This window comes from Gigantopelta aegis, chromosome 14, assembly GCF_016097555.1.
Source record: "Gigantopelta aegis isolate Gae_Host chromosome 14, Gae_host_genome, whole genome shotgun sequence".
In the NCBI taxonomy this organism is placed as follows: Eukaryota; Metazoa; Mollusca; class Gastropoda; order Neomphalida; family Peltospiridae; genus Gigantopelta; species Gigantopelta aegis.
Genome location: NC_054712.1, coordinates 36,284,771 through 36,356,859, shown reverse-complemented (window position 1 = coordinate 36,356,859; position 72,089 = coordinate 36,284,771). Strand labels below are relative to the sequence as shown.

The 72,089-nt window shown below is 37.7% G+C and overlaps 3 protein-coding genes across 4 annotated transcripts in view; 1 reads left to right on the top strand and 2 right to left on the bottom strand.

The window, feature by feature from the left end:
* Positions 1-6,660, top strand: part of LOC121388775 — a 17,729-nt gene extending 11,069 nt beyond the window's left edge. The window contains exons 2-3 of the mRNA XM_041520270.1: positions 3,574-3,684; positions 4,291-6,660. Coding sequence (XP_041376204.1) covers positions 3,632-3,684; positions 4,291-5,203 — 966 coding nt within the window. The 5' untranslated portion in view covers positions 3,574-3,631 and the 3' untranslated portion in view covers positions 5,204-6,660. The remainder of the gene's footprint in view (positions 1-3,573; positions 3,685-4,290) is intronic.
* Positions 6,661-25,668: 19,008 nt separating this feature from the next.
* Positions 25,669-42,211, bottom strand: LOC121388665 (dehydrogenase/reductase SDR family member 1-like). The gene is made up of 10 exons (XM_041520106.1): positions 42,129-42,211; positions 40,374-40,482; positions 39,649-39,713; positions 38,645-38,788; positions 36,357-36,436; positions 34,979-35,111; positions 32,606-32,746; positions 28,501-28,579; positions 27,321-27,401; positions 25,669-26,117 (listed from the first exon to the last, which is right to left on the bottom strand). The coding sequence occupies exons 2-10, from the start codon at positions 40,480-40,482 to the stop codon at positions 25,954-25,956; spliced, it is 996 nt and encodes a 331-aa protein (XP_041376040.1). The 5' UTR covers positions 42,129-42,211; the 3' UTR covers positions 25,669-25,953.
* A 1,376-nt stretch (positions 42,212-43,587) lies between these two features.
* On the bottom strand, positions 43,588-68,944 carry LOC121388300 (threonine--tRNA ligase 1, cytoplasmic-like). Of its 2 annotated transcripts, none has more exons than XM_041519589.1 (19): positions 68,763-68,944; positions 62,493-62,680; positions 61,997-62,112; positions 60,644-60,773; positions 59,670-59,787; positions 59,215-59,279; positions 57,187-57,265; positions 56,437-56,583; positions 55,390-55,488; positions 54,525-54,620; positions 52,709-52,779; positions 51,322-51,484; positions 50,228-50,365; positions 49,154-49,231; positions 48,464-48,564; positions 47,490-47,591; positions 46,434-46,506; positions 45,726-45,840; positions 43,588-44,910 (listed from the first exon to the last, which is right to left on the bottom strand). In XM_041519589.1, the coding sequence occupies exons 1-19, from the start codon at positions 68,811-68,813 to the stop codon at positions 44,762-44,764; spliced, it is 2,079 nt and encodes a 692-aa protein (XP_041375523.1). In that variant the 5' UTR covers positions 68,814-68,944; the 3' UTR covers positions 43,588-44,761. The 2 variants fall into 2 exon arrangements, with proteins under 2 accessions (XP_041375523.1, XP_041375522.1); XM_041519588.1 differs by having other exon boundaries at positions 68,656-68,788.
* Positions 68,945-72,089: the final 3,145 nt, after the last annotated feature.

Here is a 72,089-nt window from a genome sequence, read left to right as displayed (position 1 = left end):
TCAGTTATTGTCATTGTTCTATTATAACTGGCGGGAACGGGTTGGGAGGTGGGGGGGGGGGGGGGGGGGAGTTATGGGGTAATGGGTCTTTTAAAGGAGGTTCGTTCCTAAGACCAAAGTAGCCCAGACGAGCGCTCTACCAATTGAGTTCAACTTCGCCCTGGTTCGGTACGTCCCAAGTTTGCCCGTTTATGGCCTGACGATATCATTTTGACCGGCCTCGGTGGCGTCGTGGTTAGGCCATCGGGCTACATGCTGGTAGGTACTGGGTTCGGATCCCAGTCGAGGCATCGGATTGTTAATCCAGATACCGACTCCAAACCCTGAGTGAGTGCTCCGCAAGGCTCAATGGGTAGGTGTAAACCACTTGCACCGACCAGTGATCCATAACTGGTTCAACAAAGGCCATGGTTTGTGCTATCCTGCCTGTGGGAAGCGCAAATAAACGATCCCTTGCTGCTAATCGGAAAGAGTAGCCTATGTGGCGACAGCGGGTTTCCTCTAAAAAAAAACCTGTCAGAATTACCATATGTTTGACGTCCAATAGCCGATGATAAGATAAAAAATCAATGTGCTCTAGTGACGTCGTTAAATAAAACACTTTATTTTCTTTCATATGCACCATCCCACAGACAGGATAGTACATACCACGGCCTTTGTTACACCAGTTGTGGAGCACTGGCTGGAACGAGAAATAGCCGTGGCATTGATTGCCATTGGCGGACCAGTCATGACTTTTCACGAGCTACTCTCGATTCACTAATATCAAAACCTATATTAGCTCGGCCATTTACCTTTCGACCGACCGTTCAAAATTGCGCCAAATTCCCTCAATCAAAATTGCGCACCCTTTTCTCTTTGGCATTTAACTGCTCCATTCAAATTCCATAGCAACACAACCACCCCCACCCGCCTGCTACCGATTTGATCGGGCTGCTGGTGCTCACTTGCACCTGCCAGTGCAGGCGGTCCCTCCTCTCCCCTCCCCCCCCCCCCCCCACCTTTCCTGTCAGCTTGTTCTGAATGTGCACGTAAAACCCTATGACATGACATGACATGACTTTTCCCGTTGAAAGCCCGTGATATGTGGCATATGCTGTCCTTTCCATGGAAAAGTGCATACAAGATTTTCATTGGGAGTAGCCAAAGTGGCAGGGGCGGGACTTAGCCTAATGGCAAAGCGCTTGCTCGATGCGCGGTCGGTCTAGGATCGATCCCCGTCGGTGGGCCCATTGGGTTGTTTCTCGTTCTAGTCAGTGCATCACGACTGGTATATCAAAGGCCGTGGTATGCACTACCCTGTCTATGGAATAGTGCATATATATATCTGTTGAGTGCGTCGTTAAATAAAACATTTCCTTCTTCTTCCAAAGTAGAAGTAACGAGTTTCTCCTCTCATTATCTAAATCGTGTCAGTATAGCCATATGCTACGCGCCAAAAAGCCGTAGATTAAAGTTTGATGAGATGTCGTTTTAAAACAAATATTCTAAACATTACGAGAATGATCTTTCGTTCGCGTGTCGTTCCCGCAAATATAATTTTGCATAACCTATCTTTCTTTAGCTCAATAAATTTAGGTTACCAACTGTCTTTACCTGTACAAAATAGGTTACACTAAAAGAAAATGGGTACCGTAACGGTGTTTGGGTTACGCAAAAATAAATTCAAGTAACGGACCTGGGCCCATATTTTCGAAGCTATCTTAGCGCTACGAAATCGTAAAACCATCGTAGGGTATGAGGTCACTACAACACACGCCATAGTGACGTCATAGCTTACGATGATTTTACGATTTCGTAGGCTAAGATTGCTTCGAAAATATGGGCCCTGGTCCGTAACTTGAATTTATTTTTGCGTAACCCAAACACAAATTTTCAATTCTGAGAGACCTGGGCCTGATTCACTAAACTCTCAAATTTATGATCTCGCAGTGCATTGAGCAAAGAGGATGTGATGCTACGTTGGAGAGCCTTAGGGAGCTTAGAGAATTAGACCTCTAATCGTTTACTTTCTATCAATGTACCACTGTTCAAGTGCCTTGTCGATATCAGTTCACTTCACTTTAATGATGATACGCCTCGTCGTTAAATTTACGGTCGATCTTAAGCTACATTTACGATCAAATATATTCGCATTCCATTTGCAAGGGCAATGGGTCAAACTGACTGCGGATTTGTTTCCTCGGCCCGTGGGGCATCGTGGAAATAAGTATTTTGTTTGTTTGCTCACCCATACTAAAAGATGATCCACTTGTTTTCATCCAGTTCACGTAGCCTGGTGTCAAGGGCAGAGTACGTTTTCACAAATAACAATTGACGAGGGCGTTAGGATACAAGGGTTTGTGAATTCAACATATTTTAATGTTTTTCTTTCAGGAAAAAACACAAAAAAAACACGGGAAATATCGATTGACGCGGGGTAGGTGGAGTTAGGGGTGGGTGGAGTTAGGGGTGGGTGATGGTTTGGGGTCTACTAGTTCTTGCTCAAGCAGATTTTCGTCTTTTAAAAAATATACCCCCCCCCCCCCACCCCACCCATAACCTTCGCTCGCCAAAGTCTATACACCCCCCCCCCCCTACACCCCCATTCATAAATTCCTGCACACACACCTGATCAGGACGGAGATCATACTATTGTTTCGTAGTATTTAAAAGTAAATATAGGATGTTTTACCAACAGTTACTCCCGCCGCTCTCCTGGTAGGCCTATTGTTATATTGTTTGTTGTACTTAAATATCAAGGACTCATTTCTGATTGAGGGTACAGTGTTTGAGGGTACAGTGGTCGCGGGTACAGTGGTTGAGGGTACAGTGATTGAGGGTACAGTGGATGAGGGTACAGTCCTTGACCGAGAGTAGAACATGTAGAACCGCTCTTCTGTATTACATCCTGATTTTGTTCTTGCTTCTCTAGATCTGATGATTACAAGCGATCCTTGATAGAGAGTAGAACGTGTGTAGAATCTAGATCACCATGGTTTATTTGTTATTTCTCTAGATCTGATGATTACAAGCGATCCTTGATAGAGTAGAACGTGTGTAAAATCTAGATCACCATGGTTTATTTGTTTTCTCTAGATCTGATGACTACAAGCGATCCTTGATAGAGAGTAGAACGTGTGTAGAATCTAGATCACCATGGTTTATTTGTTGTTTCTCTAGATCTGATGACTACAAGCCATCCTTGATAGAGAGTAGAACGTGTGTAGAATCTAGATCACCATGGTTTATTTGTTGTTTCTCTAGATCTGATGATTACAAGCGATCCTTGATAGAGTAGAACGTGTGTAGAATCTAGATCATGGTTTATTTGTTGTTTCTCTAGATCTGATGACTACAAGCGATCCTTGATAGAGAATAGAACGTGTGTAGAATCTAGATCACCATGATTTATTTGTTGTTTCTCTAGATCTGATGACTACAAGCGATCCTTGATAGAGTAGAATGTGTGTAGAATCTAGATCACCATGATTTATTTGTTGTTTCTCTAGATCTGATGACTACAAGCGATCCTTGATAGAGTAGAATGTGTGTAGAATCTAGATCACCATGGCTTATTTGTTGTTTCTCTAGATCTGATGACTACAAGCGATCCTTGATAGAGTAGAACGTGTGTAGAATCTAGATCACCATGGTTTTGTCGAACACCACTCTGTCTTCAAACCAAGACGAGGATGGATACTGGTAAGTATGGTCATCATTAAAGGCTTCTTTTTTGGTGGGGTGGTGGTGGTAGTGATGGTGATTGTTGTGTTGACGTTTTGTAACACAACTGAACACACCATTTTAGTGTACTACTTTGAAATACTTTTATTTTTAAAAATACATTTTATAATTTTATATTTAAAAATAAAATGAAAGACAACATTGTGGTTTTAAATAACAACAGATGTGAGTTAGGGCAATAATTATGAGTCAGCTATGTATTTGTTAAGGTTGACTTTAATTTTTTAATAAAAAAAATTAAGGTTATTGAAAATTTTAAAATATGAGGTACGAGATAAATGGTATTTGGGATTAACGTTAAAGTAAATAGTGATTGCTATTTGGGATTAATTTGAATGTAAATAATGCCAAGTTATTTAATTTAATTTTATGGGTTGTTGGAGTTGGACATGCTGTAAGTATATCGGACGATGGAGCATTTTAAGAACAAAAGAATATTAAATATTTGTACTTCAAAATATATGTGTTGTGATAATTGTGATTTAGTCAAGGATTTACTTTTTCGTGCAAAACTAGGCTTTGTGAAAATGAGCACAGTATTCTAAACATTTTCTTTCTCTTCAGTTACTGGTCGAGCTTTGATCTGACGTCTTTTGCCAAAGGCAGCAGAAAGAAGGCGTTCGTGGGACAGCTCAACGGATCCGGGCCCAGGTGCGGCGATCTGGCAGTGATCAAGATCTTCGTTGACAAGCCGGGGACGGAGTCGCGCTGCCAGACGGAAATGGACAAGACGAGCACTGCGCAGAATCTGACGTGGAGCTTCCTAAACAAGCAGCCGACCCGAGGGGAGAGACTGGAGTTCGTGAAGCTCCTGAAGGCACTGATGGACGACCGGTCCGTGGTGACCCCGGGGAGTCGAAAACTTCAGCGGGGTGAGTGGGTCCTGATCGAGGAGAAGTTCGACAAGCACTTCAGGACGTTCATCGACCACTGCGGGCGACTCAAGTGCAAAAACGTGGCGCTGCTGGAGGCCTTCGTCCACTTCTCCTACCACTACAGTGGCGGGAGGCTGGTCGTCTGCGGACTCGAGGGATCCAAGTGCGGCAGCTGCTACCGTCTGAAGACCCCCATCATCCACTCCGTCGACCAGAGTTACGGCGACAGCGACGCCGGCAAGGGAGGCATCGACCGAGTGTTCGGCAACCACGTCTGCAACGACATGTGCCGTGGATTTATCTCCCCTGAGTGGAGTCTCGATCGCCCGCAACCTTCAGCGCCGTACGAACCGGAGCTGCAGTTTCTGTTTGATCTCGAGCAGTTCCCGTACTTCGTCGGACAGTCTGGCGGTCCGCTTTACGACAATCCGCCCATGGTCTACGATCTAGATAAAGGACAGAAAAGTCTGCGACTGCAGCCACCGCCTCGCCTGAGATATCCAGAGTTGTCTCCCTGTACGTGCCAACAGTGTCCATGCTTCGAGTGCCAAACCATGTTTAGTGTGAGATCTTGTCCCTTGGCGTCTCATCGTCAGGCGTGAGAAGGCGTGAATAGGTCTCCCTCGCCCGTTTTAGATCTGACATACACATATCATTAACACACCGGACAGATACAATTCCTTAAACATTCTGTGTAAAAAATACCGTTTAAGTCTCAAATACGTACATCCAAAATATAGTCACATACGTTATCTCGATGTTGAAGGGACAGAGACTGAGCTAGCAAATTCGAGATACGATTGTTCGAGATATAAACATTATTTTTAGTTGTTGGTAAAAATTATGCCATGGGATAATCTCGACCTCGAGATATCCTGGGTTCGTCATATAAAATAGTTCGAGATAATGACGTTTTACTATACGTTATCAACGTTCTGTATACACTTTAAGTTTATATTCATATATCAAAAACACATTAACACCATTGGCATAGCCAGTATTTCATAGGGGTGGGACACCTGCACTAACATCCGTATTATAGGGTTACAGGCAAATATAAAAGGTGTTGGGGGGGGGGGGAGGGGGTGTAAATGGGGGATAATGGCTATCATCCATACGCCAGTAACACTACATCTATAGACGTCATTAAATATTCTATATTACAAACTTGCTTACCCAGATCCATGTATCTAATCTACCTACGTTGGATGTACAGAAATCTTCCAATTTATGCATAAACATACATTTGCATACATCTAAAATTTATTGCATTTTATGTAGAATTCCATAAATGTTAGCTCAAACTGATATACAAGTACTTCAAAGTTTTTTCATGAAGTATAGTTATATTGGCTCAAATTCACAAACATCACCAACAATACTAAAACACTTGTTTTGCATCTTGGAAGGCAGACATTCAGCTTTGCAATATATATTATCATCACCTAGCAATATTATTGTCGCATACCTCAATATCCAATAGCATTGCCATTCTTATCACAAATCAAAATGCGTAAACGCTTAGATACGCAAAAGCCAGACTAAACCAAACGATAATCAACTGATTTTGAAATAATGTATTTACAATGCTTAAACAACTGTCTCCTGTCCCGGATTTGGCCAATAGCGTTGTCAAAGGTTATGTCTGAGATGGGAGTGCCTGAAACCTTCCCGGTATAGGGGCACGTACAGAGAGTTCGCTCGCTTAAACACCCGCGTTTAAGAAAAACGGTCTTCGTTAATTGGGCCATGTGTCTTTAAAGTCTTGTTAATTACTAACTAAAAGCTGTAAATCTCGATACATAACCAAATAATACTATATATTATGGTACAATAATCGTCACATTATGCATTTAAAGTTTGTTACTTTCCTATAAAGAATGTGTATTTGTAGGATTACTTTGAGTTAGGTGTCACTTGGTTTAGTTTAGCATTTCGTATCTATTTGATGATTTTTTTTTTAATTACCCAATACGTGTACATTTGACATTTCATTGTATTGCTTACTAAAATGAAAATTTATTAAAGGGACATACCCAAGTTTTAAAACACTAAGGCATAATTTGTTTTTACTATTATAGCCGTTTTTGATAACTGAAATCATAGTTTACTTAGATTTTATTGTTTAGATTATCCATTTCCGTACATTCGAAGTGTTTTTGGTCATCCTGGTGTTTTTAGTATCACAAAATGCATTTATCATATTTTTAAAAACGCACGTGCGTCTGAGAGTTTTAGTCTATTTTTAGAGGGTATTTCACCATTTCAAAGACACAGACTCATGTTTCACTCAATTGAAACTTTATCCAAATATGTCATAGGTTTGTAGATTAACTAAACTTAGTGTTAATTTTTACGGGTTGAAACTAGGGTATGTCCCTTTAATATAACGTAGCACTAATTAGCGGTTATATTGACTTTTACACCAATTACAGGATTTAGTTAAGTGTCAGAGTGAGTCGCAAAAGTCCTTTTCTCGTGATACCAGCAAGTGTCGTTTACTTGTTTCAACCAGTTCTCTACGACTGCCGTATCAAAAGCCGTGGTATGTGGCGTCATCTCTGGGAGAGTGCATATATAAATGTCACAAGTAAAACCTGTAGTGGTAATGTTTTTTTAAAGGGACAGACCCTAATTTTTAAAAACTAAGGCATATTTTTCACCTAGACCCTAGTTTCAACCCGTAAAAATGGACACTAAGTTTCGTTAATTTACAAACCTGTAACAAATTTGGATACAACAGAGTGAAACAAGAGTCTGTAACGTTGAAATACCCTTAAAAATAGACTAAAATGCGACTTCATAATCGTTATTTCTCAGACGCACGTGCGTTTTCAAAACTATGAAAAAAAACATTTTTGTGGTATTAGAAACACCAGGATGACCAGAAACATTTCGGTTGTACGGAAATGGATAATCTAAGCAATAAAATATAAGTAATGTTTGACTTCAGTGATCATAATCGGCTCTAATTGTGAAAAGAAAAATGCCTTAGTGTTTAAAAACTAGGGTATGTCCCTTTAATGTAGGCCGATGTGGTAGAATTGTGTTTTTATGTATACTCTAGTCCATTAGCCTAATTAATATCCATGATATATAACTGCCGACAGCTAACAGTGTCAATGGTTTTGTTATCATTAAACTGAATTTGTCTTTCTTTCTTTTTCTCTCTTTCCTTCCCTTCCCTTCCCTTTCCTTTCCTGTCCTTTTCTTTTCCTCTTTTTTGTCTTTTTTTAATTCTTTTCTTTTTAGGAATAAAAGTGTCTATAGTAGTTGCCTATATCCGGTGTGCTTCTGGTAATCCTAATATTTGTATTGGCTTAAATTTCATTTTACTTCTTTTTTCTTTTTCTTTTTTTTTTTTTTTTTTTTTTCCTTTCGTTTTTTCGTTTTTGTTTTCGTTTTTTTCGTACATACGAAATTATTTGAAGGTAAAATCCACTTTGGGCTACTACAAAATATTAAGATGACAAAGTTTTATAAGCACCAGAGACTTCTTTCACAAAACATCGTAAGTTTACGTCTGCGACTAGCAGTTCGTATACATGTAACTGTGTTTGGCATCTATTTCACTAAGAAATTTACACCATTACAGAAGATGGAGCAATTTAAGGGTAAAAGAACTTGAAATAAGTGTACTTTTAACGATATTTGTTGTACTATTATTGTAATAAAAAGTCTGGTTTAGTAGTAGATTTACGTTTACGTGTAAAACTAGGCATACGATGTTTTGTGAAACTCGGCCCAGGCCAGATACTTGTTACCAATGCAGTAAACTCAGGACAGCCTCTTTGAAGTGTGTTCATATTTTCTTGACACAAGTTCTTAACTCAAGCTTTATACCACACGGACTTTAGTTAAATGCTCACCCTGTTGTTGAACTTGTTTCGTTTTGCGCTTGGGGAAATATGATAGGATAGAGCTAGATGGTACCAGTCAAACTGTTCGCGAGCAGACGACCTCCTAAACACCCATTAACATTATTTTGTCAGTGACTCAAAAATCATTGACGTCATGTTTTAATGAAATCCACAAAACCGACATACGGATGACTTGTATGTTGTTTAAATTACATATCTATAATTAGTACATATCATTGGTGCATTTTCAACTAAATATTGTTTGTATCATATACAATCAGTTAAATTTAGATGTCTTTTAGGGTTGTTTTTTTTTTTTTTTTTTTTTTTTTTTTTGTTTGGGGATTGGGGGGAGGGGGATGTTCTTGTCTGTTTATTGTTGTTCAGTTTGCTTTTTTGTTGTTGATTGTTTTGGGTGGGGGGGGGGGTTGGGGTTTTGGGAGGGGGTTAATTGTATTTAATACATTTTGTTCTGTACTTTATGTCCATAACTGTCCGTGCTCTAACATTATTTTATACAATACTTCTTCTCTCTCTCTCTTTTTTTTTTTTTACATTAAAGGAAAATGAACAAAGCTCCGCTATACATTGAACTGAGGTTAATTTCCCTATTGAAATTTCAGAAAACACTCATGACATTTTGTTATTGGAATTTTTCTTTCGTTTATTTGGAACTTTCTGTTTGTTGATCTGTATATGTATGAATGTGTGCGTGCGCTCACGTGCGCATTCATAATTTGTATTTTAATATGAAAGGGCTATTTTCATTTATAGCAGTCTCGTTATAACATAACTACGTGTTTGTAGTCCCAGTAAGAAATTCCTATATAGCGGCGTTTACAGACATCGGGTTTTAAAACTCAATTTAACTTTTTACAATGAATAATAATAATAATAATAATAATCAATTAATGAAATATAAATAAACTAATTAATTAACAGAAAAAAATGTGTTCCAGTACAGTACTGGTATTTAGTATTCATACGCGAAACAGCCTATTTTAAAGCAAATTGAAATGCTTTTTTTTTTACTGGAAAACAGAATAGCATATATACGTTTAATCATTTTAAAGAAGTGCTTCAAACAGAAATTCCTTAACTTATTTTTGTCTATTTTCCGAATTTTATTTTGGAGTATAGTTTAAATTGTATTTAGAGAAAGACAACTTTAAACGTTCGGCATATAATCATGAAGATATTTACATATAAAGTGTCCGATTTAATTTTTTCTACAAATTAACATTTATATATTTATTTTGAGTAAATAGAATTCTTGACGCACGTTGATGGTTTTCATAAGTGTTCCACAAACTAAAAATCCTAGTCGTCAATTGTTGTAGAACACAATAAACTTGCTTGTTGTTCCAGTTTAATATATGTGTAAGTATTATATTAGTTAATTATGAAATCATTGTTTAGTGCTATTTTAATGTTCATTTATATATGAAGTTTGAGTGAAATCCAGTTTATTCATTTTTATATTATAATATGCTGTGTGATTTTTGCTAGCTCTGCATATATTTTTGTTGTTTTTATTGCAAATGTAGGCTCACGGTATTCATATGAGTAATATATTTTTGTGTTAACTAAAAGCTGTTGTCGGGAGGGTTGGGTTAGGTTTTTATTTTATTTTATTATTATTTGTTTTTAATTTTAAAAAAACTATTTTAATTTTTTTTTTTTTAAATTGTTGTTTTTTAGGGGGTACTACTGTTTATGAAGGCTGAAGGCTATACTCTGCTTATATTTTAAAAACGACAACTTAAAAGTCCCTAACATTTTCATTATAACCAAGACAATAACAACGGTTCTGATAAACACATTTTGTGTTTACAAATTTATCTAGTAAATTGGAGTGCAAAACTGCATTAATCGCAACTCCCAAGTTCTGATTAGGTTCAGTAAACATTTTATTTTATTTTATTTTATATTTATTATTTAAATGTTATTATTCATCAACAAGGCTTCAAATGGATTTTTCACATACCATTTGTAGGTTTTAAATATCTATAACCTTTTATTCATGAATGCTAGACTTTCCATGCATATTTGGGTAATTAAACTTTTTTTTTAAATTTAATCTTCTTGTTAAAATATCCAGTTCCACCAAATACAAATAATTCAGTTCACATTTCTACCAACTGGCGAAAACATTAAATATGACATCATCCGTGTTTGTTTTGGTTTTTGTTTGTTTTTGTGGGGTGGTGTTTTTTTTTTTTAATACGACAGCTTTGATTTGCATAAACTGATTACACATAGAGAATATTTACGTTTTTGTTTTGTAAAAATATATTTCGTTGAAAGCTTTATTATGTTTTACATTTTGTTACTTTTACACTCCTAAACCGATTATCTCTCTTATTTGTTGCATTTGTTTTATTCGTATTAGCACGGCGTTTGTAAAATATTATAATATTTGTTCTGCATTTTAAAGTGGCATAACCATATTTGACATTGAATGATTTTATCCACTTTTAGCGTAATTCATATTCAGGCGCAGATCCATGTTAGGTCGAGGGGGGTCTGGACCACCTCCCTTTGCTCACGACAAAAAAAAATATATAATAATAATAAATAAAATAAAAATTAAAAATAACAATAACAATAACAATAACAATAACAATAACAATAACAATAACAAATACAATATACAATAACAATATATATATATATATATATATATATATATATATATATATATATATATATATATATATATATATATATATATATAATAATAATAATAATAATAAATAATTAATGAAATAAAATAACTGTCCCATTTATTTTAATGTTCATTTACCGCTAATATACAACATCCATGTAGTTGCATGTAGACCATCCTCTGCAGAAAATACTGGATCCGCGCCTGATTTTATAAAAATTGAAGTATAATGATATTCAGATGGTGGAGATATGTTACTCTTGAATATGAGACCGATAGTTTGTTCTAATGTCAGTTTGTTTGTAATAAAAGAATACGATGACTTACTGCACTTAATAATGTGAGTCCTTAACCATACGTCTGACGCCATATAACCGTAAATAAAATGTGCTGAGTGCGTCGTCAAATAAAACATTTCTTTTTCATTTTAATAATGTGACGTCATATAAAATTATCTCCATCATGTCACTCATTTTGCGTTTTTCTGTCAAGTAAATTGCAACTGAAGATACACCTTTTAAAATTAAAAAACAAAACAAAAAACAACCCAATATTATAATTAAAAGAATATTAAATGTCAAACAGAGTATGCTGCTTTAAGATGTAGTAATTGTATAGATCTTGGATAAATGTGTTCATGTGCATTATAACGATTCTCGTTTGTGACATTGTCAACAACGATTTATTGGCTTTCGATTAAAACTACTAATTATTATTTCAATGTTTACTGTTGTATGCAACTGCATCAACATTGATTTAAGTAAATAATATTAAATTATTATTTAATGCCAAAATTTTCGCAACTTGATTTGTCCAACTTTATTCTGTGTTCAAGTTACGGATATTTACCAAAAGTTAACCAAATTAATTTAGTTTTATGAATTATACGCTATGAAATTATTATTGTTGATAAAAATGGTCAAATACGTTTTTAAGTACATGCATACTCCAGAAGTAATATAAGATCGTATTTGACATTATTCTATAATCGATTTTATTTTACATTCTACTTTTGACAGTTGTATTCCTTTTTGGAAACGTTTGGAAATGTTTTTATCTGGAGGACGTTCTATTGTTTTAGTTGGACACCAAAACCAAAATCCTTATTTGTCTCAAAACTTTAAAGGCATATTGTCACAGACCACTGACCTATTTAATGGTCTAACAAAGTATTACCTGAACAAAAATTATTTGATTTGTCCCTAAATGTACTTTATTCATCCATCTTCATAACCACCATACTCCATTTATTAATGATATTTTGTAAAAAAAATAATTGAATTATGGCAATGGTCCATAATTCAAAAACTAAAATTCCCGAGAGGGTTGACATGGATTTCACTCCATCATGGTTCAGTTAAGGCGATGCGATAGCTAGATTTGGTTTCCAACAATTAATGTAATTTTTATTTATTGTCAATTTTTTTTTAGAGAAATAAGGTCCTTAAATCCGTGACTGTATGCCTTTAATGTCTTTTATAACTGTGCTTTACGAAACCTTTTGGTACCTTTTGATACATTTTTATTTTTGTTATGTACTTTTATTTTACAATTTATTAACTACAAAGAAGTTACTTCGTTATTTTACATACTCATTTCGTTAGTAATTATTAGATTTTGCAGTTAAAAGATTTAGTCATTTCGGATTAGGTATAGTTTAATTTACAGTTGTCGGCATTTTTTTGTCTCTGTGTCTCTCTGTCTATTTCTGTCTCTTTTTCCACCCGCACACCCGTAAATATAGAAACATGCTTACACGCGAAGTAAACACATAGTCGCATACTAACACATAAACGCACATACATCAACACGTCTTACCCACACGTCTTACCCACACACATACGCACGCAAACACATACGCACATATACATACTCACACACACACCCCACCACCACCACAAACTAACACAGAACTGCACACACCAACACACACACCACGATCACACCACACACACTAACACGGGAATGTACGTAGTACACAAATACATCAAACACACCACCATCGCACACGCACGCACACACATACGCCTTAACTTCCCTCATCAGAACTGTATGACACTAATAAAATGTGCTGCAACTGTAATGGTTTGATCAGGTATCTCGGCATTGAAAGACTCACATTACAGTTATTACCAGTTTCCTCATTCATAATTAACAATGCAACTGTAAAATTACGGGAAAAATAATCGAAATCAAAGCTTTTAAAAGTTGTGATGTTTTGTAAGCTATAAAAATGACTGCCATTATTAATGTGCTTACCTTGTACGGCGTATATATGTGTGCTTTACATTACGATAAGCCAAATGAACAAAAAATAAAGAGGTTTGATTGTGAACTTTCGTTTAGTTCTTTTGTATAATATAATCTACGTCATTTTTTGTTTGTTTGTTAATTAACTACACCTCGAGACCAGCAATGGGGAGGGGGAGGGGGGGGGGGGGGGGGGTTGAAGGGATCAAGGCGCCATCTGCTCACTGCAAAATGTTTTTCTCTCATCATCAATAATGGTATAGGTATAGTACATTTGTGGCATGCTTCCACCAGAAAACTGTTCAAGCACACCCGTCGTGTGCACAACATCTAATTTCGCCAGACAGGTATCGCCGACATCACTGCTGCAGTTTTGTCCAAGTGTTTCTCATGTTAACTGGGCCCTGTTCCAAGATGCAATCTTAGCGCCAAGATCACCTTAGGTGAATAACTATATTATGTACTTAAGTTGATCTTAACGCTAAGATCGCTTCATGGTGAATAACTATACTATGTACTTAAGTTGATCTTAACGCTAAGATCGCTTCAATGTGAATAACTATAGTATGTACTTAAGTTGATCTTAACGCTAAGATCGCTTCATGGAACGAGGCCCTGGACTATAATTCAAACGTGTTGAGTGCATCTTTAAATAAAACCATTCTTCCTTCTTTCTTTGTGTATGTGCTGGTTCATCCTGTGACCAGTCCTCGGTCGGAATACAGGCGGGACGTAGCCCAGCTGGTAAAGCGTAAATAAAATGTGCCGAGTGCGTCGTTAAATAAAACATTTCCTTCATTCCTTCAGTCGGAATATAATCGAAAAGAGTAGCCCATGAAGTGGCGACAGCGGGTTTCCTCACTCAATATCTGTGTGGTCCTTAACCATATGTCTGACGCCATATAACCGTAAATAAAATGTGTTGAGTGCGTCGTTAAATAAAACATTTCCTTCCTTCAGTCAGAATAGGACTTTCTGTGATTGCAAGTGACGATCATCAGTCGGTTTGGGAGCTCTGTAGAGAGACCTCTTCCTTTCTTGTCGGCCTGCGTGACGTCAATAATGCCATGACGTTCTGTTGTTGCTTAGCAATGGTGTTGTCATTGGCATCAGGCCTGCTTGGTGATGTGTTCACACCCCAGTACCGGCTCCTACCCCCGAGTGTTTATTAAACGTAGTGTTGGGAATAAACCTATCAGTGATCTATTACACAATCGGCTAGCATAAGCGTACGAGACAGGAGGCACACATGCCCCCCCCCCCCCCCCCCGCCCAGTGCTGGAGAAAGTCATCAAATTCGGACAAAAACGACAGGGATATACGTGAAAAATGACATGGCCTGAACCCTTTTCACCATATATTTCCATTATTCTACCCATGTTGGTTCTGATCCATGTAAACAGTGGCGGATCCAGAAAATCCATTTAGGGGGCGGGGGGGGGGGGGGGGGCAATGACATGAGGCGGAATGCCAATGGAACTTTGGGTGAGGTTTGGAAGGGATCGTAAAAAATGAACATTAATATATAATACAATTATAACTGTCGCAACATTTAGTGGGGGGGGGGGGGGGGATCCGCCTCTGGTAAACATGTTTAGTAATCGTTTGCAACACTATTTAGCTTTTTGGCAGCATTGCCGATACAAATAAATTCGGGCAAAAATCGGTCTCCCCCTTCACCAACCCACCCCCTACAGAAATGGGAGCCCGTACGCCTATGTCGGTTGCAATAATATGAACACGACTTGAATTATAAGGACCATTCACCTATCGTGTTCACTGGGATAAACACAACAAATAGTTAATTTTACCTTTAGAAACTTTGTTTTAAAGTACACATAAAAACAAACCCGAACCGGAACATATTTTACATCAATTCCATCACCTAAATTTCCTTCAAAATACGGAATGCTTTCTTGAGTGACTGAATTGCATTTATTACACACTCAACAAATTTAAATACGGTAAACTAGAAATTAACATGATGATGGAATGTAAACAGAACAAAAACCAACAACTACATGGCCGTAGCTAGGATTTTTTGTTTGGGGGGGGGGGGGGGGGGGGGGCAACTGAGTAGTTAATAGTCTAAAACTCCGTAAACAGTTAAGAAGAGAATTTTCTTTAAGTTTCTATAATGCTTTCCGGATTTTTTTCTGCCCCACCCCCTCCGCTAGCTACGGCCCTGGACTACAACAACAGAATCGGTTATCACACCTAGCCTACTGTTGCAGTAACTGCACTGAAGTGACATAATGAGTGGAGGGTTGTACCTACTAGTAACCTAGCTATAAATGGAAGGACCTTTAGCTTGAATCAGTGGGTTGTCATGCCACGACCAGACTATGGGCAACCTTGGGAGACACCCCAGCATCACAGAGGTCTAATTAATGAGCTACTCTCGACTCACAATCTAATTAAAATTAGCTCCACTATTACATGTGGATCTAACACCAGCCAGTTGGAGCTCATGTCCACCAATCAAAACCTTACTTGCAGAATCATGCCAGTGATTTAAAAAATAATTTGAAAACATTCCGAATTATCCTGAGGGTATACGACATGTTTCGTGTGAATTACGAATGCCTTAAAACATGTTTTATTTTATAAAATAAATAATTTGTAATGTAAAACTGAAGACTGATAACCCACCCCGTATGTATTGGTATGGTTCGCTGTACTGCGGCCACTAAAATAGACTCGCCCGATATTTTTAGAATTTGAATGCTCCCAAATAACGTTATAAAAGGCGAAGTGTGATTGGTCAATATTTCGGAGGAGCCCCACTCACGTTATTGTACAAGATGAAGCAGGACCTTTGTTCGTGCTCTCTCGAGTTACCCCCCCCCCCCCCCTACCTGGGGGGACTCATTACAAGCTACGGCGTTCTACTGGAGTACCGCGTCGCGTACACCGGGTCACGGGCAACCGTGACTTTGGTGTACGGCGACGCGCAACCACAGAAGATGAGGAGAACTAGATGGAGGAAGAGGAGAAACCCGCAGGGAGCGGTTCAGGGGGGGGCCAAACCCGGTAGCTCAACTACCGGCAGCGGCTCCTTCTGCGTCGCCGCGCCCTGCAGTTTCGCCCAAGAAGAGGAAGGAAGAGACCGTGGTCCCGACCTGCCCAACTTCTACTTCAGAGACGGCCCAAGAGAAGGAGTCTGGCACGACAATCTGCGAAACTCCGACCCGGCGGCCCACTTCATCTTGGGCTACTCTTGCGTCCAGTGGTATGTCGCCAACTTTACCGGTGACACCAACTGAGACGCAGGACCGTCAAGGTGCCGTTGGGAAGCGGAAGGCGGAAACGTCGATTGCGGTCACTACCACCAGGACACCGCCTAAACAACCACAGCCACCACCCGAAGGTGCAGAGTCCGGAGACACCATGGACCCCTGGACTCTGCACGGGAAGCTGAATCGACGCTACCTCAACTGCTTTATCGGTAACATCTCGGACACCAAAAAGCTCCTCACGGTTCCAAGATGTAGGAACTTTGAGGACATGCCCGACGGACAGGGGGAGTACGAGCTGCACCCAGTGACGTTCAAGGACGGGAAAAAAGCTGTGTGTGTAACACACCATCTGGACAACCGCTACAGCCAGGCTCTACTGTTTGCAGAAATGGACAACATTTCAATCCATCGACTGATGAAGAAGGTGTTCAGCGAACAGTATCCTGCTATTACCAGACTGCTAGCGAAGCCAGATATCCACCAGCTGATCCCCAACTTGGATACGAGGGTGTGGCTCTCCTCCCCCTAGTCAACCTTATCTAGGACAGGTAACCTCCGTTTTTGGGCTTAGTTGGACTTTAAAAACTTGCGGCCGTGGCTCTAAATTCTTATGTTTATTTTTTTTATAAATAGTCCAACGCACTTTACTTTGGCGCCCGTTCAATTGCTCAAATCACCTTAAAAACTTTCAGGCCGAGCAGTCAAAACTACTTTTGGGTTTAATTTTAAAGTCCGGACATGGCTGGATGCAGGTAGTCTCATTATACTTAGGTAGAAGACAGGTCTCACCAAGGAATCGAAATTCAGCCAATCACAGCACGGCCTCAGTTGGTGTCTGCTATTTGGTCCGCGCTCTCGCTGGACTCTATTAACTGGCTATTTTCCAAATTCTGCCCACTTCAAACTCAATCCCCCCCCCCCCCCTGCCCCGGAGTTAGTCACTGGCGAAGTCAGAGATTAAATCCGAGGTGGGCGTGCCTGAACCTCTGTGGATATAGGCACGTAAAAACTAGTGTCACGTCACGTCGGAGGAGCCCATTCCATTTCACTTCTCGATGAAGACGGACGTCAGCCCTTGTTCTCTCGATCTGCCCCCCCCCCCCCCCACCTGGGGGGACTACTCAAGTCATATGGAGCGCTATTGGAGTACCGGGTATCGTACACCGGGTCACGGGCTTCCGTGACCTTGGTGTACGGAGACCCACCAACTCCGAAGAGAGGAAGGATCAGGAAGAGGAAACGCGCGCCAGGGAAGGAACAGGGGGAGCCAAAGCCAGCGGCTAAACCGCTGGTGGCGGCTCCTTCTGTGAAGCCGCCCCCAGCCCAGCCTGCGACCGAGCGGAAGAAGACGGACAAGCTCCAGTCAGACACCACACGGCCGACTACGCCACCGCCAGCACCGTTCGAACTGATGTTCCCGGAGTTGGCGGCCAGGCGCCCCATCCGCCTATTTTCTTCAACTCCGGAGCTAGACCGTGCTGCCAAGGAGGAGCACGCCCGGAGTTCGGCCCAACCTGCCGTTGGAAAGAGGAAAGCCGAGACGACTGCGACCATCAGCAGAGACCCACCTCAACAACCGCCGCCGCCACCCAAAGGGGCGGAACCAGTGGAAGGCACTCAAGCCTGGACGCTTCACGGCCACCTGGACAAGCGCTATGGCAGATGTTACAGGATTGGCATTACTCAACGGGACAAATTTATTTGTCCCCCTCACACCCCGGGATTTCGACAGATCCCCGACGGCGATGGACAGCACGAAAGCCACATCATCAGCTTGAACGATGGAATCGAATGTCTGCTAGTGACATACCGCAAGGGACAACTCCATAACCAGTAGGGGTGCAACGATACGGTCAAAACCGTATTGCGATATATTGCGATATAAGAAACTGTATTGCAATATGTATTGCAATATAATTGATATTATTTATGGGTTGGGTTTTTTTTAATGAAAATAGAAGGCATAACTTTTTAATGATCTTTATTAGTTTCAGCTGTCAGGCTAAATGTTTTAGGCCATATTTTTATTTTTTAACACAATACTAGTCTACTAGAACACTGGCGTGACGGTGTCAAACTATTGATGATGATGATGATGATGATGATAACTAATTTAACGTGTCCATATACCACTAGGGTTTCGAACACGCCCACCCCGAGTCCGACCTCCGATAAGATCGGTGGCCTGACTCGGGATGGGGGGGGGGATGAAAATGGGCAGAATTTTGAAAATAGCAATTAGTAAAAAAGTTAATAGAATAAAAAAAGAAAAAAAAAAGGTTACAATCCAAAAATAAAAAAGAATTGACTGCTCGGCCGAATATTTATATAATTTGGAGCATTTTAGAAGGACAGTCCAAAATTAAATAAGAGAAAGAAGAGAGGATCGGACTATTTAATAATATTTAAAAAAAGAAGTAATTTCGACATAAAATTTTGAACGCAGATCTAAAAGTTTAAAGTCCGATCGATATGTCCACGCGAGTGGCCTCGTTAAGGCCGTTTGGGTGCACAGCTTAAAGGGACGAGATAGGTTGCATCCCGTCAAGAAAACCCCTAGATTGACAGTCGATAGACGTTGAAGGTGTACTGCTGTGCTGAAATACAGATCTTGAGAAGCCGGATCTGTCTGAACGAGAGAGAGTATCAGACTAGGGTATAGTCCAGTCGTCATGGGTTGGTATAGTGGTGCGGACGGGCCCGACTCCGGAGGATACGAGATGGTATCACTATAAAGCAAGGTAAAGTCTAGAAAAAGAGTAGTAGGGGCCGACCCCGCTTCCTATTTCTTCTTAGAGCGGTCAATCTTCCAGTACTGCTAGGACAGGCTCGGACATGTAGAGACTAAACGCGAACAACCGTGGCGTTCTGCAGAATGGCCGTCATACGAGTCACGAAAAAAACCTGTCGACAGTCAGACGGAGAAATGACGTGGAAGCAGGGAATCTCGCTAAAAAAGAATCCAACCTGGTGGTGCAGGCTGTCGAAATGAGAAGCGTTCCAGCGTTCAATCAGTTCCAATGGCCGCATACATTCCAGTAGAAAACTTCATTTCGCACCAGAACCAGAGCCGAGGTTATTAGCCGAGGTATTTTGAACGATCGGCCGAAGTATTCCGAGTTCAGTGAAAAACAGCGAAGTGTGATTCTTATTTGTTGGTTTATTTCTTTGAAGATGATAGCCGTAGCCGTAGCCGTATTCCAACGTAAATGAACAACGAATGATAATGTGTAAGTAACAAAACATTTATTTGTAATTATCGTTAACTGGTTATTTTCACTGGACTTTTGACGTTTTGTTTAGAAGTTAGAACCAAGTATAACCGACCTATCACTTCGTATGCCAACAAGTAAGCCGACTACGCTTGACGTGATTGTTACATTTCCTGTCATCACCAATTAATAAAATGATGTGTTTTTTGTTTGTTTGCCTATTTCAAATCAAATAAGTTACAAGGAAAACAAATCGCGGTACGCAAAACTGTACCGCGGTTCGTATCGAGCTGATCAATTATCGCGGTATACCGGTATACCGGTTTATCGTTGCAGCACTAATAACCAGGCTCTGCTGCTCACCGAGATGGATAACGTTTCAATCCATCGCATCCTGAAGAAGATCTTCGGAGGTGAGCAGTACCCTAAGGCTGCCAAGGCGTTAGGGACCCCTGAATTCCATCAGTTCCTGCCCAACTACGATTCCAGAGTCTGGCTGTCCTCGCCGTAGACGCCAACCTCCTACCAACCTTTTCCTCCGTGAGTACCAACCTTTTTATTTTGGGCTAGTTAGACTTTAAACGTTTTCGATCGAGTTCAAAATTCTTATGTTTATTTTTTTATAAATAGTCTTAACGCATTTTATTTTCGCGCCCGATCAATTGCTCAAAATCACCTTAAAAACCTTTTGGCTGAGCAGTCTTAACTATTTTGGGTCAAATTTTAGAGTCCAGACATGTTTTTGGATGCAGTTACTCTTTGTAGACTTAGGTATTTGCCAGGCTACACCGAGGAATCGAAATTCAGCCAATCAGAGCACGGCTCCCACTCGGTGTTACTTCAAGTTTGCGAAGTGTCTGCTATTTGGTCCGCGCTCGCGTTGACTTTACTAAATGGCTTTTTTCCAAATTCCGCCCACCTCAAACTTAACACCCCCGCTCCGGAGTTAGTCACTGGCGAAGTCAGAGGCTAAATCCGTAGTGGGCGTGCCTGAACCTTCGTGGATAGGGGCACGTAAATATAGTTGCCCATTGCCCATCGGAGGAGCCGGCGGCTCTTGTGCCCACGACAGGCGTGCGCTACAACAGCTTGTTCTGAATGTGCACGTAAAACCCTATGACCTGACCTGACCTGGTCAATATTTAAATTAGACGAAATGTTACCTGGACATTGGGGACTACGCAGTGTTATTAGTTTTAAATCACTAGCATGATTCTGCAAGTAAGGTTTTGATTGGTGGACATGAGCTCCAACTGGCTGGTGTTAGATCCACATGTAATAGTGGAGCTAATTTTAATTAGATTGTCTCGACTCACTAAATCAAAACCTATGTTAGCTCCGGAACTTTCTTTTTCGACCAACCGTTCAAAATTGCGCCCAATTTCCTCAAACAAAATTGCGCACCTATTTCTCTTTGGCATTATACTTGCTCCATCAAATTCCATAGCCCCATCACCCCCACCCCCACCCCCCTTTCGCCTGTTACCGACCACGGTCGGGCTGCTGGTGCTCCCTTGCACCTGCCAGTGCAGGCGGTCCCTCCTCCCCACCCCCACCTGTCCTGTCCTGTCCTGGACGGGCGTGTGCTACAACAGCCTGTTCTGAATGTGCACGTAAAGCGCTATGACCTGACTTTTAATCAGACGTGTATGTAGGACTTTTAGCGGCGAAACTTGAACGTGGTCAAAACAAAAACACGTGTTGATATTTAATTACTCAATGCATCATTATATAATTATTTAAAACAAACGCAGATTGATATTAATAACTCAAGGAGTCATTAATCATTCAAAACACAAACACGTGTTGATATTTAATTACTCAATGTATCATTAATTATTCAAAACAAACGCAGATTGATATTAATTACTCAATGAGTCATTAATTATTCAAAACACAAGCATGTTGATATTAATTACTCAATGCATCATTAATCATTCAAAACACCAACATGTCTTGATATTAATTACTGAACGAGTCATTAACCATTCAAAATATAAATGTGGTGATATTTAATTACTCTATGCATTATTTGCTATTCAAAACACAAATGCGAGTTCATATTCAATTACTAGATACATTATTAATAATTTGGCATGTTCCTGACTTGTTCATTAAGGTGGGGCAAATATATTCTTCAGCAATCCAGAAAACATTAACTAATCTCATATAAATGTAAATTCGGTAATATCGTATCTTGTTGGGACTACTAATATTCTAATGGCTTAAAACCAGAGGTGGCATGGCCCCTCAATTATTCATTTGAACTTATTTTTTGTGCCTATATTCAATTAAGGTTCAAGCACGCTGTCATGGGCACACACCTCAACTATGTGGGCCGTCTATCCAGGACAGTGGGTTAGTTGTTAGTGAGAAAGTAGAGGGTGTAGTGGTCTTACATCTCCCCCATTGAGTTATTAAATCTTGCTCTGGGTGGGAGCTGGTCCCGGGCTGCGAACCCTGTACCTACCAGCCTTATGTCCGATGGCTTAACCACGACACCACAGAGGCCGGTGTGGCCCCTCAGAGGGTATGTGAACCCTGATTAGAGATTGGTAAGACACATTCAGTTTTTTTAAGATGGACAAACAATTACAACAAAACAAAACCACATTACAGGGTATATACTACCAAATCAAATCCCATAGACGACAATAGTAACATATGTGCCTAAAACTCCTACCTGCAACGTATCAATCGACATAAACATCACAGATATAAATACTACCATCCCTCACATTTAAAGTGAATCAGAAAAAATTGGGGGTCAAGCTGCTCGTTTCTGAGATAACAGGTAGCATCTATGACTACCCTAGTTCCGCACAAAATTCGAGTACTTTTTGTTACAGGTACCCCATACATGTTTCAAGCACAAGGCTACTTGACACATTGGTACTAGGTGAAATAAAATTGCATTTTTATTTTTTTACCCAGATGAAACTATTATTTTTTACAACCAACACACTCACATTTATAACCAATCACAGGACTTGTGGTGTTCACTTCTCTATCAAAAGTTTGTACCTCCAACTTTGACCCAGCCGGAAGTTATTTGGTCTAGTACTACCTATATACATGTATATACATGTATGTCAAAATAGCATTCTTGAAATAGTAATCTTATCATACCTAGCTATGCAAAATATTTTTCTGAGTGTCTTAATTATTATCTACAGGAGTCTAGCTTCCATATACGCAGGTATGCAGCTGCATACCACCTGAGATTACAAATAATGTTTTTGTTATTAAAATATATGATGTAAATACGTGTATGCTCTATGCCAAGAGCATTTTATTCCATCGCCGAAAAGTCTGCATACCACCTGAAAATCCTAAACTAGGCCCCTGATCTACAATTTCAGTCCAGCACAGCACATACCAAAATATTTAAATCATATCTGGAGATGAGCAATTGAAATATATTAATGATCAGATGAAGTGTTATGTTATTAGTATGTTATATTATGAACTGTCACAGATCCTGATGATTAGCTATAGTCCTTCCCAGGAGTGATCATCATTTTGTTACAATAATGTGTTACAATTTTATTTCTTTCTGAACCAATTGTTTTTTTAAATTGACCACAAAAAATAGTGTGGGTTTTTTTTTTTGGTTATTTCCAAAACATTTTTAATTTTCTTCTTATGTTAAATCAATCAGAAATTATTAACAAAAAACAATATTCATGGATGGTGAGAAAGACTATAGGTGTCTAAAAGGCATTTACAAAAACTTGATATCATCAAAACTCTGGTGTGTGCCAAAGGATCACAAAAACAATGTTTTGAGCTTCAGTAGACATTAAGACAATCAAAAACACACTGGATGTACAGAAATGAATATTCTAAATATATAGTGGGAACCCAGACGTTATTCATGTTATAAGGGCCACAAGGTTTGACCTCACTGACTGATGCAGTCATCCCTGGACAACCCAAAAAGCAACTGCTGCCGGCCCGGGGGTATGGCTTTGACACACCCCCCCCCCACACCCCCAAATGACAATTTCAAATTGACGATAAGTGGCATTTATTCAAAGAAACAGCGCCATGGCTAAAAAACATTATCCCTGGCTTCAGTAAGTTCCCAGGACTACATAATAACAATAACAGCAATTTTATGTCGGGTTTACCCACCGACAGTAAAGTGAAACAACACAATATTACTTTTATTGAACACGCCAAAGGCATGTATGCTATAACGAAGTTATATGTTACGATTTTGTTCTGTTTATGAAAAATACCATTACATAATTATCATGAACAAACATCAGTGAAAACAGTGCTCTGGACTTTGGATTCTCAATTAAAATTTACATTATGTGATTCATCCCGCCATTTTGTTAATACCTGTTACTTGGCACAACAATATAAAAATAAAAACTGAGTAAATATGAAAAATGCAGCATGCCTCAAAACAGTAAAGTTTGTTTTATTTAACAACGCCACAAGAGCACATTGATTTTTTATCTTATCATCAGCTATTGGACGTCAAACATGGTCATTCTGACATTGTTTTTTTTAAGAGGAAACCTGCTGTTGCCACATACGCTACTCTTTTACGACAGGCAGCAAGGGATCTTGTATTTACGCTTCCCACAGGCAGGATAGCACAAACCATGGCCTTTGTTGAACCAGTTATGGAATACTGGTCGGTGCAAGTGGTTTACACCTACCCATTGAGCCTTGCGGAGCACTCACTCAGGGTTTGGAGTCGGTATCTGGATTAAAAATTCCATGCCTCGACTGGGATCCGAACCCAATACCTACCAGCCTGTAGACTGATGGCCTAACCACAACGGCCGGTTCCTCAAAACAGAGACCAAAGAGTATACATGCTAACCAAAAACAGGTTTATAGAACCACAGTAACAATTAACAATGAAATATCTGCATAAAGGTGCAGATTTAGGTGGAGGCCTATTCCCCCACACACCCTTCCACACCTATTTTGGGTGAAGTAATTAATTTTGTCTTTGTACAAGGTGCAGAATCTTTGTTCATCAATGCCACCGAACTACATTACATTAATATTATGGCCCAATTCCCCCCCCCCCCCAATTAAAGAGTCTAGACCTGCACCTGCCCATCATTAAAGGGATTATACCAAGTTTGTCGCCATTCTAACATGTTTACGAATAACAGAACACTAAAATTATATATTGAGACATTTTCTTGTTTAGAATATCAGTGTCTGCATAAACACAGTGATTGTTGTAGTTCTAATGTTTATAAATGCTCAAACCAGATTTTACCTCCCAAATATTATGAAGTAAAATGAACAATGACTGCTACAAACATTAGTACACGACTGCAAACACATTGGATATACAGACACTGGTATTCCAAACAAGAAAATGTATTTAATATGCAGAGATTATTACACAAGCTTGTGTGTCGTACAGATTTTACGAAATAAGTGTCAGGATTATTGTATTGCTCGAGCGGGAGGGTGGTTAATACATGAATCCTGACAACAGTTTCATAAAATCAGCACGACTCACACACAAGTATAATAATTTCTTTATATTATCCATATTATTGTCTATATTATTATTTATAAATAACAATGATCATCTAAAAATGTTTCAACTACAATTAGAATGAGACAATGAAATGACGTCATATTTCACATGCACAATCTGAGCTTTTTATTTCATTTCAACTTATTTTCGTGCTTATATCCAATTAAGGTTCAAGCACGCTGTCCTGGGCACACATCTCAGCTATCTGGGCTGTCTGTCTAGGACAGTGGGTTAGTTGTTAACTGTTAGTGGTTAGTGAGAGAGAAGAGGGTGTAGTGACCTTACACCTACCCACGGAGTCGTTAAAACTCGCTCTGGGTGGGAGCCGGTACCAAGTTGCAAACCCTGTACCTACCAGCCTTATGTCCGATGGCCTAACCACGACACCACCAAGGCCAGTTAGTCTAAGCTATGATGTTGCTTCCCAAAATTATGTCATCACAATTGTTATTACTCTGTGCTTCGCATGTGTTTTATTAAATTGGTTATGTTGGATAATATACGGATAATAATTAATTTTAGTAGCCAAACAGACTCGGTTAGTCCGAAATATCTTACAATGGCTGCAAACTCAGGACAGTCCCTTTGAGAAGGAGGTTTTATTTCTCCATTGTGTACACTGAGGGAGTTTTGAACTTGTTTCCCATCAAGGGCAAGACCCACAGAGGCAGTTTCAAACATCGTGGTGTGATCCAGGCAAGCCAGTTCATCTTCATCGTCTTTAGGAAGTCGGAGATACATCTCATGTTGTAGGGTGTCCGACCTGGAAGTGAAATTATCACCAGGCTAAAGTTAAAAAGATACAGTTTGTTTTGTTTAATGACACCCGCTAGGGCACATTCATTTCATTAATTATTTATTTATTTATTTATTTATCAGTGGTTAAAATTTTGACCCTGAGACTCAGCAGGTCTCATCCCAGGTAGAAATTTCCACCAAAAAGGGTATCTTTTCCACATATGATGGAGTCTTATAATCTCTCCTTTTTGCTTTGTCAGGGTAAGACAAAAATGGCACTTGTTCATATTTTTTTAAAGGCACCATACTTCCCACACGTACCTGCACCCCACCCTCCCCTAGGTATGGCTCTGTGTATACTTACCACACCTGCACCCCACCCTCCCCTAGGTATGGCTCTGTGTGTACTTACCACACCTGCACCCCACCCTCCCCTAGGTATGGCCCTGTGTGTACCTCCCACACCTGCACCCCACCCTCCACTAGGTATGGCTCTGTGTATACTTACCACACCTGCACCCCACCCTCCCCTAGGTATGGCCCTGTGTGTACTTCCCACACCTGCACCCCACCCTCCACTAGGTATAGCCCTGTGTGTACTTCCCACACCTGCACCCCACCCTCCACTTGGTATGGCCCTGTGTGTACTTCCCACCCCTGCACCCCACCCTCCACTAGGTATGGTCCTGTATATACTTCCCACCCCTGCACCCCACCCTCCCCTAGGTATGGCTCTGTGTGTACTTACCACACCTGCACCCCACCCTCCCCTAGGTATGGCCCTGTGTGTACTTCCCACACCTGCACCCCACCCTCCCCTAGGTATGGCCCTGTGTGTACCTCCCACACCTGCACCCCACCCTCCACTAGGTATGGCTCTGTGTATACTTACCACACCTGCACCCCACCCTCCCCTAGGTATGGCCCTGTGTGTACTTCCCACACCTGCACCCCACCCTCCACTAGGTATGGCCCTGTGTGTACTTCCCACACCTGCACCCCACCCTCCCCTAGGTATGGCCCTGTGTGTACTTCCCACACCTGCACCCCACCCTCCCCTAGGTATGGCCCTGTGTGTACTTCCCACACCTGCACCCCACCCTCCCCTAGGTATGGCCCTGTGTGTACTTCCCACACCTGCACCCCACCCTCCACTAGGTATGGCCCTGTGTATACCTTCCACCCCTGCACCCCACCCTCCCCTAGGTATGGCCCTGTGTATACTTACCATCAATATCAACAAATCCGTATTCATCACCGACATCGGCAGCCAGCAGGATTCGACCCGACTTTTTCATAATGTTGGGATCTGAAACAAACAAAAAGTTTGTTTTGTTTAACGACATCACTAGAGCACATTGATTTATTAATCATCGGCTATTGGATGTCAAACATATGGTCATTTTGACTAAGTCATAGAGAGGAAACCTGCTACATTTTTCCATTAGTAGCAAGGGATCTTTTATATGCACCATCCTACAGACAGGATAGCACATACCACGGTCTTTGATATACCAGTCATGGTGTACTGGCTGGAACGAGAAATAGCCCAATGGGGAATCTGAAACAAAGTCACACAGTCTGAACCTGAAAACAGTACATCCTTCATATTTCAAAGGACAGTATATCTTTTCTATTTTGTCTCTAAGTCATAGGACTACAGCCTTCCTATTGTATGTCTAAGAGAATTTTCACTCCCTAGGATAATATATCTTTCCAAGTTAACTTCTAGGATAGCCACTCCACTAAGACAATACATCCTTTCAATGGGAGGGGCGGGACACAGTCCAGTGGTAAAGCGCTCACTTGATGCGCGTTCAGTTTTGGATCGATCCCCGTCAGTGGGCCCATTGGGCTATTTTTCGCTCCAGCCAGTGCACCACGGCTGGTACATCAAAGGCTGTGGTATGTGCTATCCTGTCTATAGGATGGTGCATATAAAAGATCCCTTGCTGCTAATCGAAAAGAGTAGCCCATGAAGTGGTGATAGTGGGTTTCCTCCCTCAATATCTATGTGGTCCTTAACCATATGTCCGACACCATATAACTGTAAATAAAATGTGTTGAGTGCGTCGTTAAATAAAACATTTTCTTCCTTCCTTCCTTATTGTAACCTACATACAGCAACCATTTTTTATGTCTAAATAATGCTGTTGTCATCCAATGCAACCAGGAATTTCCTTTAATGTTCAGTAGTGCATGAAAAGTAGGTCACAGTGACCTAGTTATAGTATGCAACACACCACTATCCCAAGTTGTACTTGCATGCAAGGTTTGATTATCCTATATGAATTGATAAGACAGATTTTTCTCCAGAAACGAACAGTTTACAGACGGATTGACAATGCCATACCATAATACGACCCATCAAAAATGAGCATTAAAAAAAAGAAATCACCCATAATTACCACTGGCTAGATGGACGATACATTTTCCTGCATATTCTGTTGATTCACCATGATTTAAAAAGAATTCCTTAAGATGTGCCTGAAAAACAGATCAACACAAAAATAATTAAATTTCCATTACATTATATTCATTACAACATAACATCATCCTATTGGTCCAGCCAACAGGAGTTTGTTCATTTAAGAATAGACCGCAATTATTTTTTGGTTCATGCAAGTATGAACCGAAAAAACTATATGCACACTGTATGATCCCGCGTAGCGGGTCATACGAAAGTGTGCACATTGTTTTTTCGGTTCATACTTGCATGAACCAAAAAATAATTGCGTTCAAATCTTATAATTAAATTTATATGCATACTTTAACAATACATAACTGAATTTATTTTGTTTAGCTTTAAATATGCCTGCAGTATTGTTCGTGTAAACTTCATTTTGTTTAGCTTTAAATATGCCTGCAGTATTGTTCGTGTAAACTTCATTGATATTTATGTCGCGTAAGAATGCGAATGTTCATTCACTATTATTTGAATCGGGTGATTTTTTGTAAATGACGTCATTTCCTCTAGCTACTGTGTATTTTTACAGATCATTTAGTTAGGCCTATATTGGAAGGAATTGTCCTATTCGTGTTTAGTTTATATTTTATGAAAGTGAATGAAGAAAACGTGTCTAATATTTATGCTGTCGGTGGAACCGTTTAATTTGCGCCAACAGCTGTTGAACATGGCTTACAAGTAAGTTACAGGCGTGAAGTTTCCTACATGATTTCTTTGGCCACCGACCGAGTCTCATGTCATGATTAGCGAAGGGTTTTTTTTTGTTGTGTTTTTTTAATCAATGCGTATAGATCGATATGTCTACTCTGTTATAGCATTTTCCATTAATTTATCGTATACATTTTTTGTAGCTTTCACATGTGTTTTCTTCAAAATATCTAAATATGATTGCCAGAATAATCCAGCTTGTTGTACTAAAGTAGTGCGAGTTGGGGGGGGGGGGGGGTGTTAGTAGGCGTGGCTTAATTTTTTCAGGTTCATCGAGTGATGAACGAAAAAAAAAAAAGCACCTCTGGACCAATCAGATTGCCGTAAAGTGTATAGATGCAAAGAAAATTTAATTATTTCTCACTGAATATAAAAATTACGTCATCGGGGAATGTCATTTTATATTAGTGCTTTGTCTTATTGAGAGTTATTGTTTATGGACCAAAAATAATTAAAAATAAAATAGAAACTTTTAACGTTATCATTAGTAAGTAAGTATGTTTTAAATTTAATTATATGTATTGTCTGTTGTTTCTTTGAAATTCATCTGGGTATGAAAAAAAAATCATCAGCAAAATTATGTGAGAACAGCTTTGCCGATTCAGTTTGCAAATGATTTCTTTTGTTCATACCCAGATGAATGTAAAATAGATAACAAACAATCCTTAAATAATACAGAAGAATCTTGCAAATCACATCTTGACATTTCTTCCTTTCTTTATTTCTATTTTTATTTGATCTTGCATATACATACTATATAAATATATACATATACATACTATATAAATATATACATATACATACTATATAAATATATACATATACATACTATATAAATATATACATATACATACTATATAAATATATACATATACATACTATATAAATATATACATATACATACTATATAAATATATACATATACATACTATATAAATATATACATATACATAAATAAAAATATGACTGTTATTAAAAAAAAAAAAAAAAAAAATTGCTAATACAGTCAAACCCACATTTGCATACCCTCGGTGCAGCTCTATCATATGCAATTAACCGGGTTAGTCGATTAACCAATAGTACTGACTTTCACTTTGTAATAGCCATCGAACTACAAAACCGCATGGGAGACAGTCCAGCACAGTGTAGTACTTCATACCGGAACTATTACAGTTAACACGTGCAGTTGGATATACACGTATATAAGCATAAACTATTATACAATACACTTATGACCAATGTTTTCAAATCTTTGGTATGGTCCTATCAAGCTCATTAAAGCTCTGCCAGAATATATACATGTTAAGTCGAACCGCATTAATCTGGACTTGGATTATCCGGAAACCCCACTTTCCAGACAGATGAGCGACAAAATGAAACGGCTATTATGCAAATTTATTCATTAGTCTGGATATTCACCTCTGTTTGTTTTACACACTTATCGGTTCAGTGCACTGCGTTAGATATACTGTTCAATGATCCTGTTGTGTTTTATAATCTTTAAAACAGTCAGTTAAGGGTAATTAACTTTGGAGTTACTGTTACAACTGGACAACAAAAGACAAATGGTCAGAGTTAAGGGATATCACATGTTTTGCTTCTTATCTTAACAATGTCCACTCAGTTGAGGTTAATCAATTTTGAGTCACTGTTGCCATCTGGTTGGGGCATAAATATCAAACTTTTAAGGTTTTGACACCATTTTCTAACTGTCATTGTGGAAAACCAACCAAAGAAAAAAAAAAAATGCAAAGCTCTTTTATGTCAAACTGTGCTATTAGACAATGCCGCATTTCAGATTACTTTGTGAAATACTGACTGAGGTTTGTGCAGTGTGCATGTGATACTGAAGGTTAAACAAATAAATGATTGTATTTCATGCTCTTATTTTTTTCTTGTAATCAAAGGGAGACTACTCTGAACATGATTCAGTAGTCCGGAAATTCATTTATCCGGTCAATTTGTGGGAAAACCATTCTGTCTGAATTAACGAGGTTCGACTGTATTAAAAAAAGAAACTTTACTTGGAGTGGGGTGGGTGGGTGAGGGGGGTTGACCCCAAAAAGTCATCCTCCCTCTGCACAAATGCTCAAGGACAGCACATAACACAGCCTTTTATATGCCAGTTGGGGAGCATTGGTCGAGATGAAAAGACCATCAGAGAAATGGTGCATTGAGGGGGTTCATTGCCATGACCGAGGCACCCCACCACCTCTAGAATAAGACAGAAAAAAAAAAAAAAGACATGTTTTATTTAACGACGCACTCAACACATTTTATTTACGGTTATATGGCATCAGACATGGTTAAGGACCACACAGCTATTGAGAGAGGAAACCCACTGTCGCCACTTCATGAGCTACTGTTTTCGATTAGCAGAAAGGGATCTTTTATATGCACCATCTTACAGACAGGGTAGTACATACCACAGCCTTTGATATACCAGTCGTGGTGCACTGGCTGGAACGAGAAATAGCCCAATGGGAGAATAAGACAGAGATGAAATTTCTTAAGGATCATATAGACTGGATGCAGCAGATGTGTGCAGTCCAGCTAAAAAAATATCAAAATACATCGGTGTTTATCAGAGCATCTAGACTGGATACATGCAATGTGTGCACCTGCAAAACGCACGTGTCCAGCCACAATGAAATGATCGTATATGGTGTATGTGTCCAAAATGCAAGACGCAGATGCATCACAAGCAAAAGTAGGACCGCACGCATGCCCTGCATCCAGTCTATTTGAGTCTTCAACCGTATAATTTTTGACAACGTTGGCAAGTTCATACCTACCTTAAAGGGACATTCCTGAGTTTGCTGCAATTTTTAAGATGTTATCGACTAAGAGAGACTTTTTAACGATTGTAATTACATATCAAGTATATTTTTCTGCATAAAATATCAATGGCTGTATATTAAACGTGTTTCTGATCGTTCTAATAGTTGTACTAGGATAAATTTCATTTCATTTCCTTAAATATATTTTTTTCATACATACGAAATTATTTGAAGACAAAATCCAGTTTGGGCTTCTTACAAATGTTAAGACAATGAGAAACACATTGAATATACAGACACTGATATTCTAAACAAAAAAATATATTTAATATGTAAGTTTAATCGTAGAAATATTTTATTAGTCAGAAACATCTTACAATGCAGCAAACTCAGGAATGTCCCTTTAAAATTAAAAAAAAATTAAAATGGTCTTTTCCAGTTACATTAAAAATGGCACTTTTAAACTTAAAATAGTACTTTTAAACTTAAAATAGTACTTTTAAACTTAAAATAGCACTTTTTTCATAATTTTCAGAAGTTCTTATTACATTGCCTTACACTTTCACTTCCATCTCCGTACTTGTTGATTTGGAAATTGTACAGTAATTTCTCCGTTTTCACCGGTCCTGGCCACAGACTAACAAACGCTACGTTGTGTTTCTTCAGTTCCACGGAGCAATCAGCAGCCATCCTGTCACACTGCAACACAGAGAGGATTTATGCAAATACAAAACAGATCTACATTCAAATACACAATAGATGTATATTTCAAATATACAACAGATGTATATTTCAAATATACAACAGATGTACATTCAAATACACAACAGATGTACATTTCAAATACACAACAGATGTACATTTGAAAGACACAACTTTTGTACATTGCAAATACACAACAGATGTACATTTCAAATACACAACAGATGTACATTGCAAATACACAACAGATGTACATTTGAAAGACACAACTTTTGTACATTTCAAATACACAACAGATGTACATTTCAAATACACAACAGATGTACATTTGAAAGACACAACTTTTGTACATTTCAAATACACAACAGATGTACATTTCAAATACACAACAGATGTACATTCAAATATACAACAGATGTACATTTGAAAGACACAACTTTTGCACATTGCAAATACACAACAGATGTACATTTCAAATACACAACAGATGTACATTTCAAATACACAACAGATGTACATTCAAATATACAACAGATGTACATTTGAAAGACACAACTTTTGTACATTGCAAATACACAACAGATGTACATTTCAAATACACAACAGATGTACATTGCAAATACACAACAGATGTACATTTCAAATACACAACAGATGTACATTTCAAATATACAACAGATGTACATTTCAAATACACGAGATGTACATTCAAATACACAACAGATGTACATTCAAATACACAACAGATGTATATTTCAAATATACAACATATGTATATTTCAAATATACAACAGATGTACATTCAAATACACAACAGATGTACATTTGAAATACACAACAGATGTACATTCAAATATACAACAGATGTACATTTGAAATACACAACAGATGTACATTCAAATATACAACAGATGTACATTTGAAATACACAACAGATGTACATTCAAATATACAACAGATGTACATTTGAAATACACAACAGATGTACATTCAAATATACAACAGATGTACATTTCAAATACACAACAGATGTACATTTGAAATACACAACAGATGTACATTTGAAAGACACAACTTTTGTACATTGCAAATACACAACAGATGTACATTTCAAATACACAACAGATGTACATTCAAATATACAACAGATGTACATTTGAAAGACACAACTTTTGTACATTGCAAATACACAACAGATGTAAATTTCAAATACACAACAGATGTACATTTCAAATACACAACAGATGTACATTTGAAATACACAACAGATGTACATTTCAAATACACAACAGATGTACATTTCAAATACACAACAGATGTACATTCAAATACACAACAAATGTACATTCAAATACACAACAGATGTACATAAAAATTTCATATACACAACATAGATACATATTTTCAAATACACAACATACAGGGTATGTACATATTTTCAAATACACAACAGATGTACATGAAAATGTCAAATACACAACAAATGTAAAAGAATTTTTTTAATACACAACATAGGTCCATGAATATTTCAAATAAACAAAAGATTATATCAAATATGCATAACATTTACAACACATACAATTTTAAAATACTTTTTCATAACTACACAACATTAAATTTAGGGCTAGCAACCAGAGACCAATTTTACAAATCACTGTACGTAAGTTTACATTTTACGACTAGCAATTACACCTAGCTAATGTCTACATGTTTGGCATTCATTTCGTGCATAAAATTACATCATTACGGAAGATGGAGCATTTTAAGGACGAAAGGAAATGAAATATGTAAACGTCTATCTATATTAGTTGTATTGTCATTAGGGTACGAGATGGTGGGATCACAGTTGCACTCAACAAACTGAGCAAGATCCTATCTCTAACTAGTCCTCTAGCATTCTAAATGGAAGGGACCACAGGTTTCGTCTCTGTTTGTCCATCTGTCTCTGTCTATCTATCTGTCTGCATCACATACAATTTTTTAGACTTGTTTTTCGAAATGCCTCATGATACTAAGGTGAAATTGTGTATATAGCTTTATCATATACACTTAAAAAACAAAATCAGGTTTGACTTTCATTGTGATTCACCCATTTTTGACACAGTTATGGCCCTTGAAAATAGGAGATATGAAAATTTGATGGGTCCGGTAGGGCACATACACCTGTACATGTATGCTGCTTTAGCAGTACTCTCAGAATGCTTGTTTATTTTTTAAATATGGACTCACCGCTTCTTTGCCGACACCATATGCCACATTGAAGAGGTAGACTAGTCCACCAGCCGACGAAATGTTCACAATGAGGCCTTGTTTAGAGGGAACCATCAGCTTGGAAGCATGTGCAGCACACATATAAGTGTTTCTGTGAATTAAAAAAACATAAACTTAATAGTATAAACTTCCAGAAGAAGCTGTATGGCACAAGAAGTGATCTACAGCTATCCCGTCAGGAATAGGTCATTATTTTCCGACTAAGGACTGGACACAACAGGCTGAACCATCATATGCATAAGAGGTTCCGGCTGGTACCTTCTTCCATGTGCTCCTGTGGAGAAGCAGAACAGACAACTGAACATGTCATCCAAGACTGCATAAACCTTCAGCAGCTGAGCGAGACTACCTGGACAACTACAACAACTCTCCAGAAGAAGCTGTATGGCACAAGAAGTGATCTACAGAGAACAGTATCGTTCATAGTCACTGCTGGCCTCGACGTGTAGTCAACAAGCGAACGAAAAGAAGACTAAGAATACTGATGATAGAACATTCTGTCATATAGTTTTTGGCTTCATACACAATAAATATCATATATTTTATTCCTATTTCAGTTAGTTTTAAACTGTTAATAATAACTATTCCAATTCAATAATCAAAGTGAAGATAAAATAGCTAATAAAATGTGTACATGTATGGTTGCTTGGGTGCATCCATCCATGCATTCATTCATTCATTCACACACACACAACACACCACACACACCCATTCATCTATACCTCTGGCTGCCTATCCGTCCATCCATCTATTCATTCTATCAGGCCTCAGGATTTCAAATTTTATGGTAAACACTATTTTGGTTCCATGATCACTGGAACCCACTGGAAACTGTTTTACGTAACCATGGTAACCGTGGACAATGGGTAACAGATTTCAGTTCCATGATTTTGCCTACTGACACCAGAAACAATCATTCCTGTTTTAGTAAATCCGGAAGCTGGATTCCTTCCTTCCATCCATTCATCCTTTCATCCATCCATCTATCCACCTACAACACACATCCAACAAACACACAAATACACACAAGACACACCCAACACTCACACACACACCCAACACACACACCCAACAAACACACACCCAACACACACACCACACACACACAACACACACACCCAACACACACACACCCAACACACACACACCCCACACACACACCACACACACACAACAAACACACCCAACACACACCCACCCAACACTCACACACACCCAACACACACTCAACAAACACACATCAACACACACACCCTCAACACACACCCAACACACAACATGCACACATACATTATATACATCCTATAACTATGTACATAAATGAATAGTGTACTACCTCAATCCCACATTATTAACTGTGTCCCAAATGTCTAATGGCTGCTCCCAAAATGGAACCTTGTAGTGATCAGCTATTGCCTGTTCAAAATAGAATCCAACATTGTAATTAGTCCACTCCTACGACATGCAGTCAAAGAGATATTACTACAAACACAAAGCCCTCTGGCCGTAGATTGATATCTGTTAAATTAATTTTCATTTCACTTATTTTCGAGCTTATATCCAATTAAGCACGCAGTCCTGGGCATACACCTCAGCTATCTGGGCTGTCTGTCCAGGAGAGTGAGTTAGTTGTTAGTGGTTAGTGAGAGAGAAGAGGGTTTAGTGGTCTTACACCTACCCATTGAGTCATTAAGAACTCACTCTGGGTTGGCTGTGAACCCAGTACCTACCAGCCTTATGTCCAGTGGTTTAACCACGACACCACCAAGGCCGGTTAGAACAACAAAAAACACCTCTTATATGTTGGTGTCAGAAGTGGGAAGAGTCGGCATGCGGTAACTGCCCTCTCCAAACTCTGACAATTATACCATATAATACATTTTTAAAAATGCTATACCAGTCTTCATCATGAAAAATATTATATGTATTTGCAGGCCATAGGATTTCAAAATTCATGGGAAACAATTATATACTCTTCAAAAAAAGAAACGCAAAAGGGTACAAATGGGTTATAACTCCGATTTTATGTTTCCTACCGGTTCATGCTTTGTGAATATAAGGTCATTGCATGTCCCAAACACATTCCCACGGTTACATTCGATAAAACGCAGCTACTGTACAATAAAGTTCCAAAATGTGAATATTCGCAAAAACGCAGCCACGTGCAAACCATGTCACCACTGCACGTGCGTTGTCTGCACGTGCAACATGTACACCGACAGTATAAAAGTGCAGGGTGTTCGCTTGCCTGGCCTCTGTATCTGGCCGACAGTTGACAATCCAGGACATGCCACGTCTCAGTGAACCGCAGAGAAACAATGCCATCGGCCGACTAGACGCAGGCGAACCCAGAACGGTCGTTGCCAGGGCATTCCATGTGTCCCCAAGCATAATCTCCAGACTGTGGGACCGTTACCAGCAACATGGATCAACACGTGACCTCCCTAGATCCGGTCGACCACGGGTCACTACCCCCGGGCAGGACCGCTACATCCGGGTACGCCACCTTCGGGAACGATTGACTACTGCCACCTCCACAGCCGCAACAATACCAGGTTTGCGCAGGATATCCGACCAGACCGTACGGAACCGCCTACGTGAGGTAGGAATTCGTGCCAGACGTCCAGTTCGAGGTGTCATCTTAACACCACAGCACCGTCGACTCCGACTGCAGTGGTGCCAGATTCATCGACAATGGCCTCAACTGCGATGGAGACAGGTGTGGTTCAGTGATGAGTCCCGATTTCTGCTCCGACGTCATGTTGGAAGATGTCGCGTGTATAGGCGTCGTGGTGAACGTTATGCGGCAAACTGCGTGCAGGAAGTGGACAGATTCGGCGGGGGTAGTGTCATGGTGTGGGCAGCCATCTCACACACTGGCAGAACTGACCTGGTCCACGTGCAGGGCAACCTGAATGCACAGGGCTACATTGACCAGATCCTCCGGCCACACATCGTTCCAGTTATGGCCAACGCCAACGCAGTGTTCCAACATGACAACGCCAGGCCTCACACAGCACGTCTCACAACGGCTTTCCTACAGAACAACGACATTAATGTCCTTCCTTGGCCATCGATATCACCGGATTTGAACCCAATTGAGCATCTATGGGACGAGTTGGACCGACGCCTCCGACAGCGACAACCACAGCCCCAGACCCTGCCCGAGCTGGCAGCAGCCTTGCAGGCCGAGTGGGCCACCATCCCCCGGGACGTCATCCGTACTCTGGTTGCTTCAATGGGCAGGCGGTGCCAGGCAGTTGTCAACACACGCGGAGGCCACACCCGGTATTGACTCCAGATGACCTTGACCTTGGTGGTGTGTCCTATCACTTACTCACAATGGACTAGAGTGAATTGTGAACAATCCTGCAACATTTGGTAATTATCGGACTCACCATTCAATAATTAAATCAATTCTCCAAATGTTACGACAATGTGGTTTTGCGTTTCTTCTTTTGAAGAGTATATATATAATATACATGTATATTATTTTAGTTGAATATTCATACTCAATATAATAATAATGGGAAAAAACATTTCTGAAATTCTACCAACACTGTACAGAAAATATCATTTCCATGAAATCCAATGGTCTACTGTGGTTCAAAACTGTATACTCACAGAAACCGCTGCATAAGCGTTGTTCACGAGAAGATCTAGCTTTCCATTCTGCTCCGACTTGACTCGCTCGAAGAGTTTCTTGACATCCTCATCTTTACTGTGGTCACACTGGATAGGGATACACTCGCCGCCACGTTTTTCTATCTACACATGAAAAACAAATATTAACCAAGGATGTCATTAATAGGTGGTTGTTGGCAATCGTTTTTTGCCACCTATTTGATAAATGTTCACCGAGTATAAAATTACAAAGAATAAATACTTCTAAACTGAATGTTAGTATTTTAAAATAATTTTCAAAAGTTTGTACAACACAAATTTGCAGTCAATGAAAACAGTTTAACTGTTGGCAAACTTACACAGACACACACACCTACATAAATACAAATTTACACATACACCTACATAAATACAAACACACAAACATATACAACCACAAATAAGCATGGATGCACACATCCATATAATTTGTACACCCACACATATAATGCAGAGGCGGACATGTCCCATGCCCCCCCCCCCCCCAAATATATTCAAGTGTCCATTTTTGTTTCTTCTTTTTTTTAAATTCCATTGGGATGCCCTTTTGTATAGTTAGTCCATGTTCCCTTTTCACATTAGTCCCCCACCCCACCCTTACAAAATATTTCCTGCATCTGTCCCTGATACAGACAGAGAGACAGACTAACAGAGAGAGACAAACATAGAGAGACAGACACAGAGAGAGACAGACAACACAGACAAACAGACAGAGAGACACACAGACAGACAGACAGACAGACAGAGACAAACACAGATAGAGACAGACAGACAGATAGAGACAGACAGACAGATAGAGACAGACAGACAGAGAGAGACAGACAGACAGACAGACAGAGAGAGACAGACAGACAGAGAGAGACAAACACAGATAGAGACAGACAGACAGAGAGAGACAGACACAGAGAGAGACAGGCAGACAGGCAGGCAGGCAGGCAGGCAGGCAGGCAGGCAGGCAGACAGACCTCAGCTGCTGTGTCTGTTAAACTGCCACCTACAGGATCGTCAGGTGGAGTGGTCAGTGTGCGACCTACAATACAAGTAAAACATAAATCAAATTTAACTAAAATATATGTACAGTGAAACCTGTTTAAGATCTGAACAGATCGGAACCCTGTCAAAACAGGCCAAGTTTCATGGCCCCGAATTTTCTAAATTCTAAAACGTGATCATCTAAACACTGGATCCTGTCTAAATGTGTTAAATATTAGGACATCAGTGTGATCAGCCCCAAGTTCAGCCAGCGAACAATTCGCTAACGTTTGCGAACTATTTGATTGGTTCCTGACGTGTCCATTTGGTTTACCATGCAGCACATAAACCAGTTTAGCGGACATTTTTCTGCTCAGTCTGGCTGAACATACCCCAGGTTTAGACAGATTTCACAGAATAACGAAAAGAAAAAAAATACACATAAATGTAATTAAAAATTATAAAATATAACTACATGTACAATACCATATACAGATTATATATAATAATATATATATATTCAAAGTAATACATAAAATAAAAAATTAAAATTAAAATAAAATATATATATAATATGTAAATAAAATAATTAAAATATATACAACATATAAACGCAAAGTTAATTTAACACACAGCAATGTGGTTTATATGTAAGATAATTATATACAATTATTGCTTTAGGCTGTCTGCCACTGTCAGTTGAGATTTTATACCCTACCTGTGATATATACTGTTGCTCCAGCCTCGCCCAGCTGTAGTGCAATACCACGACCTATACCTCGGGTTGCTCCAGTTACCAGACATATCTTTCCTTTGAGAGTTTTCATCTGCAATACAAGCAATATTTTTTATTTCACAATTTCTTTATCTGTATGTGTGTATTTGACTGTGTGTGTGTGTGTGTGTGTGTGTGTGCGCGCGAGTGCATGCATGTGTGCATGTGTTATTTCTGTTATTCCTTGTTAAAATGACATAATTTAATGGATTCTTTGTTTGAATTTTCTGTTTGGTTTATAATTAAATAAAATATAGAAAATAATCTGTTAAAGGGACAGACGTTAGCTCTTTTAAACACTACAGCATATGTTTCACTATTAGAGCCGTTTATGATCACTGAAATCAAACATTACTTACATTTTATTGTTTAGATTATCCATTTCTATAGAACGGAAGTGTTTCTAGTAATCCTGGTGTTTCTAATACCACAAAATTAATTTTTCATATTTTTAAAAATGCACGTGCGTCTAAGAAGTAGTGTTTATTGATTTGAGTTTGTCTATTTTTTTAAAATGTACGTGCGTCTAAGAAGTTGTGTTTATTGATTTGAGTTTGTCTATTTTTTTAAAACGCACGTGCGTCTAAGAAGTAGTGTTTATTGATTTGAGTTTGTCTATTTTTAAAAAACGCATGTGCGTCTGAGAAGTAGTGTTTATTTTTTAAAAACGCACGTGCATCTGAGAAGTAGTGTTTATTGATTTGAGTTCTAGTCTATTTTTAAAAGGATATTTGCCCGTTTTAACATCACAGACTCTTGTTTTACTCTGTTATAACTTTATACAACTGTGACAGGTTTGTAGATTAACCAAACTTAATGCCCATTTTTACTGCTAAAACTAGGGCCTTTAAAGTACAAAATAGCAAAGACTGGCTGCTGTTTTAAAAACACTGTTACGTGTAACTCTTAAAAAAACACTCTGCACCTTTAAAGAACAAAATAGCAAAGACTGGCTGCTGTTTTAAAAACACTGTTACGTGTAACTCTTAAAAAAACACTGCACCTTTAAAGAACAAAATAGCAAAGACTGGCTGCTGTTTTAAAAACACTGTTACATGTAACTCTTAAAAAAACACTCTGCGCCTTTAAAGTACAAAATAGCAAAGACTGGCTGCTGTTTTAAAAACACTGTTACGTGTAACTCTTAAAAAAAAACACTCTGCGCCTTTAAAGTACAAAATAGCAAAGACTGGCTGCTGTTTTAAAAACACTGTTACATATAACGTAACTCTTAAAAAAACCCACTCTTCTCTCCTGAAACACAATCCCTCGTAATTGTTGAACCTCTCCTTTCTATCAACGGCCATGCAAAATACACGGTTTCGTACAAATAGTTTTCTTTTTCCCACCCACCCCTGGAGCTTTCTTTCTTGTCCCATCCATCGTTGTTTTTTTTTTTTAAACTGGGTTATATAACAAATGTAACAGAACAGAAATGTCTACAAAAGCTGTTTTTAATAATTTAATGTCGAGTATAAATCATAATAAGGTGTTTTTAAACTGCGTTGATCATGGATAGCAATTTCAGTTCAAACCGGGTAGACCCTACTGTAACTGTACATTGCATGAATCAAAATAGTCACGTTGTCAAACTCAAAGTGTTATGGTGCTAGATTGCGTTGTAGCACGAAAAACAAGTTAATATGTTAATATTTAGTGTCAACAAATAATATTAAATATTATAGGACTATTACTTGCCTCGTCTGTTTTTTGTATAGCATAAACTACCTCGAACTTTGATACAACACAAATGTTAGACCTGTACTTTGACACGGGGAAAAGGAAACCTCAAAAAGCTTTAAAAGAATGAGTCTTTGCGGAAGCGGTAAAATGGTATTCGTGAGAGCGATAGTCAGTTTTGTTTAACGGCACCATTAGAGCACACTGATTTATGAATCATCGGCTATTGGATGTCAAACATTTTGTAATTCTGACATATAGTCTTACATAGGCAGCAAGGGATCTTTTATATGCATCATCCCAGACAGGATTGCCTTAGTTCAGATAAACGTCTCCGGCACTATATTTATTATTGTGATGTTTATTGCTGTGCCGTAACGTCCAATAAATGTCAAAATGTTAAAAAACGGACCGTAGATGTTTACCTTGGTGAACTAGGATTGCCTTTGATATACCAGTCGTGGTTTAAACCACTTGCACCGACCAATGATCCATAACTGGTTCAACAAAGGTTTGTGCTATCCTGCCTGTGGGAATCGCCAAAAAAAGATCCCTTTATGCCTGTCGTAAAAGAGTAGCATATGTGGCAACAGCGGGTTTCCTCTAAAAAACTGTCAGAATGACCATATCTTTGATGTCCAATAGTCGATGATAAGATAAAAAAAAATCAATGTGCTCTGATGGCGTCGTTAAATAAAACAAACTTTACTTTTACTGACAAGTACCAGTATAATTATAGATCTGCATATGGTTATAGAATATGTCTGCAACTAAGAGGACTGGTCCACATTCATGAAGATTTTGATTGCTCCGCCAGTTGAAAATCCTTTATTATATGCAAGGCCTTTCCTAATTTTCCATTGTTCTGATCGCTTCTCCTGTTCATCTTCACTACAGACCACCTTTATTGTAGGCTAACTTACCCTATATCCCCACTTCACAAGGTTGTTTTTGCTCCAAGCCCTCAATCAACTGGGCTATTTCTCGTTCCAGCCAGTGCACCACAACTGGTATATTTGAAAAGGCTGTGGTATGCGTTTTCCTGTCTGTGGGATGGTGCATATAAAAGATCCCTCATTACTAATGAAAAAATGTAAGTTTCCCCAAGACTTAACAAAGGTCTGACATCCAATAGCCAATGATTAATAAATCAATATGCTCTAGTCTCTTAAAAATAAACTTTTCAACTTTTTAAAAACTTTTATTTCATTGCACAAGTTGTCCATTTCACGAATTGGTCCATGTGACCTTTCACCCTTGGTCCCCCACTAATAAAATTGTCCATATACACAGAATTAAGACACTGGATACATAAAAAGTTATTTCTGTGATATCAATAGCAGTCATTTCATATGAGCAGGTTTTGTTCAGTTCCATGTTTCACATTGTGCACCTCAACAAAAACCACACAAAGGAAACGGGCATAAAAAATTATCTGAATACCAAAACTACATTAGGACACAACACATAACACTCATTGGTTTATAATTACTTTAATCATATTTGACAATGTATAAGCACACATATACCATGATTGTAAAATAAATAGTAAACAATATTGTAAGACGAGAGATTAACAACTCGATTACATGACAGTGTCAAAAATAATTAAACCTTTAATTTTACCATCAGATATAAACCACTAAAAACCGTCATGATTTAGCCACTACAAATTCTAGTTACAGAAAACTGCAGTGGGAAACAGTTGGGAGTTTGGTGCAGCTTTAATAAAACTAAAACTGGCAACAAGATTTTTTTTTTTTTTTTTAAGGTGTATTCCATTAACATTTTAGTGTACTCCAATGAAAGATTTTTAATGTGTATTCCATTAACATTTTAGTGTACTCCAATGAAAGATTTTTAATGTGTATTCCATTAACATTTTAGGGTACTCCAATGAAAGATTTTTAAATGTGTATTCCATTAACATTTTAGGGTACTCCAATGAAAGATTTTTAATTTGTAGAACCTGTTACTATACATGTAGGTATTATATATGAGGTTCTTTTAAATCAGGGTGAGATATCTCCACCATAGTCCCTAAGATCCACCCTAGTACCCAAGACCATGTAAAAAATCTACTGGATATTAAATAGTTTCAATAATAAAATATGTCATTGTGCGTAGGTCAGAAACTAGCATGCGCGAATAAAAATTAGGGCACCAAACTAAGCCAATATATAATCTCCTGTTAATGTATAATAAATCGAGCTACATTTCTACGGTCTCTTAAAGTCAAAGTGGAATGGAAACTGTATTTGAAAATAATGTTAAATTTTACGTAGTGTAGTTTTCATTTAACATGATTTTGTGGAGAATGAAGTACCAGTGACATGTGGTAACATAAAATGATTGTTCTCGACTTATTGTGATGCCTGTATTATCAAAGAGCAGTGGAGAAGCCTGGAGCTGAGCTAATTTAGGAAGGTACAACTTAAGTGTCACATATAAAAAAAAAACTGTTGACCAAACCAGTCTAAATGATTTAGCACTAAATACTGAAACTAAGATATTGAACCACAAAAAATGAATCTGCATTTTTCTCATTATAAAAATGTTTATTAAGCTAGTCTTTTAACTTTGAAATATCACTGGAGCAAAATGTCTATTTTTTCTGCATACACTGCCAGATGAAAAACGTTTTTGCACTTTTAAAAGGTTTCTTCAGCATCTAAACATCTGGTTTCTCCGAACTTCGCAAACCGGCTGATGATGTGCTCAATGCTGTGTTCACCGTGAACTTTGTTGTCTCTCGTACGAACGTTGGCAGTCTTACTCTTCACTTCCTTCTCACCAACAACTGAAAAGAAGACAGAATATTTTATATGGACATTTCCCAGACCTCGCTGTTTAAAGGGAGCTGTCTGTCTCACTCCTCATCATTCACTTGAGACTAGTTAAAGGAGAGATAGAGATTATTATACGAGCTTGTGTGTCGTACTGATTTTACGAAACAAGTGTCAGGATTTTTGTATTGCCCGAGCGAGAGCGAGGGTAATACATGAATCCTGACACGAGTTTTGTAAAATCAGTACGTCTCACACGCGAGTGTAATGATTTCTTTATTATCCATATTATTATTGTTGTTTTCTTTATGAATAACAAGACCCGACTCAAAATGTTTCAGCCACAACTAGGAGGAGACGATGAAATGACATCATATTTCAAATGCACAGTCTGAGCTAGGACTGGAGAAGCAACGTCATGTTATGACGTCGCTTCCCAAAATTACGTCATTATACTTGTTATTACACGTGTGCTTCATATGATTATTATTAACTCGCTTATGTTGAACCATATGGATAATAACAAGTTTTAGCTCCTCTTAGCATGTGGGTTTATATAGTATCAATTTGGTGATATCTTAAATGGCTCCTCATAATCTAAGCTGGGAGAATAATTAACCATTCTCCTCACTTTGTTCATGTCAAGGTCTGATTTTCAATATTTATATGGTAGGTTTTTTTAAAAGACTGTCCCGAGTTTGCTGTTATTGTAAAATATTTTCGACTAATATGTCTCTATGAATTCTACACCAAATGTCTGATGGAGATTTGGAAATGATGCTGTCTGAGGTGAAACTGCTGAAATTATGCGTATAATCTATGAACGTACCGAAGATGAAGTTGTACTGAGAGAGTTGAGCATTTCGGACTTTCTTGTTGAGGGTTGTGCCGGTATCCAGCTCCGTATCACAGATGAAACCGGCATCGTGGATTTGTTGACGCACCTGATTGAAAAGAAAAGGAAAGTATTATTTGTTTAAACTCACCTCAGCACATTTATAACTACAGTAAAAAGTTTGTTTTGTGTAACACCAACACTAGAGCACGTTGATTTATTAATCATTGGTTATTGGATGCTAAACATTTGGTAATTCTGACATAGTCTTAGAGAGGAAACCTGCTACATTTTCCCCCATATCTTTTTTAAGCACTATCCCACAGACCACGGCCTTTGATATACCAATTGTTGTGCACTGGTTGGAATGAGAAATAGCCTAATGGGACCATCGATCTGAGACAGACTGTAAATCCGGCGAGCCTTTACCACTGGGCTACAACCCATCTCCTTCTTGTGTTATTTTAAAAGATAAAACAATGAACTGAATTTACAAAGCCTGTTTTTCTCTTAGACAGCTGTAACTACAAACATTAACAATACTTAAAAACCTGCATTTAACAAAAACAGCTTTTGTAAATTCGGCTGTCATTATTTATAACTTTACACCACATTTCAATGGAAAATAACATTTTCAAATTCTATGATTTTCCAAGATTTCCATGAACCGTATGAACTCTGATTTACTGTGTAACATCTCACCTCTTCCGCATAGTCATCGAAAGCTGGAGCTACAGGTATGACACAGGACTGGCGAGGAGACATCCAGAATGGCCTGTAAAGGAAAGGAATATTTGTTTTAATCAATGTCTCATCTGTATGCTGTTCAAATAAACATACAGAAAAAAACCTGTCTGTATACTGGAATTCCCTCAAAACCTGATGTTTTTCAATATCTTTTTTAAATATCAATACAAAACACAAACTCTCCAGACCTGATATCCCTTAAAACCTTCCTTGTTACTTGGTCTCTTGATTGTCTGGTGTACTATCAACTTAGGATGCTAAGAGCCAAATAATTCATAAAGCATTATTAATCAAATAATCAAAGGCTGTAATGTTTAGACAATGGGTGATCATCACTTGGTGGGTGAAGAGGATGAGTTTTTTTTATGAATCTAAAGTGTACAAGCCAGACTGTTCTATTGTACTTGATGTATTTCTGCTTAGACATGGTTCATAGCCTTGAAGACCAAACAAATTCAAAGACAATCAAAGACTTTTACCTGCCATTTTCAAAGACTTTTACACAGCGGTCAAAGACAATATAATGCTATAAAAATACCAAATCAGTTCGTTTACGTTGCTGTCCATGGCAAACAAATTGAGCTTTTTTACATGCATCATGACAGATTAAACTTTGTAACTGGAAAATATCAAGTGCATGCAGCTTTAAAAGATATCGTCATTGCTTTGGCTATGATTAGTGAGAATTTAAAGACTTTCAAAGACCTAAAAATCTTGTTTTCAAGTGAAAGACTTTGAAGGAATTTAAAGACAGCTACGAACCCCGTTACATTCTATGAGAAGGGACTGGCTTCTTCATGAGACCCAGTGGTTTTTAGCAGCAGGATGTCAGCTCCTTCATGAGACTGGGGGTTTTCTGAGAGTCTCTGGGTGCTTAGGCTACTTATCCACGTTGTTTACTAAAGAACTAATCTGCAACTTTTAGCACCGTAAGTGCTTCATGCCAAAATTATCCACCGAATCCCCCTACCCTACCAAACCATGGAAAAGTTAGACGCAGTGTTCACTCACCATTTACCACCAAAGCTTTCGCACAAAATGGCCATCATTCTCTCGACAGACCCGAGAATGGCTCGATGTATGATCACAGGTGTTTCCTTCTCTCCATGCTCGCTGTAACAAGATTTAGGTTGAACTCAAATTATTACATACATAAATAATGGCTAGAGTCTACTGTTGTGACTATCAGAATAAATCATGTCTTCTTTTGTTTTACTGTGCTATCAAACAAAAGTAAACCTGGTCAAAATATCTTAGCATTTTTTAAGTTACTGCAAATAGATACAGTCAATGTATTTCAGCAGGAAACAATATTTCAAAATTTTGGATAACAAAAGTTGGTTCGCATGTTTTTACCTAGTTAAATCAGTGTTCAAGATTAACGGTATCCCGATATCCCGGGGATACCAGAATTTAATTTTGGATACCAGACTTCAAGAACCCAGTATCCCACTGGGATGCCATATAATACTAAATTCTCAGGTGGGATACCACATTTTGAAATGTTAGTATCCAACTGGAATACTGGCCCAAATTTTTAATCTTGAACACTGGTTAAATGTTTGTTTGGTTAAGTGAATTATACTAGCATAAACCAGCGAGTTAGTTACCCAACTCTTAACACTCTCTAACTATAGTTCTGTTCTACGCAGATGTTATAATGTATTTTAAACTAACTGATTGTGCAATGATGTAGCACTTTTTAATTTGGTTTTGTTATTTATAAACCCGGCAACTTTGCAATCGGAAATGTTGTGCAGTTTTTAATTCTCCATAGTACTTTTTTGCCTTTACCTATATTCGGGGTTTTCTTCAATGGCATGTTTTCTTGCCGTCGACATTTTTTCTTAATTGCTGGGGTTGATTTATTACATAAATTTGTTGCTTTTTATTTTTAAATCACTACTGGTAACTTAGTTGAATTCTGAATTTATAGAACATTTCAGCAAATTGGAAGAAATAAAAAAAACAATCCAGCAACCTACTTGATATATCCCAGTTTAAACCTGAGCGGTAGCTGGAAATCTAGTTGAATGGTGGCACATTGATGGGCTCTACGTAGAGCATCCAGGATTGTAATGTCGATCTGCAATACACAAAACAAATTAACAATCCATGTTAAAAGATACATCCATGAAAGATGACAGAAACATTAATGCTTATTATTATATAATATTTAGTGAAATATCTTAAAATATCAGTTAAATAAGTGTTATCAGTCACTCGGTGACGATAACATATTTTAGAATGAAATTTCACTATTTCACTCTAAAATGTGTTATCGTCACTGTAGAAAGTGTTATCTTCACTGTAAGAAAGCCGGAACTATTTTGCTGTTGGCATTTTAAAATTGAAGGTAAATTGCCAAAAGTTATATAATAAATAGAAAATTTCATGTTTTTTGTCAAATATGATTCATATCGAATCGAGTGAAATTTGCAGTCATATCTCATGAGTCACGCTTGAAATATCCTCTATTTACTATCGTTTGATGTTTCAATTGTTAAAAATTAATCCCTTCATGCAATGCTGCAAAAAGATTTGTTCAAGATACAGAGAACATTTTGTTTAGTATCACGTCAAGATTCGCTACGTAAGGTTCAGCAATCGCTACACAATTAAAACAAAAATAATAATAATAATTGATAATCAATTTTCAATATACCAAAGCCTACCTTGGGTCCATAGAAAGCTCCATCCTGGGGATTGAGCTCCCATTTCTCCCCAAACGCATTAAGACTATCTTCCAATTGCTGAAAATAAACATCATATATAAATTTTGCATTATTATCCAATGCATGCAGTAAAATGATCCCAACAACAAGCATTACCTATCCACGAAATGAGAATACAAAAATATCACTTACCCAGTCATCTGAGGTGACCTTTACTCACTAAGGGCAACTACAAATTTTTCAAAGACAATCCATTGGAGACTGTAATATATGTGTGACCGATGATGGTCGATTATATTAGACATACAAATAAAAACCTTGCTGGTTCCAATGCTTTTATTCTGTGTTTTTTAAAACCAGACTCACTTCTGGAATAGATTCGTAGCACAGGAAATGCGGAATACAGAGACCATCAATTTTAGAAAAATTTATACTGACAAAGAAAATGTGATACTATAATTCCCATTTTGAAACTATTTGTGAGTTCACCATCAATCTAGTAATTTGAGGCCTAGGTCAGTAATTAGCTTTGTTAAAAACCACGTCCAACTAGCCAGCGTGATTTTCATGTTAAAGTTTCCACCTTGTGAAATGTTTACACTTAGTTTTCAATTGAAAAAAAGGAGCCATATTTTAACAAAACTAAATAAAAGCATATTAGACACATCATTCCTATGAAAAAAAGAAACAAATGTTTTATTTAACGATGCACTCAACACATTTTATTGATAGTTATATGGGGTCAGACATATGGTTAAGGACCACACAGATTTTGAGAGGAAACCCGCTGTCGCCACTACATGGGCTAATCTTTCCGATTAGCAACAAGGGATCTTTTATTTGCGCTTCCCATAGGCAGGATAGTACAAACCATGGCCTCACCTACCCACTGAGCCTTGCGGAGCACTCACTCAGGGTTTGCAGTCGGTATCTGGATTAAAAATCCCATGCCTCCACTGGGATCCGAACCCAGTACCTACCATCCTGTAGATCGATGGCCTAACCATGACGCCACCAAGACCGGTCATCACTCCTATGACCTATGAACCATGGAAAGCCAAAATGTATATTCACCTTTTCTGCATTGTCCCACATGGCGATTTCTCCCAGGAATTTCTCTGGCCGGGTAGAAAGTTTGAGCTCAAATTTGAACCCGAACACACCGTACACAACCCGCAGGAAGTCTAGACAGCCGGCGATCTCCTGTTTTAGCTAAAAACAAAAGAAAGGAATATCTATTTAATGACACCTCAGCACATTTTGAACTACAGTTATTTGGTGAATCATCTATAGTTATGTCAACATTTGGTCATGAGAGAGAAAGAGAGGAATCTGTTATCGATAAAGCAGCAAGGCATCTTTTAGAGACACTTTCCCCATAAGCAGAACAGTGCATACCATGGCCTTTGAAACTGGAAACAAAAAAACATTCCACACTGACAAATTCATAAAACAAGGATTACATAAAAAAACACTGAAACTTGTTTAGTCAAAACACTGAAATGGACATAATGTATTCGAGGCTAGAATTGGGGGGTGGGGTGGAGCGTAAATAAAAGAAAAAACATGAAATAAAATGGTACTGGAAATGACAACAAACAAATGAATTAACTGAACTGGGAAGGAAATGTTTTATTTAACGACTCACTCAAACCCAATTATTTATGATTATATGACATTGGACATATGGATTTAGGACCACACAGATACTGATGGAGGGAACACACTGTTGCCACTTCATGGGCTACTCTTTTTGATTAGCAGCAAACGATCTATTATATGCACCATCCCATAGAAAAAATAGCACATACCACGGCATTTGATATACCAGTTGTGGTGCACTGGCTGGAGCGAGAAATAGCCCAATGAGCCCACTGACATACTATATTTTTTGTTTAATGTAAATTCAGGACTTGAACTTGAGAATCTGTTTACGAAATGCAATTCTGAAATATTTTTGTCCTATACAAAATGTTCACTGATGGCAATTTTAAGCCTACCTACAGCAATTTTAAACCATATACAAATAACAATTATAAAAAGCAAAATTAACCCCTCCAACCGATGGCAATAATTTTTTTCTATTGGCCAAGCCCATGACCGACGGCAATTCATGTTACAACCACAGCAATTGCTGTCGTTAAGTTCAAGCCCTGTAAACTTTTTACCTGATCAGGTCTACAGAATATATGGGCGTCGTCCTGCTGAAATCGCCGGACCCTGGTCAGACCAGACAAAGCCCCAGACAGCTCGTTACGGTGTAGGACACCAAAATCAGCCAGTCGCAAAGGTAACTCTCGCCACGATCGGTTCCGGTGGTCGAACATGAGACTGGTAAAAAAAAAAAAAAAAAAACATTATAAAGAATTATGTCAATATAATTATTGTCGAGATATCTTAGAATTTTAATGTTCTGTGCACTGTGATGCAATATTTAACGATGCACTCAACACATTTTATTTACGGTTACATGGCATCAGACATATGGTTAAGGACCACACAGATACTGTGCACTGTGATGAACATCCATGGGTGCAACAATAAACAAGCTGTATTGACACAGGACTTAGAGTTTATCAGAAAATCATCTAAATGCCAACAGTGAGAGTTAAAACATCAGAAAATCAACAACAAATCTCTATGAAGCAAACAAATAATAATATATCAAGTCATAGTGGTAACATCACCATATGAAAGAAACAAAGAAATGTTTTATTTAACGATGCACTCAACATATTTTGTTTATGGTTATATGGCGTCAGACATATGGTTAAAGACCACGCAGATATCGAGAGGAAACCCGCTGTCACCACTTCGTGGGCTACTCTTTTCAATTAGCAGCAAGGGATCTTTTATATGCACCATCCCACAGACAGGGTAGTACATACCACGGCCTTTGATATACCAGTCGTGGTGCTCTGGCTGGAACGAGAAATAGCCTAATGGGCCCACCGATGGGGATCGATCCAAGACCGACCGAGCACTTTATCACTAGGCTGCGTCCCACCCCCACATCATCATAGGAAAGCTCATTTAACAGCTGTCAAAGCTCAACCAAAAACAGATGGCTTGAGTACACTGGGCAAGTGTTGGCACTGTGATTGTGATAATAAATTTGGTCAATGCTGAGAAATTTGGGGGTGCGGGTGGGGGGGGAGGGGGGGAAATAAAACTGCAACAACATGCTTTTACCAGCAGAAAATGATGTGGACATTGTTACTGTGTGTGCTGAACAAAGCCAGCAATTTGGTGACATCAGTAAAAATCCACCACCTCACAACAGACTAAATGACAGGTTTTTACATCCTCAGTGCTGGCACATTTCAAAACGGGGGATGGGGGATGGGTGTGGCAAACGTTATAGCAAGACGGCACACTTTTTTCAGGCATGTGATTGACAAACAGAAGAACAAAAAACCTGAAAATTGTATGTGTGCTAAAAGCAGGACAAGGACTGCAGATACACAATAACACTAGTGTGTCCCACACACACACAACACACACACACTACCCCCATAATGTATGTTTTTTTAAATTAAGTCGTAGGGTATTTACCAGTGCCCAGGACAGTTCATGGGTTTCAAGGCAAATACTTCTTTTTCCACTTCAAACTTGAACATGTTATCCTGCAAAAAAAACCCCAAGTAATTAGAAATTCTTTAAAAGTCAAGTTGTTATCGACAAAACATAAAATTACTTTTAACAGTAATCACAGTAACAAGTCCAGCAAAGTTCAATCACATAAAACAGTAAATATTTTCTTCTTTTTTTTAATGTCTTATTATTATTTTATTTTAAGAAGAATCAGCAAACTTCAATCATTAAAAACAGTAAACTTTTATTTTTTTTATTTTTTTATGTCTTATTTTTATTAATAACTGATGCAGAACCACCAATATTAATATACAGTTAAAATTTGTTATGTTTAACACCACCACATTGATTAATTCATTACCGGTTACTGGATGTAAAAAAAAGAAGATAATTCTGACACATAGTCTTCAATGGAAACCTGCTACATTTCGTCATTAGAAGCAAGGGATCTTTCATATGTACCGGACTCGGTGGCGTCGTGGCAGGCCATCGGTCTACAGGCTGGTAGGTACTGGGTTCAGATCCCAGTCGAGGCATGGGATTTTTAATCCAGATACCGACTCCAAACCCTGAGTGAGTGCTCCGCAAGGCTCAATGGGTAGGTGTAAACCGCTTGCACCGACCAGTGATCCATAACTGGTTCAACAAAGGCCATGGTTTGTGCTATCCTGTCTGTGGGAAGCGCAAATAAAAGATCCCTTGCTGCCAATCGGAAGAGTAGCCCATGTAGTGGCGACAGCGGGTTTCGTCTCAAAATCTGTGTGGTCCTTAACCATATGTCTGACGCCATATAACCGTAAATAAAATGTGTTGAGTGCGTCGTTAAATAAAACATTTTTTTCTTTCTTTCTTTCTTTCATATGCACTTTCCCAGGAATCCCAGCACATACCACAGCCTTTGGTGTACCTGTGCTTGGGACAGGGTAAAATTCAAGAGAATGTGTCAACTAAAGGGATTTGATCCTTTGACCCAAGCACCCCGGGTGAGCAGTCTACCATTATAGAAAGAAGGAAATGTTTTATTTAACGACACACTCAACATGTTTTTATTTTACGGTTATATGGCGTCGGACATATGGTTAAGGACCACACAGATATTGAGAGAGGAAACCTGCTGTCGCCACTTCATGGGCTATTCTTTGCGATTAGCAGTAAGGGATCTTTTATATGCACCATCCGACAGACAGGATAGCACATACCACAGTCTTTGATATACCAGTCGTGGTGCACTGGCTGGAATGAGATATAGCCCAATGGGCATACCGACAGGGATCGATCCCAGACCGACAGCGCATCAAGCAAGTGTTGTACCACTGAGCTACATCCTGCCCCCTATCATTATAGAAGACAAGAAATCCAAAACGATTATCATATGGAATATATCCATGGATGTATGCAGGGCTAGCTCTGTTGCTCGTCAAATTCGCCAATTGCGAATTTCAAAAACAATTGGTAAATTTTATTTTCATTTGGCAAAATAATTTCATGAAATAATAAATATTTTGTTAGAAAATAACTGGCTTTCTGCAATTTTTGAAGTTTTATAGATAATTTGGCGAAATTTTCTGCTGACACAGAGCTAACCCTGTGTATGCATATGCATATAAACAATTATTTAAACTACTAAACCACTTACAGATTAAATTTAGTAATGTATAATAAATATTTCTGTACTGTAAAACAAAGTACTGAGGTCTGCATTAATTCTGAATTCCAATTCAAATCATGTTGCTCATTTCGGAAACATTATAAAGTCTGCCTATAACAAAATATTTACCGCATAATGCTGCCAATGCCCTGACACTTCCCACAGTTTGCTGTTGTAGATGTTCGGGGAGACGACTTCCTGGAATCCACGTTTCCGGTAAATTTCCTAAAATAAAATAATGTAAAACAAAACATTTTGAGAGTAATGCTAACGCAATACACGTCTACTACAGAATTCAACAAAGAGTTCAAGGGCCATAACTGTGTAAAAATGGGTAAATTACCATGAAAATAAAACTTGATCTGTAAGAGTATACAACAAAAATATGCACAAAATTTCTGCTCAATATCTTGAAAAAAGAGTGGAAAACAAACTTTTATATCTCCTAAGTTCAAGGGCCACAACTCTGTGAAAAATGGGTAAATTGCCGTGAAAATCGAACTTGATTGATTTGTTACAGTACATGATAAAGATATACACGCAATTTCAGCTAAACATCTTGAACAAGTTGAAGCATTGTTAAAAAAAGGTCCAGAAAACTATACATGGGACAGATGGACAGACAGAAAGACAGACAGACAGAAGAATAGACAAAACCTATAGTCCCCTCCAAATGGATCAGTAATGGATTAATAAACTGTCAAACAAAACGAAAACACAAAGGGCACATGGGACCAACTCAGCAAAACAGCATCCCAATAGAAAACAAAATCAATAGAAGGAAAATGTGGCCTTTTGGGTTTTTTTTAGTTCCATGGTCTCCCCTTGGAACTGCCTCTGATGTATTAAGTGTTCACACATCAATATAACAAAAATAAATCAACATTTAAAATTAAAACATGTTTCGCAAACAATACTGTGGATATCTGCAACATGATCAGATGTGACATACAATCACTTTCGGTTCCAGTGACGATTGGATTTAGAATCTTACCCGAATGAAGTCCATCAGTTTGTTATATATGTGGGCTCCTTTGGGCAGAAAGAAGCAGCTACCAGGACTTAGTTCATGAAAGAAAAACAGTTCCTGTTCCTGAAAAACATTAATTAAACATGTCAATGCAATTGTTATTGTCAGCCTGAAATGTTTGGTTTGGTTTTCTTTTGTTTAACACCACCACTAAATCACACTGGTCATCAGTTACTGGATGTCAAACATTTGATTATTATTACATAGAGGAAAGCTGTTGTTTTTGTTTTTTATTAGCACTATGGGATTTTTTTATATGCACATTTCCCCAACAGGACAGTACATACCATGGCCTTTGATAACCTGATAGGTATCTGAAATAATTTTACAACGATGTAAATATAAATATTATATATTTCAAATTACTATTCATATAATATGTATTTATTAAAACTACTTCCAAAATACATACCATTTTGTTTGGTATAAAATGCATTCTGAGTTACTACAAACACCAAAAGGATCAGAAACACATTGCATTTGTCAAAATTTAATAATTTAAGCAAAACCGTGTAAGTAATTTGTAAGATAATGTGATAAGATAAAGATAAAAAAGATACAAAATCTGCAACTATTTATATTGATTAAAAATTAGGATCACTTAAAACAACGTTTCTTGGGGCTTTTATCACATTTTAATGTGGATGACATTTTCCATGTCTGGACTCTTTTCATTTCTTGCATATCCCTACTCAAACAATGAAGCATAGAAGTCAAATTCTCTGTGTCCAAACTGGTTTGTATTCCGGCAACCAAGACCCTTTTTACTTCCCTATCAGCCGTTTCAATGGTTTCCCACTCAATTGCCAAAGCTATAAAACATTAATCTACTTCTAAAGAATCTTATTTAGTGTATGCTCCCACCCTCCCCCCCCCCCCACTCACTGGCTATGTCAGAGACTGGATCCGTGGTCGGTGTGCCTGAACCTTTGAGGATATGGGCACGTTAATAGAGTTCCCAATTCCCAATATTTAGTGTATGTGTTCACCTATACACTGTAACACACGAACCTTGCCCAGTTTTCTGTGGTCCCTTTTGGCAGCCTCTTCTTGGAAATGTTTCCACTCCTTGAGCTGCTTGGTGTCTGGGAAGGAGATGCCATAAATCCTCTGTAGACTCTCTGCCTCTGAATTGCCTTCCCAGTAAGTGGACGAATTCTGCACATCGTAAGACAGACTCACACATTATAAAGAAATATTACAAATCTTTATAATATCTTGTTTAGAATCTACCATGTATCTTCACCTACAAGTCAAAGTTTCTCCACCCAAAAATTATTTTATAAATTAGGGGGGGGGGGGTCGACTTATAAGAGGGTAAAAAACATTCACCCAAAATTATTACAAATCTGTATAATATCTTGTTTAAAATCTATCCATGGTTTTATAATCTATATTGCTCGACATCATTCCCTAAAGCTTTTTATTTTTTATTTATTTATGTGACATTTCCAATCCATCTAGGATTTATCACCTATTCCACAAAGTCTTTATAGATTTTTATTCCCTGTTCCCCTAATCTTAATAAACAATTCTGTTTTCCAAACAAAATTATCACAATTTACAGGAAAACCAAGTTTAAAAAAATGTGTTTTACACTGAGATTCAAACTGCAACACATGTAAAATTAGGTTTCTTTCATGTACTTACATTGCAGTTAACCCATATACCTGTAGATGTATATAAAAAAACCAACATCACAATAATAAAAAATCTTTTCCAGTCTGATCCAAGTAATTGTGCACAGGCGGAGTTACCTACCTTGGTTAGAGCTAAAGCCTTCACTTTGCCAGTGTGTCTGACGTGTGGGCCTCTACACAAATCTATCAAGGTTCCACATCTACAACACAAAGGTGAAAATATGTCAAATATTTAACTCAATTAATGTGTACGTAATACTTTAGCTACATTGTTCTCTTGCCATATTCTGTTTAATTTTCAACAAACCAAACGCTTGCAACTGTGTTTAAAAGACACACATTTTCTAAAGCTGATATCACAGACCTTTAGGGCCTCGTATTAGAATAGTAACGAGAATAACCGATTGCATAAATCATTATGTTTGTCTTGTCAAATGGCTATTCTCATACAAGACACTCGTACTGTGTAGAGTCGCCTTTAGTTCGATCCTTTTCAAGTTTACTCCACATTAAAATTACATGATATTGACTAGCACAATTTCTACAAGAAGACTCTTGACACATCTATCCAAAACCAGCTGACATTGTGTCTTATGAGTGAATTCCAAAATTATCAAACTAAAGGTCAGTAGTTATATTTTAGACACTAGTACACCAGACCTGTCAACCTTTAGTCAAGAGAAAGCAGGAGGTGTGTGTTAAAAAGCAGGAGATTTTGTCAAAAAGCAGGAGATTTTTTAAATTCACACAATTTAACCCAAAATCGCAACATTAAAAAAAAAACATTATTTAATATTACAATAAGTTATATGAATACTATATAATGTCATATATACTTCTTAACCTTAGATCTTGGCATTAAAAAAAAAAAATAATAATAATTAAAAACATTTTTTTTTTTTTTTTTTTTTTTTAAAGTTTAAATTTTATTATGATTTAATACATATTTAAAAAAAAAAGAAGATTTTTTCAAAAAATGTTAAGAACATGAACCAGAAATAAAAAATTTAATTAGTACATTTACAGTATTACACTTACAGCCTTACAGGTTGCGTTACATTATCATTTGTGGTTAGTGTAAGTACCAAAGACAAATTTATATAAATCTTATAAATTAATATTCAGTTTTTACTATAATGAGGAACGGTGGCATGGTACTTATTTAAAATCATTATAATGATGCAATAAATATTGTATTTTCATTAATCATAAGTAAAACCTCATTACGGACATCGTGTGAAATATACTGGAATTATACCCATTTCCGTGAGTAACTTTATGTCAATGTCAAACACAACATTTTTTAATTGTACAAAAATAATTTCTTGAAGAGTACCCTTATAACCAACATTTTACTGCACAAACATACAAAATTAACTGACACAAGTATGTTTATACAGCTAATTGGTCTTTTTGTTGTCTTGCTGTGACATGTGATTTTAACATGCATCGTGTGTATCGCTGTCAACTCGGAGTCTGGCAGGTCAGATTCGTCATAGTTGCATTATGTAATCCAGTGGGAAGACATTTTACAATTCAGAGGTGTCATTAGAACTAAATTGGATTGTTTTTTTATTTTTTTTTTTTATGCAACACTGAATGTCAATACACAGCCTGTTGAATTAGCGGCAACACGCTTCGTAGCCATTACGATGACAACAAACATTATAATAACACGTCATTTTATAAACTCCATGTGCTTTTTTAACAATATAAATAGGCTATCCCACAATTCTCACTTCGGCAAAGGTTAAACAGTCGGGACAATTCGGCTTGTTACATTCTCAGAAAACGAAAGTAGTCGACATTTTCCGAATGAGAAAAAAAAAGGTAGAGTTACTTCCCTTATGTTATTTTGACAAAAGAGGATTGATTTTTTTTGTATGCTTACAAAAATGTCATTTAACAGGAGAAACTGTCTCCCGCACAGGTGAAAGGAGAGTTAATCAAAAACCGGGAGACTCCCGCGGAATCCGGGAGGGTCGACAGGTCTGTAGTAAACTAATAAATATTTAACCCTCTTCACTTTATGAAATGGGACAGGGGTACCAAAAAAAACACAGAAATGTAAGAAATGTTAGTTCAAATGAGTTTCACAAGCACACTAGACATAGAAAATTAATCTATATTAAAGCAACTAAAAACTTACTTGTATACAGTGGTAGTGTCAGTGGTGACCTTTTCATTGAGAATTCGTACTTTAAATTTATTGTACTGAAAAACAAAACCAGGAAATTATATACCAGGCTATCTCGGAGTAGACACAACAATAATCTGCCAAACTTAATAATGTGGATCGGTTTCACTTTACATGAACACTCAACCTGACCTCTGAATACATGTCACTTCCCCACCTGATTCTATGGACTGGCCCAAATATCCTAGCAGCCAATCAAATGTGCATGTTAAATTCATTAACCATGACCGTGTAAGTTGACTGAAACATTGCATATTTCAGATTCAGCCATGTTACCATTAACGTCTATGGGATTCGATTTGATGGTAAGTTTTAAGTGTATCTTGTTAAAATCTTCACACTTCACATATTCTAACTTGCGCAAATACTGTTATCAACGGGTGGGACCAGTATGTGTATTAATTTACCTCAAACATTTTAAGTAGATCCTCTTTCTTCATCTCCAGTCTCTCAAATGGCTGTTTCTCCTTCACGATGCCTTTACACAATGTTTCTAAGCTGGGGAAGTCATTGCTGGATACTTGTCTATAAAATATTATTAATATAAATAAATAAAACATGGATATAAGTAAATTATATCATATTATACTGTTAGTTTTACCGCTTCGTGAAAACAACACAAAATTCTGGATCCACCAGGTTAAGCATTGTCTGGTGGTTTTAGCTTAGAATAACATAACAATGTATGTACATACATACATACATACATACATACATACATACATACATACATACATACATACAAGTTAAAGAGCTTCCTTTTTATGGAAGCTTCGATAGCTCAGAGCGTTTCGTGGTTAGCCTTGCAATTTGCAGGCGAATCGGTGCCACAGGTTCGAGTCCCAGCAACGGCATGGAACACTTTGTGAGGCCAGAAAGGATTTAATTATCCCCTGCGCCAGTGCGTTAATATCTATGTATGTAATAGTCAACCTCGACATACATACAATATATAGATATTCATACATCAATACATACTAGCCAGTGCCAGGTCTGCCCACTGTTTCATGCACGTAAGCGGGATCGACCGCGTAGATTGTAGGCCCCATGCATATGGTTGAGTTAAAGAGCTTCCTTTTTATGGAAGCTTCGATAGCTCAGAGCGTATCGTGGTTAGCCTTGCAATTTGCGGGCGAATCGGTGCCACAGGTTCGAGTCCCAGCAACGGCATGGGACACTTTGTGAGGCCAGAAAGGATTTAATTATCCCCTGCGCCAGTGCGTTAATATCTATGTATGTAATAGTCAACCTCGACATACATACAATATATAGATATTCATACATCAATACATACATACATACATAAGCCAACAAGGTCCTTTTTTTTTCTTAACTATTTTTATACATAATATTATTAAAAATGATTTCACAATGCACTAACCTTCCTTCCAAAGACATGTCGTAGTAAAAGCCACTGTCGATTGGTGGACCGTAACAAAGATGGCCGCCATACTCTCGTTCCATGGCTTCTCCAAGGATGTGAGCACTCGAGTGCCAGAATACATACTGCCCTGGAAATACATACAATCATGCATGTACTATGATCACTATTTATGAACCAAATATTAGGAACTAACATTCAGCTTAAGCAGGGGGATGTGTAGCCCAGTGGTAAAGTGCTCGCTTGATGCATGGTCGGTTTGGGATCGATCCCAAGTCGATCGATCATTGGGCTATTTCTCGCTCTAGCCAGTGCACCACGACTGGTACACCGAAGGCTGTGGTATGTGCTATCCTGTCTATTGGATGATGCATATAAAAGATCCCTTGCAGCTAATCGAAAAGAGTAGCCCATGAAGTGGTGACAGTGGGTTTCCTCCCTCAATATCTGTGTGGTCCTTAACCATATAACTGTAAATAAAATGTGTTGACTGCATCATTAAATAAAACATTTCCTTTAGCTTAAGCATACAGTTTGTATGTTCACAAGAAATGTTAATTCTTATGAACCTGTGATGTACAGAAACCAAATAAAATTCAACTGAAATCTGTTGGCAACGTTTTATTTAAATCCATTTTGTGGATGATAACAAATTATTTGAACTTTATTTTGAAGATTTATATTAGTTGTAAACTACAATGTACACTTTTCTACAGCCGGAACAGATCGCAGCCTTTTACATACCAGTTGTGGGGCATTCATTGAAATGGTAAGAATGGTTCCAAAATGGGGGATCCTTTATACTACATACATTGTAAGAGTGTTACATCACTGGGTTAAAGTTTGTTTTGATTGATGACACTACTAGAGCACACTGAATAATAAATCATCACCTACTGGATGTATAATATTTGGTAATTCTGACGCCTTCAGTGCAAAGATGCTATATTTTTCCATTCAAGCTTAAGTCATGCACATTCAGAGCAAGCTGTTATAGTGCATTCCTGTCACGGGCACAAGTTTTGACCACTGCCAGCTTTTTTAAACAGGACAGGGATTTGCCCATTAAAAGCAAGAGTCCTTTTATATATGTATTTTCCCACAGACAGGACAGCACATACCACAGCCTTTGATACAACAGTCATGGAGCACTGGTTGGGGCAGGACAATACTCAATCAGACAATGAATCCACTAAGGAGATTTGATCCTTCAACCCATGCACCTCGGATGAGCATTCTACCCGCTGAGCCATATCCTGCTCACATTAGAAAACTGCTTCCCATCCTAATGGAGAATTTTTTCTAGAAACACTGTATTCTTAAACCTTCTAACACTAATTAATTATTATTTACCATCTGAATCGTCAAACTTCAGAAAGCGCACAGAAGCATCTTTCTCGAGAGGTCTGTCCAAGTCCCACAACTCATCATTCACTTTGGCTATCACTGTATTGTCTGCCAAACCCTGGCTGAAAATGGAAAAATAACAAATGTATTGTAAATCATGACATTTTTTAAAAACCAAATAATATGGAAAATATGCTAGGAATGGTCCTTCATTTTAATTGTAACTAAACTCACATGTATTCCAAATATGTGGAAAGAAGCAGTACTGACAGAAAAATTTTTTTTATTTAGTAGTTGATTTTCAATATACAGTGAAACCCCTCTAAACCGGACACCCGTGGGACCAAGTAAAACGTCCAGTTTTGAGAGAATTCTGGTTTACAGAGGGTCCAGTTTTCAAAGGTTTCACTGCAGCTTTCTGGCAAATAATAATAATAACAACAAAAATATATAATTAAGCATAATAATAATGTTATGTATTGCTCCGTAAATAATAACATACCTAATCCCCTTGGCAACTTCATAAGGAGTAGTACGCCATGACTTTGCTTCCACCACTTTGCCATCTGGAAGTGTGATCTTGATTGGCTGAACGGGCTGGGCTGCCACCCAATCATCATACTCCTTCTTCAGTTTCTTCCAGAGTTGCTCTCGATATGCAATAAACTCTGGGCTAGGTCTAGGGGAATTCTGCAAAGAATATAAAACTGTCAAACCTGCAAGCAAAATGTTAACTATACAGAAGCAGGGATCACACTGGAACGGATTTAATTTTAGCCAATTTTAGAATATTTCCTTGAAAGTTATTCAAAAGTGGCTAATTTAAAGAAAATTGTACCAGCCAAAGACAAAATTAGCAACTGGCCGATTTGGCAATGGACATGGTGAGCTCATATATTACTATTTTGCTTTATATTTGCATTATAGTAGTGTAAAAGTATGTAAATATAAAAGTGTGCCCCCACTGTATACCATCATGTTTGTAACTATAGTCCGTCCCATCCTCCTACAAAAATGTTGGGTTTTTTGTAAATAATTTCAATTTGGTAGACGTAAGAAAAAAAGTAAAAGTGTTTTGGAAATGAAAAAAAAATATATATATATTTTTGTGCAAGTTACAAAACAATTAGCTCAAAAATAAATAACTTGAGATGACGAAAATATGCACCATCATGTTTAAGAAAAGTCAGGGCTAACTCTGAGTCACAGAAAATTTCGCCAAATTATCTATCAAACTTCAAAAACTGCAGAAACCCGGGGCCTAATTGATTATTCACAAAACTCTCGCAACTTTGCGATCTCGCAGTGCAATGCTAACAGACTTGCAAAGAGAATGCTTTGTTGTCTAGCAGAGCCTAAGAGACCTTCGTGAAATAGGCCCCAGGTTATTTTCTAATAAAATATAAATTTGTTCATGAAATTATTTTGCCAAATTAAAAAATTATTTGCCAGTTGTTTTTAAAATTCGCAGTTGGAGAATATGGCGAGTGCCAGAGGCAGAGCTAGCTTTGGCGGTTATATGTATTGTTAAAAAATTGAATATAAGTTATAACTTTGAATATTAAAATATATATAGCCTATAGTCTTTGCCAGGAAAAGGCAAAAGATTACTCCTGCTTTCCTCCACACTCATCTAGGAGTGTGACAAATTGATCATCTTGTACTAAATATTTTAATGTATTTTTAAAATCTTCATCTGTTTGCTCGTCTAGCACTATTTCAGGAAAGTTATGTTTGTTTTGTTTAACGACACCACTAGAGCACACTGATTTATTAATCATCGGCTACTGGATGTCAAACATATGGTCATTTTGACAAAGTCATAGAGAGGAAACACGCTACATTTTTCGATTAGTAGCAAGGGATCTTTTATATGCATCATCCCACAGACAGGATAGCACATACCACAGCCTTTGATATACCAGTCGTGGTACACTGGCTGGAACGAGAAATAGCCCAATGGGCCCACCGATGGAGATCGATCCTAAACCAACCGCACATCAAACGTACGCTTTACCACTGGGCTATGTCCCACCCCTTAGTCCTGGCAAAGACTATATACATGTATATATATATATATATATGTGTAATTCTGGTCTTATACTTATAGTGCAATTTTGAGCCCAATGACAGTGAACAAAGACTCAGGGGCGGCACTTTTGTGTATGCGGGTTATATTTGTGGTATCTGTGAAAATGTCCGTACAAATAATTTGAAAGGCAAGTCTGGCAACCACAAGCCATACCACTTTGTTTTTTTTACACTGTGCCGCCCCTGAGACTTTTAATGGCTAGCTCTTCTACCGTAAGCTGTTATAGTTAGGGCAAATTAACTAAGATAAGAATGAAAATGTGTCCAAATTTAATCAGTCAATTTGCATAGCCATGACAGAGAAAATAATTCAACAGTTCTGTGAGAAATACATGTATATAATGAAAAAAAAACATGTAATGAATCATAATTTATGTATGGGATCATGTTGTTTTATGTATAAAAATATATGATATATTGCAACGACTGACCTCAGTGGTGTCGTGGTTGTGCCATCGAACATACGGTTAATAGGTACCGGGTTCATAGCCCGGTACAGGCTCCTACCCAGAACAATTTTTTTTATGACTGAACGGGTAGGTGTAAGACCACTACACAGACTTCTCTCTCACTAACCCACTAACAACTGACTTCTAGTCCTAACCCACTGTCCTAGACAGACAGCCTAGATAGCATAGGTGTGTGCTCAAGACAGCATGATTGAACCTTAATTGAATATACATGTAAGCACAAAAATAAGTGGAAATGAATAAAATGGAACAAGAATAGAGACTCTTTTTTTTACAGGATTTTATCATGAAAATAAGAAAATGGTGAACATGTATGCATTGTGGGTATGAAGAAAACATGCGAAAATTGACAGAATATTTTGGCATGATTCATAAAATGCATTTTAGTAAGTGACATTTTAAAAGATAAATACTGACAAATGATATAAAGCACAGAGAATTCTGTTCAACATCATGTCACGATTCGCTACACACGTTTCAGACATCGCTACACAATTTTAAAACATTACACAGTAGTTGCCAATCAATTTTCAATTGACTGGAAATATCATTAATCAAGATTTTGATAACAAAATGTTCCCTGTAAGGCTTAGACCATGTTAATAAAATTATGTTTAATTATTTTTCAACTTTTTTTTTTTTTTTTTTTTAACTTATATTGCTATTAAAAACAATAAGACAACTGGGGCCTAATTTACTAAAGTCTCGCAACTTTGCGATCTCGCAGTGCAATGCTAAAAGACTTACAAAGAGGATGTTTTGTTGTCTCACAGAGCCTAAGAGACCTTTGTGAATTAGGCCCACTAAACTCTCACAACTTTGCGATCTCGCAGTGCAATGCTAAAAGACTTACAAAGAGGATGTTTTGTTGTCTTACAGAGCCTAAGAGACGTTTGTGAATTAGGCCCACTAAACTCTCGCAACTTTGCGATCTCGCAGTGCAATGCTAAAAGACTTACAAAGAGGATGTTTTGTTGTCTCACAGAGCCTAAGAGATCTTTGTGAATTAGACCCCTGATTATTAAGTAATAACTTACAAGATAAAAATAATAATTTATAAGTTATACATTTTGGTGTTTATATTTCTTGACCTAGAAACCGAGCTTTAAATACATGACATCATTTATTATATTTCAGACAGTGTTTAACACATGACATCATGCCCATATCAGGGCTACATGTAGCTCTGGGTTAGCAGAACATTTTGCCAAGTTATCTTACTAAACTTCAAAAATGGCCGAAACCCAGTTATTTTCTGACAAAATATCAGTTATTTCAAGAAATTATTTCGCCAATTGTCTTTGAAATTCACAGTTGGCGAATGTGGCAAAGTGCCAGAGCTAGCTCTGCATATGAAGCTCTAGACTCTAAAAACAATTAAAAATCATTTGAATAAAATGTTTTTTTCTTCGTTTTAATTTTAATTTTGTTTTGGTCTTTGTTCTTATTATTATGATTTCTGGTAAATAGTGGTAAAATCTGGTACCCCATATCCAGGGTTCAAACTGTGAAGAACTCCTATATATATATGTAGAGTATATCCCTTTAAAGGCATACTGTCACAGACCACTGATCTGTTTCATGGTCTAACAAAGTATTACTTAAAAATATATATATTTGATTTGTCTCTAAACATACTTTATTCAACCATCTACGTAACCACCATACTCCACTTATTAATGATATTTTGTAAAAATAATTGAATTATGGCAATGGTCCAGAATTCAAAAACTAACATTGCTGAGAGGGTTGACATGGATTTTACTCCATCATGATGTAGTTAAAGTGACGCAATAGTTAGATTTGGTCTGTAAAAAATAATGTAATTTTTTATTCATTAAAAGAGAAATAAGGTCCTTAAATCTGTGACAGTATGCCTTGAAAATTATTCAAAAGATGCTAATTTAATAAATGTTGAAAGTAAAGTGTGTTTTATTCAACGACGCCACTAGAGCACATTGATTTAATAAATGTTGAAGCCATTTTTTATAAAAATTAGTGGCTAATCTGGCAATGGGCAGGGTGAGCCCTGTATATAATTTTTTTTGTTTTAATTATTAATATGTTCAGTTTTTAAAAGGATTAAACTGTCCAAGGTTCTGAGGTCACTTAAAAACAAAATAAACAAATAAAAATAATTATATTGTAAGTAAAATAAATAATTAAATATAAAAATTTTAAAATTTAAAATAACAATGAACAACACATTTAAGCAGGGTTTCTGCCAGAAGGTACGAAGGTGGAAATGACAAACCCTAAAATCTTGGAATTTTAAAAATTAATGAATACATTTTTGTCATTTTTAGAAATATTATATAGTAAGAAAACTGCTGTTCAAAATTCAAACTCATAAGAACATACATATATTAGGAACACTTATGATCGGTTTTGTTTTTATTATGTATCCTCAAATTATTTTCAGACAAAAAGCCTGTTAAAGAATAAGAAAAAATAATAATTCATTATTTTTTTATCCTGCCTCCCCATTCCTTCCACCAGTACTTATCAACAAGTGCTTTTTTACAGTGGCTATCTGCACCATAATCAGTTAATAGATTAGAAGAATATATTTTATTCTAAAATATTTGGACCAAAAAAAGTTGTTTTGTTTAAAGACACCACTAGAGAACATTGGTTTATTAATCATCAGCTTTTGAATGACAAAAAATTGGTAAGTTTGAAATATAGTCTTAGAAAGGAAACTTGCTACATTTTTTCATTAGTATAGTTTAGGGATCTTTTATATCCACTTTCCCACAGACAGCAGGCCATAGGATTTCAAATTTCATGGAAAACACTTTTTCGGTTACGTGCCTTGTGATCATGGGAACCGATTAGAAACTGTTTTTAGGTTCGGTGAAAGAATGTCATAGGAACCCATTTTTAATACCGCACACATCCGTGGAAAAAGACGTTTTCAAACCCAATATAAAGTTGATTTTCACGCATACTGTTGTGATTTTGACAGCCAAATAAAAATAATTGTTTGGGCCTACATCATTACCTCCCATAGGGAATCCACAGAAAATAGTGGGACCTATTCGATTGCCACCTTCAGTACTCAAGCACATGTATGACATTGACTTTTGTCGACTTCAGTGACAGTACTGTAGTCAGATGGCTAAATATTTTCTACAAAATTATATTTGAATTTAAATACTAGTTCTTGACCCCTATATTTAAGAGATACACTACCAATAATTAATGCCAGTGATTTTGGTTCAAATGTGTAACGTGTTTGATTTGAGCGCATGTTGGAACTCTGATTTGGGTTTACCTGAACTGGAACACTGAGAAGTTTGGTTAACACAACAATCTGAATCAGGTCTTGTGATTGTGTCAAACACACTCTCCAATAGTGTGACATTAGAAACATAATTTTAACAAAAATAATTAGATATATATTATTTTTGTTGAATAGTCGTACTCGAAATAATAATCATGGGAAATTTATTTTCGGTTCAATGATTTTACCAACATGGTACCAGAAACAATCGTTACCATGAAATCCACCGACAGGATAACACATACCACAGTCTTTAATATACAAGTCATGGTGCATTGGCTGGAATGAGAACACTTTAGACAAATGCACTTACATTACGTTTTACCTAACTGGGAACATTTTGTTTTTAAAATCTTGATTCACGATATTTCTAGTAAATTAAAAATTGATTACCAATTACTGTTTAATGTTTTAAAATTGTATAGTGATCTCTGAAACTTGCATAGTGAATCGTGATGCAACGCTGAACAAAATGTTCACTGCCTAATTAATATTAGATGACATAAATGTGATTAAATGTGGGATACTTAACAATGAGAATATATTTTACCCAAAACTGGCCCCCATAGAATAGATGATGCAATATATGTTGTATTTATTTGTAAATAAACAATCAAAACGTACACTAGCACGAGTAATATTAAATGATCCCAATATATTCAAACATATTACATATTACGTGACATAATCACTTATTTTGTCAGAAAAATTAGATGAAAGTAGATCCAAAAAATCGATTTCAATAACTTAAATACATGTCACACGTAACATGACGTTTTGTATTTTTCACAGTGACAGCACCCACAACATAAACACACCATACTCATGGATCTGACATAGTTCAGACCTATCTTCTTTCCAAACCGGAATAAACTAAGCCTGGAAAACATTTCCAAAGAAACCAAAATAATTATATTCGCCGTGCCTTCTCTGAAATGTTCATTTCTGCAACCTCTTTAGCCACGTTATCCGCCATGCTGCTATGCTGTCACCGATAGAATAGCCTCCCTTGCCACTTGCAGTAAGATAAAAAGTGACAATCGGGTCGCCAATTTTATTCCGCGGGGATGTAAATCTTCTTCTTCTTTTTTAGTGGGTTACGCGCGATGCTCCATGCAAACAGTTGTAGACGATTAGCCGTCCCAGGGCTAGGTGGACATTTGAACGGTTATAATGATTCTCAGCAGTCGGATACAACACAGGGGCTGCCCTGTGACGTAGCAGAACGAAAATATACTTTTGGGGGTCCTACCCTATATAAATAAAAAAATATTATATTTGGCTTGTGTCCACCAACCCCAACCCAACTAGACTGTGAGATTGTGCACACACACATACACACACCCATTCGGAAACACTGACATAGCCAGGATATTTCTTTTTTTTTCTTTTTTTTTCTTGATTTTTTTTTTATGGGGGGGGGGGGGCGTATACATGTATGTATGTTATGTATGCATACACGTATGATTTTATACACTTTAATAGAGTTTTAAAACAAAAAGGTTTGATTGGGGGCATGGCTCCGGTGCAGCCACACACACACACACACACACACACACACACACACACACACACACCACCCCACACACCCCACCCCTCCGCCTACACAGTCCGGATTTTATACACCTATAGTAGCCTAATTGTATAAATATTGAGCAACATAAATCTGCACCAGATCAAAGAAAACGTCAAATAATTTACCTCTGTGTGTTTTTAGTTTTGTCCTTGCCCGAGAGCTCCTGTGTACGATAATATATGCGGTAATCCCTTTGACCTTAAACACCTTTACATTGATCATTTTCGAGTTGGCTGATAACGCATATTTCACATATTAAAGGAATCGATGTCCCGAGTTTGATCAAATTGTCACTGTTAACTTAAGATATTGCCGACTAATAGCTAGACGTTTTAATGTCTAAAATTACATATTTTCTGCATTAAAAACCAGTTACTGAATACTACATTGTTTACGATCATGTATGCATACGAAATTATTTGGGAAGTCTAATCCAGTGTGAGCTACCGGGTATAAACAGACGATCAGAATTAATACGTACGTCAGGGCCTAATTCACTAAACTCTCACAACTGTGCGATCTCGCAGTGCAATGCTAAAAGACTTGCAAAGAGGATGCTTTGTTGTCTAGCAGAGCCTAAGAGAGTTTTGTGAATTAGGCCCGCCCGTAGCAAGCATTTCGAGTAGGGAGGGGAGGGTTCGACTAGGTATACGCTGGGTCTTTTGGATATGACTGAGGGAGCAAAATGCCAGAACTATATGTGGGGGTTTAGGGGCATGATCCTCCGGAAATTTTGAAATCCCTGAAAGCTTAAAACGCGTTTTCCTGGCATCTGGAACTTAAAAATTGATCTTTTAAAACAATGATTTTCGACTATTTTGTAGATTGTATTTTTGTTATTAAGGTTATTTATTATTTTATTTAAAAAACCCACAATGAAATTCTTTCACACAACAGTCCTTAGTATAACCTTAGAAACAGAAAAGGTACATGTACCCCAGAGACTATGATCAGTTCCTTTAATAATGAACATATTTATGAAAAACGAAACACATTACCTTCATGAAAACTGTATCATCACGAATCACCGCCAACACATGCAGCCCCTGTTAAGAGCACAGGTGTTGTCCTCAAACGTTTTCAATAAAAGGTGTTGCTTCAGGTATTGCAGCCTATTTTATTTTTGTTACTGATGCGTCATATCATCAAAATGGCATCTACATGTTGGCCGTAAAACATTTTGAAATACTTGGAAAATAATCGGCATGATAAGGCAACTTCTATGCCAAAATGACAGAAGAATATTGCTTGATATATAGGGAAGCCATTGTCGATTTGAATTTCTATATAAAGATCAAGGCGTGAACAGGATTACTTTCTGTTGTTAACCTTTTATTTCAAACTTTGATTTTCATTTCATTTCAACTTATTTTTGTGCTTGTATCCAATTAAGGTTCAAGCACGCTGTCCTGGGCACAAACCTCAGCTATCTGGGCTGTCTGTCAGGACAGTGGGTTAGTTGTTAGTTGGTTAGTGAGAGAGAAGAGGGTGTAGTGGCCTTACACCTACCCATTGAGCCTGGTCGGGCTGCTGGTGCTCCCTTGCACCTGCCAGTGCAGGCGGTCCCTCCAACTTCAGCTTTCCAACGTGGTGGCGGGAAATATATATATATATATATATATATATATATATATATATATATATATATATATATATATATATATATCTGTGTGTGTGTGTGTGTGTGTGTGTGTGTGTGTGTGTGTGTGTGTGTGTGTGTGTGTGTGTGTGTGTGTGTGTGTGTGTTTGTGTGTGTGTTGCATACTGATATACATGTCATTAAATATCGAACCAACTTCAGCGTCGTGGCGGGAAATGTGTGTGTGTGTGTGTGTGTGTGTGTGTGTGTGTGTGTGTGTTTTGCATACTATGATATACATGTCCATATTGAATGGGTAATTATTTCGTGTTTTTGTGTACACTTCTCACTGGGTGTACACTGGAGCGTGTTGTACAAGCTCAGCGCTAAGTAAGTAGTTCCAAATATGGATGGATTCGGACCCTCGAGGCTTGTTAACGAATCCTCTTTCAGATTCCTGGCGACGGGCTTGCATAATTTCATGATGATAGGAGGTTGAAACTCTCAGGGCAAGCTGTAAGTTGTACTCAGAGTTGAATCTAGTGAGGGGGCCCCATTTTGCGAGTTTGAATTTTATTATATATTAATTTTCATTTTTTAACGATTCCCTCCAAACCTCCCCCAAAGTTCAATTGGCATTTCGCCTCATGTCATTGGGGCCCCCCTAAATGAATTATAATTTTCATTTGTTTGTGTTTAAAAAAACATTATAATGCAAATATATCAACCAAACTATGACCCCTACCTCAAAATATTAACTGAAGAAAATGCTACCTTTCATAGCTCATTTTCAGATGTTTTTACAACACCCCCTAGTTTCGCACAAAATTTGAGTACTTATTTTTTTCACAGGTACCCCATACATTCAAGCACAATGCTACTTGACACAGTGGTACTAGATGAAATAAAACTGCATACATTTTTAGCCCAGATGAAACTTTTTTTGACAACGAACACACTCACATTTATAACCAATCACAGGACTTGTTGTGTTAACCTCTCTGTTAAAAGTGGTGCACCTCGAACTATGACCCAGCCGGAAGTTATTAAGTTTAGTACAACTTGTTGGCTTGCCTAGCCTAAAATTAGTATGGTGG

Bases quoted from the DNA above. Each gene is read 5' to 3' on its own strand.
- LOC121388665 (XM_041520106.1), bottom strand. From the start codon at position 40,482: ATGAAAACTCTCAAAGGAAAGATATGTCTGGTAACTGGAGCAACCCGA. The intron at 36,437-38,644 runs GTGAGTATACAG...TATTTTGAACAG, and splicing joins ACGCTTATGCAGCGGTTTCT to GCAATAGCTGATCACTACAA. The intron at 28,580-32,605 runs GTAAGGCAATGT...TCTGTTTTTCAG, and splicing joins ACGGAGATGGAAGTGAAAGT to GCACATCTTAAGGAATTCTT.
- LOC121388300 (XM_041519588.1), bottom strand. From the start codon at position 68,727: ATGTTTTCCAGGCTTAGTTTATTCCGGTTTGGAAAGAAGATAGGTCTG. The intron at 56,584-57,186 runs GTAGGTAACTCC...TACGATGTGCAG, and splicing joins AGGCTTTAGCTCTAACCAAG to AATTCGTCCACTTACTGGGA. The intron at 49,232-50,227 runs GTGAATATACAT...GTTTATTTTCAG, and splicing joins TGTGGGACAATGCAGAAAAG to CAATTGGAAGATAGTCTTAA.